The following is a 72089-nucleotide window of genomic DNA, read 5'->3' on the forward strand; positions in this document are numbered from 1 at the left end:
AGCTTATCCTATTATCCAAATATCCTTTTATCCTTTTTTTATATCCAACTTTTTTTTATTATCCTTTTGTTACCCTTTAGGACATTTTATTGACATTTTCAGGCACCTATTTTGCACTTTCTCTGTTGCTGCTCAATTTTGAGTGTAGGAGATTCTTCCGGAGAAGGAGTGACAGTGGGGGGGGGGGTGTAAAAGCCAGCTACCGAATAACACACCTAGATACGGCCCCAGACGAACTAATTGGTCAAGATTAGAGGAAAGTCTTGGGTGATGAAGCCATTTCAGAAAAATTTGTGAAACACTTTTTCCAGCATTGGGAACAGTATAATTAAATAAAATGAGCGAAGATGATGCTTGATTCTGGAGTTATATAGGGGGGGAGGGAAATCAGATGTATCATTTAATTTAATTCCAGCAAGTGCAACAGGAACAAAAAGCATCATATATGATATGTAAAGTACTGCTATATGAAAGTGTTAACACTTTTTTTTACTCATCTTAACACTTTGGATTCTACCCTCAGTTCACCTTAGAACTAGAAGATAATCATAAACTGCCTTTTCTACACGTCTTCATCCTCAATAAATATCTCAGCCTTGAATATTTGATTAATAGAAAACCTACACATAATGCTAGGTATTTGCATTTCTCTTCCAACCACCCTCCTTGCGTCAAAAAAAGGAGCAGTTATATCTTTAGTCAATCGTATAATAAGAATATGCTCAAAAGCTCATATAGTCCCAGAATTGAGTTTTCTGAAGGACGTTTTCTTTTGCAATGGATATCCCATCAAGTTACTGGAATCCATCATAGAAAAAAGACAAAAAAAAGGCAGAAAAGGATGAACTCCACAACCTCCAAAGTCTCCACACCTCCAACAGATATCATTCCTTTGGTGGGTGATAAGAAAGTCTTTACTGTTTTACCCTATTTTCCCAAATTAAGTGACAAACTACAAAAAATTCTAAAAAAAAACATAAGTTAAATGTCACCTTCAAAAATTCTATTAAAATTCATAGCTATTTTAACAGCAGCAAAGATGAACGAGCCCCATTTTAGGCAGTGGTGTTTATAGGGTTCCCTGTTCTTGCGGTTGTTTCAATGTTGGAGGAACCCACCAGCAATTAGGGGATAGGTTGTCAAAACACAGGTCCTCAATCGACAAAGCTATGGAGCTACACCAAAGGCCTGAGAGTTTTGATTCTGTCTTGGATCAACATATCCATGACAATCAACACCATTTCATTTTATTTGACAACACCTCCATCATTACCCCCGTTAAAGGTCTGATGCAAGTTTTCAGGGAGCAGTTGAGACATACAAAAAAGCACATTCACCGAAAGGTAGCTCTCAATAGAGACACCGGAGCAACCTATTTAAGCCCGATTTACACTGAACTAATTAATTCTGATCGTTTTTATATAAATCAACAAAATCATACTTTGCAAACTAACAAAATCTGTGATGGTGTCTTACCTGGGAAGCGATTAGATTTTAAAAATACTGTGTATAAATTGAAAAATTGAATTGCCATTCAGTATTATATTTTTATTCAGTTACCTTTTCACCGTTACATTGAGAGGGTCACCTTTTCATATTTTAGTTCATGTGTTTGTTTTAAGGTTTGATTTTTTATATTATCCTTGGATTTTTATTAGTAATTTTTATTTTATTATCGTGCACTGAGGACGGTAAAGCGAAGTTCTTGACCAAAATATTCGCATTATAGTCTACGTTTTTCACTGGCTCGTTTTATCCTCGTTTCTCTCTTGTTTACTGTTTTTTTTTTTTCGTTTTGTCATGATTAGTCAATGTGGTCTCAGAAATTATTTACATTCAATGTGTTTAGCAAATACTTTCCAAATAAAACCATATTTCCATGGTATCCATATTTGAGGAAAGAATAAGTCCCATGTTCCACTAGAGATGAAATCCAGGTCTAAAAAATATTTTGTCCATAGAGCTATTACACCTTGAAATAAGATAACTAATGATGTGAAATAAGATAACTAATGATGGGAAGTGAAGATCTGAATAAATTTAAGCATTACTTAAAGGATAAAATGTATGGTAAGGATGAATTTTAGTTTGGTTAAAGTTGTTAAACTCCTTATTATTTAATCTTAATTATAAATTATTGAAGGATGATTATAAAGTGATTTATGGTAATTTATTACTTCTCTGTGGAATTGGAAGGATAATCATTAATTTATGAAGGATTGATAATTAATGGATTATGTTGTAGGTAACAGGACAACTCTACTAAAAGTGAAATTGGACTGATTTAAAAATAACTGTCAAATCATGTAGGTTGTTATTTTGGATGATAGTGCTCTTGTCTTTTTAACTTGTACAGGACTACCCCTTAAGACAACCTGGAGTCAGGTTACCGGACAGCCTAGAAGAGTGGTTAAGATGGTAGACATAGGCCTATTTATTATGTATGGTGTAAATATTTTGTTTGCTTTGTTCATTTGATAAACAAAAGAAAGAAAATCCTATTTAGTTGTATTTGAGTGATTCCAAGTAAGTTTGAATGTAAAAGTTGAGCTATTCTATTTTGCAAACAATTCTGTCACAGAAGTGCAGGACAAATCAGATATACTGGATTTTTGCTTAAAGAAGAAAATCTAACATACGCAAAAACTGGATAGATACTCAAATTGCTTTGTAATCCTGAAAACTTCAAAATATACTGATTAACATACTGACATACTGATTAAATAGAAAGTCAATCGAAGAAACTTTACCTCCTTTTCCACCAACAAGCGGTACGAATGTCTCAATAAAACAAACATCATTTTCTCCAATGTCTGGTAGCCTATCATGGATATTGATAATCTTTCCTGAAACTTTAAATTTCAAAGTTTCATGTGCTGACTCGGGCACAGCCTGCAAATGAGAAACTTAAAATACATCAGTATAAAAATTATTTGAATACACATATTTTATAACTGAAGCGGAGTCTTAAAAAAAACAGGGATAGAAGACGTCAAATTCTACCAACCAATAATCATAGTAAATGGAGATCAAGACCATATTCAATCATGTTCCTACTATGAAACCCGTTGGCCTGACTATATATGAACCAATAAGCTGCACAAGAAAATACAGCTTGATCCCAATTTCTTGGGCTAGAATGAAAGGACTTTCTACCGCCACGTTTTACATAAGATAGATTGTTAAAAGTTGTGCCTTTTGTCATTCATAATATTCAAATATTTATTTTGACACAATTATCCCAACAGTTTTGATTAGCTTCATTGCCGTTTTCAAGCGTGTATACATAAATGTATACTGTGGAAGGAGAATTGGCAAAAATTTACATCAACATTGTATTAATCCTTGGTTGCGCCTCTCCTAATATTAATATTTATCTTGATTAAGTTATAGTAAATAAGTAAGTTTATTTATTACCCGCAATATAAAATAAATGCGGAGTAAAAAAGAAAAAACAAAATGATATTATCCCTATGGAAATGATAATAAAAATATAACATCAATAACATAAAAATGTTTATAAATCTTCAATCTGAAAAAAAAAAATAAGTGAGGGGGTCACTGGCATAAATACTCCTTGAAGTATTGGTCCTCAGATCCTTAGCGATGTTGTCAAGCAGTACTAGAGGGTCGATAAGTCCAGAATGAGAAATAATCTTGTGATTTCTGTACCACCTTGGTAAATATAGCAGGACTTTACAATATTTAAAATAGCCTCTCCTTAGCTGAAGACGGTCTTTTTTTGCGCATTAAAAGCTGCAAACCGGAAAGAAAAAGAATTGTGGGAGAAAAAAAACTATGGTAAAGTTTACATAAGCCTCGGCGGCTATACCTCCTTCTATTAGGCGAGATTTTACCATACGAGAAGCGAATACATTGCAGAGCACTAGCAACCAGAGACGAGCATGTAGTCAAAAGTGTATCAGAAAAAGTAATCCCAAGCCATTTCAACTTTGAGACACACTTGAGTAGCATTGTACCCACATCTAAAGGAGGAGCTAGTTTAGAAATATTAAAACACAGAAACTCGCATTTTTAAGCATTTATAGAAAGCCCAATCATACTCAAAGCATTAATCAGAACATTTAGTTGTTTTTTTTAGGCCTGACCTAGTACGACTAACTAGCAGAACATCATCAGCATAGGCAATGTAACTAACAACAGTATTTTCTAAAAACACAGTAGGGGACAGCATTCACAAACAGTCCACAAGCACAGTTTTAAAAATATATGGAGATAGCACACCACCTTGCCTGACTCCCTTCTTTACTGAGATAGGTTCAGATATATCAGACATCCATTTTAACTGAACCAACGAATTGGAACACCAATATTGTAAAACTTTTACTACGGAAGAATTAAATCCTGCTTCAACTAAGCAGTGAAGCGCTTGCGAATGTACAACGTTGTCAAAAGCGCCCGAGATATCAACCGAGCAAAAATAAAGTGGCCTTTTTTGCATTTTTGCCGAGACTAGCAACTGACCAAGCATATGATGGGCTTGAGAACAACCAAAACCAGCTCTGAACCCAACTTGATAATTAGATAAATCACATTTAGTCAAAACTTCAGGCAATACGGCATACTCGAACAGTTTGCTCACGAAGCAGAACACTGTAATTGGTCGATAACTGGAACACTGATCTGCGTCCTTTCCCTTATTCAAAACTGATCTTACAATTCCTGAAAGAAAACTATCTGGAACTAAGGATTGGGCTAAACACATCGGGAATAGGAGCTGAATGTGTGTTAACAATAATGGATACTTAATGGTGTAGCGATTGTATCACAGACCATCCATACCAGGAGCACTTGATTTCTTAACACTCTTAAAAGCCCAATAGATATCACCACTGTATAATGACAATATATGGACTTGCCGAAGAACTCAAAGAACAGTATTATGAAATAAGGAAGAAAGCATAGACTGAATAGAATGATTAAATGTAGAAAAAACACAAGTAAAATGAACGACAAAATCACTGACTTTGATTATTAAAACGGTAGCAGGCACACACTGCTGCTATTAACTACATTGGACAAACACTTCTGATTAGAGGGGCCATCTAAACCTTTCGGGCGGGCTTGACGCAAAGAAGATCTAAACTGACTTTTCAAATTTTGCTTAATTTTAAATACTTTACCAGACTTGGGGCGATCACAAGGAATCCAAAGGCGAAGTCAAAACTTCGCACGTTGATTAGCTTTTTTTACTTCATGGCACACATTCCATAATGGTTTTCTGGTGTCAAATCTAACACGTTCAATAGGAACTGAAACTGAAGCAGCTGCCTTCAAATAATTCACAACCTGGTAATAGTAAAAAGTTAAATCGGTCTTAGCTGTTGATGACCTTACAGAGGTTTGTAAAAGGTGAAAAGGCACTTTCAGGCTTGACAATAACGAGCAAAGAATATACAAATAAACTTAAGAATTTACTCGTTTCCAATTTGGCTTATCAAACCATTTATTATGGTTAGAAGAAAGGTCATAAGCCAGTAGAGCAGACGGCTCAATTTCACAAGTTAAAGGCACGTGATCTTCCTTAATTTTATCATCTAAAACAATGACAGGAGGAACCACAAGAGATCCTCTTGAAACTATAATATGATCAAGGTTTGATCTAGAACCATCACGGTTATAAATGTTGGTAAACTGCTTATCTTTATTGACTAACTGATAGCCACTAGGCAAAGCATAAAAAAACAGGTCATTTCTTTCAGACTGGGACCGAAGATTGGCATTGATATCACCAGCCACAATCAAATTTAATCCCTGATTGGTCATTCTTCGCAGAAGAGTCCTGACTCGATTACAAGAAATGTTCTTGCGATTGCATGGCATATAGACATTGATGAAGACCATATTACCGCATTTTATTACCAATAAATTATGATCAGAAGAAATAAGCTCAGGTTTTTTAGCAAGGCGAACTAAAGTTGCAAGGCCTCCAGAGGGTCAACCGCGCGTTTTTTTAGCTTCACGTACAAACGTGTGGTGGGTGGGTGACCGTTTAAGAGTATATGTATTGGCTTTAGTTAGAAAATGTTCCTGTAGGAAAAGTATATCATAATCAAGAAGCTCATCAATAAGAAGATCTTTGTCTATAGTTCCGTTAATATTAAGTGAAACAAAGCGAAATCTATTGCCACTAGCAATCATTTTTTATCCTTATTCAGAGCTTTTTTTAACACTGGGCATCTGACAATATAGGAAACATGATTTCACCCGCAGTTGGCGCAATTCGGGATAACAGTGCAAGGATTATCAAGTGTGTTACAATGTCCACCAGCGCACCGTGAACACTTTTGATTAGTCGATGGGAGTTGGCAATTTCCGACAATGTGGTTCAGCGATTGACAATGGTAACATCTAGGAGGTAACTTTTGGAAAGGTCTAATTTTAAAAAGCTCATATCCCAAATGCAAACCCTCATTTATAGCTTTATTTAAGGCAGCATTGTCTAGAAATTCAAGGCAGAAGGATTTGGAATTTCTAATTTTAGTTGCATCAACAAGACCGATCATACTAATAAGTTCTAATCATACTAATAAGCTCTGATTTTTTGCAGAAGAACAAGGATGTTACTCAAAATACCAAACACTTTTTGATTAAGGACATGAGAGGATACATTTAGCTGACTAGTTGCAGCGGCGGCGAGAGAAACGGCCGAGGCTTTATCCCAGGTATGGACTACCCACCTTTTCTTGACAGGATCAAATCTCACAATTGCGATACCATCATGACCATCCCGGGTATCAAGGGTCTCTTTGAGGTCAGTAAGAGGGTTTTTTAAAATAACTGCATAGGACGGTTTAGAAGAGACAAAACACTCTTGCATTAACGACGGAGGACATCCAATTGTTCCAGGCAGGAGAGTTCTCATACACTCAGGTAAAGAGCGCAGCTCGACAAACAGGAGTTTACACGGCAACTCAGCGCACAAAAAGCATTGGCAGGAATAAGTGGTACTTCACTAGGGTGGCGGATAACAAAGACTGGCAGACCGACATCATCAGCATCATACTTTGCGATAGTATCGATAATATCAGAGACACTATTAATAAACGCATTTGTACCCAATCTCTTAGGCTGAATTCCCCCAGGATGGCAAAACTGGAAGATTTGCATCCTCGCATCACAAACCTGGGTGAGTGTGAAAAATTCAGACATATGTTTCTTCATAATATCTGGAGAAGCCTTTTTTGATACTGTTTTGGACAAAATTCAGAACAGGACAATAAACGAGTGATCCAGTGGTCCACGCTATCAGCACTGAATGCTTAATACATACAAAGTGAAGGAACCTAGGAACAAGGGAAGTGTAAGAACCCCCTCAACTGTCCCCCGCAATTTACGGGTAACTTAATACCGGCGGGTACAATACGTCGCTTGCGAGAGGTTCCCTCCCCTCTTCTTATTGTTCCCAGTACGCTTCTTAACGATAAGAAATCAAAACTGGCGCTATAAAAACTGACACTATAGATGGCGTACCGATCTGCCAGAGAAAAAAGATGGCGCTGGTGACAATACCCAGGGAAAAGGGCTTATTCTAGTAATTAGAGAAGGTCATACAAACACTACTTGGCAAAAAAAAAAATTTATCTTTAGAGGGTAAAAAATAACAGGAAAAAAAAACTTAAAATAATTCAGAAACTTTTTCAAGTTACCAGCAAAGATGCAAAAATCAGTTTTTGAACATACTATAGATGGCATTCTCGATGGAATTATGTACACTTTCATTTCTAATTTCTCTCTTTACTGTTACCAAAAAAATATATTTTGTTTCTCTGTGAGAGAGAAAGAGAGAGAGAGAGGGTGACCAGGACAAGCTGCACAGGGCGTCATGGTTGGGGGGCTTGGAGGGGCTGCCACGCCTGGGGCTGCCACGCCTGGGGCTTCTGGTACTTTTGAGTAGGTATGTTTAAGCAGAGAGGGGGCACCGTAATTAATTTTGCTTTGCGCACCACCAATCCTAGGAACAGTCTTGACTGTAATGTTGTATGAAGATGGAAAGATCTTGAACTTTCCTTTTTTAATTTATGAATCAAACTTTTATTCAGTCAATATTATTAAAATTAACAAGCCATCTTGGTGAAGAACCTTGGGTGCCTACTGACCATTGCTAAATAGTATGCCTATCCTATAGGTAAATACAAACAGATATAGACAGGTATGATCCTAAGAGGGAAGATCAGATGATTTGTCATGGGGGTTGGATCTAAAATAGGAAAAATGGGCTTTTTCAGGTCGTCATGACGAGGCACTTTTGACCATGAGAAAATAGAAATCCATGCCAAAAACTTATCCAACATGGGTGGTACAAATCCACACCATTAAATGTTTTTTTTTTTTTTAAATCTCTTGTCCCAGCTCTATGCATATTGTAAATAATAACCATGATCAGTTTGTCTCACCAATTGGCGCTTATGACTTTCAAAAAATTGTTTTATGTACTGCTGGATCATGTAAGTGTTCAAACAAGAAGTTTAAGAATCCCTGTATGCAAGGAAGATGAAGAGGGCAAAGAAGATGATCTTCCAGCAACAACAAATAACTCCAATAAGAATACTTCTAGTTATCACTGCAACCGTGTGAGTAGAGAGAGAATCTTCTGCTAGTATCTAAAACATTGATCAATCAAACAGTTTGTGGTACCAAACTGAAAGTAAGGAGCAACTTGGCCCTATAGTAACCAAAACTCTAAAAAACGGAATTTTGACAACAATGGATACACAAAAGAATTGGCTTTTTATTATTCCAAACATATCAGATTCATTAAGCTTAACATTACCCAGCAAAAGCTACAAGCCTGAGAAAATTTACCTGATTTTTGAAAAAGGGGAGAAACATCCCTCAAAAGTCAAGAAATCTTAATGAAAATTGCACTATCACATTCAGCACATTAAATCACCCTATTGCAGGGGTTTCAAGCTCCCAACTGAAAAAGATGGGGAAATTTGAAAGTTTTACCAGAAGGAAGGTCATGGATGTGTGTTTATTTGTTTTTCTTTGTTCTTCTCAGGGCTAATCATATCAAACCAATGGTCCTAAAAGATCAAGAGAGAACTCATTCAGACAGAAATTAAATGTTCTAATGCCCTTATTTAAGTGATCAACAAAATTGGAGGACAACTAACACTCTTCTCATGTCCCTTTTTCTCCACAGTCATCCAATTATAATTTTGAGATGCACATTTTGTTAAGTATAGTTGAAAATTCCAATAATTATGCCTTTGGGGATGACATGATCCCCCACCCCCCAGTCCGTGGGAAGGGCTGCAAGTTATGAAATTTTCCCATTGTTTAAACATATTACTTGTTATTGGGAAGTATAGACATTTTTTGTGGGGGAGGGGGTGATGGATTTTCTGGGGATGGATTTTTCCATTGGGAGGGAAGTATCCAGAGTGAACTTTCCTGGGAAAACTTCACATGGGGCAATTTGCCAGAATTCATATACAAAATTCGTTTCGTTTGTCTTACTCTCTTGTTGGCAACTCCATTTAAAATGTGGAGATTTTCTGGGGGAACTGTCCAGGGAAAATTTTCAGCAAAGTTAGAATTATCTCAGGAATTTTAATATGGAGGGGGATTGCTTTCAGAAGAAATCCTTTATGTGGGAATTATCACCAGGATAAACTCTCCATCGGGAAATTTTTTGTGGGAAAAACTTTCGATTGGAGGGAGGATTTTTGGAAAAAAAATTCCATATAGAGGAGGTTCTGTCATGACCTTGAAAACAATCAGAAATTAAATAAAGACAGGTCTTTTTTTTCAAACGAAAGTATGCTAAGGAAAATTTTTGAGGTGGAATCATCTGCAAGAAATTTCCAGGGGGGGGGGGGGGTTGGAGCAAGGACAGAATTGACCAGGGGTAATTTCCCAGCGGGAAGGACTTTACACAGGATAAACTTTTCATGGAAAAATTTTATGGAGGGATTATTCCATGGGAGATTTCCTGGGATTATTTGAAAATCATTCAGAAATTAAATAAAAAAAACTGTTAATTAAAATACTGCTGGAAGTAATTAGCAGCATTAAAACTTAAAACAAACAGAAATTATTCCATATATGAGGAAGGATGCCCTGTCCTCAATATCCTGGTAAGGTTCTCTTTATGCGAAAGTTTGACCATTTGTCTCAATTCCTTATGAACAGCTCCTGAAACACATGGGCCATTTGATTAGAATCAGAAGCTACCTAAAGTACTAAAAAAATTTAGCATGAAGAAAGGGGTATTGAGGAGGGGGCATCGCCCCTAATATTTGGAATAATTTCTTTTGGTTTTAAGTTTTAATGTTGTTCCTTACTTTCAGCTGAAGAAACTTGTTTGTTTTTGTTTTTATTTTGCCAAATAAATCCATGAGCTGAAGTCTTTGATCTACTTGTAAAGATTATAAAATTGCACGCTTGAATGAAATATGCTCAAAGAACTCAACAGTTTACCAGACCTTATCAAACATATTTTCTAATTGTTGTTATAGTGGGGTGTTGACACTAGTGGTAGACATTTTCCTATGTGGAAATTTCCTCTGGATGATTCTAGATGTGCATTAGAAAGGAAATTGAAAATTCCACTGACCTGTTTAAGTAACAATAAATGATTGTGCCATAGTAGAGTTATGTTGTCCGCCATTTTGTGGTGTTTAATGACGATTTTGGCCCAAAGAGTGCTATAAACTCATCAAGTAAAAAATTCCAAGATAGACATTTGATTTAAAATAAAAAAAAAACATCAAAAACTTTTTGCTGAGCTTTTCAGTTTCAAAGACGGTAAGACTGGACAGCAGAGGACTCAATCCAAAAGATTCACATGGTCCATACAAAATAAATGGTTAAAATGGACATTTACTTGAGAGGGGGGTGGGGATGAAAGCTTATATTCAGTTTCCTACTAACACAAAGGTGGAAAAGTGGAAGGGGGTCATAAGTAACATCAGGAAAATCCTTGGGTGTGGGGATACAAGGAGCTGTGTTTTCATTCAGATTAAAATGGTAATATGTTTTTCTCATTTTCCTATTTATATACATGATTTAATGTAGGCTATCCTTGTTTCCCAGGGTGCAATGCCCCCTACAAGTTTCAATGGGGAATATCCCAATGAAACGGTGGGTTCAAAGGAATCCACTTTAAAACCCAAGGAAATAACGACCCTTATTTCAGGCCTCTTTCCAGATAAATAATTGAAGGAGTTCTCTTTTCAGGGAGGATTATCATTGTTGAAGCTCTTTTTCTTACAAAACTAAACTTGAATTCTAAAAATAAGGATTGATGGAGGGAGTAGTGACCCTCATCCACATTTAAGAGCCTTGGATCAAATAGTTCATAGAAGCAAACTATAAGTTAAGTGTGACCCTTGTCTTCGATTATGATGAGCCAAATGGCTATCTCAAAATCCCATTAGAATGTCTTTGGGGAAAAAGGGAATGAGAAAGAGGATAATTGCCCTCCATTCTTATTGGCCATTTAAAAGGGCAATTAAATTTTATTTTTTGTTGGTATGAGCCCTCTCCTAATCTTCTAGGACACTTAAGTTAATACAATCAACCCTGGAGGCAAGAAAGACATCAAACAATACACATCCATAATCTTTCTTTGGCAAAAAATACACAACTCCAAATGATTATAGATGAGAGCTTGAAACCTTGACAGCAGGGTTCTCTGATTATTTTGTAGTTAGAGAGGAGACAGATGCCTTAAAAGGTACATTTTAATGCCTAGACATTCTAACTCTCATTGAGACTTCAGATAAATACAGAATTAGTTCTAAAGACAGGGGGTATTATTGAAACTCATATATAATCACTGTTGATTTCCAGGAATATTTCTGGTCTAGATTGTTATTGTGAAAGTGTATAGTAAATTCAAACCCTGGAATGAGTAGAAATTATTCCATATTGGTGGGGGGGGGGGGGTTTCCTTCCTTATCCCTAACCTCTCCCTCATGGTCTTAGAAAACTTTGGAGGATGCTTATACAATTGGAAATTGAGACTTGTAGTCCTTTTTTAAATCAAAATTATTGGAAACCAACCAGCCTTGTCATACAACTGCTTTAGATGGCTAGTCCTTTGGTTACCACTTAGGATATCTGATTGATATTTTAGAGTAGGCCTACCCATTTTGTGCTTTCTCTCTGGTTGGTCAATTTTGCATGTGGGGGAACTTCCCATAGAGGGGAGAACTTTCGGCAGGGGGAAAGTTCAAAGGGGAGGGGATGCCAGTCCTGTCAACACTATCTAAATCCTCTTGTTGTGTTATTTCTCTTGATTATCTATCTAGTTGTCCTTAGGCTGAGTCTATATTTTTCATCTGTTAGTCTCAGGATGTAAATAAACTGTTGTTACTAATAGTTGGCTTTCTTAATATAAGTCCTTCAGCCTCAGCAAACAGACTACAAAATGACTGATCATATACGCGATTTTAGTTATATTCAAAGGAAGATATTTTAATTGCTAAGGAATTTAGCCTGCTGTATATTCATATTTCTTGAAAAGATTATTTCCATTTGTGTCTTAGATTAAATTCAACTTAATAATAGAGACCAAACACAAGACATGTCAGCATTAAATCATCAACCTACCAATATGATTCCTGCATGGGCAGTGAGCAATCCTTTGGGACCTTGTGTTTGTCAGTAGACCAGAATCATGCAATTTATTTGCTATTTACCTTTATTGGTAAGTGATTTTGTATCAATGGAAATTCATAGGCAGATGCTATAGTATTTGCAAAGATAATGAATTATAACATAAAATCAAGCCAACTTTTAAAAATCAGAGGTCCAGACAATTCCAAGGGGAAATTACTGGCACTGGTGCTTACAAAACAAAGATCAACAATGGGAATGAGCATGTAAAACACTTTTATCATGAAAAACCAATGAGTGTGTTTCATAAGATTTATCACAAAGAAAAGAATTCTTTCCAACAATGATTGAAGAAATAGCCTAAAGACAGAAACAGTACTATTCAGAAGTACAGGACACATGTGAGATGTGAAGTTTGGTTAATGCTAATGAAATAAATCAAAATAGGATGAAAATATAACAGTTTATGAACAAATTTGGGCTATATATCTTCACATTAGGGGGGGGGGGGGTAAAGCATAGGATATATTAAATACATAACCAAATCTAAGCTAACCAAACTACCTTTTAGTTCCCTTAAACCTAAAAAACTAAAGCTTAAATCTCTGTCACAGACCAAGCAATCTCTCACCATGCAGCAGAAACCTGTTTATCAATACTGGCTTTGAGATTTCAATGCAGTCTTTCGTTTGTGTGTCCTGTATTTCAGAAAAGTACCACAGAATCTTATGGAAAGCATTTGCATGATGAAATATAAACATCCCCAGCCTTCAGAAAATACAAAGAAGTTCTCTGAAAGAGGAAACTAGTATTGCTACTTAACAAGATTTGAAATCTGTATAACAACTCTGACTCTGACCAACATCATGGTAATGATAAGATGTAGGTGTTCATAAATCAACAAAAAATAGCAGATATAACAAAAGCATCTATCATACTGAGTTAACAATTTGCTGCAGTGTTTATAAAATAGTCTGATTGCTAAGTCCTCCCCCAGAAGTCACTTTCATCCTAGGTAAGTTATATTTTCAGTAAAATTTTACTTTAGCATTTTGGCTATCTTGGAAAGGGGTTAGGTTATGAAAATGAAACTTTCAGGGATGGGTCTACAGGCTAAAGTATGTCCCAGGAAGGTATTTTGAAGTACCTACCTCTACTCCTTCTCCCTCTTGAGGGTTCTGACCTTTAAAAATTTATGTGTTATTAAAGTGAAACCTTACAAAATAGATCTTCTGCTGGTAAATTTCTAGGTGACACAATAATTTAGCTAGGATGAAAGTAAAAACATCATTTGATGCCTTTTTCATGCTCTTTCATAATTCAATAATTACTTCTGGGGATAATTGCATCTTCAGCCCTTAAAGGGACCAAAAGGGTTTTTTATTTTTGTAACCACACAAAGAAGTTATAACCTAACCTGCAAAATACTTGATTTTTGATTCAAACCATTTTCCTACCATTTCAATTTTTCAAATGCCATTGACAAAAATAGCACTGAATTTTGCAATTCAAAACTTTGCTGTCAACAGTTCAGGGTATATTCTGATTCAGGGTATATATTTTGCAATTCAAAACTTTGCTGTCAACAGTTCAGGGTATATTCTGATTCAGGGTATATATTTGCGCACTAGGGGGTGGGATGGAGGGTAAAGTTCATGGTAAATTTACAGTGGGCCATATAATTTAGCTAAGATAAAAGTGAAAACATCATTTATGGTTTTTTTAATGATCTTTGATTATTTATATAAAACACTTTTGGGGCCCATTTATGGACTCAAGATGCAATTAGCCCCAGAAAAAATTATTGAATTATAAAAGACCATAAAAAAAGGCATCAAATGATGTTTTTGCTTTCATCCTAGCTAAATTGTTGCACCCCCTAGAAATTTACCCTTTTGCTTAAATTAATAATCACTTTATTATCAAATTATCATGAGAATCCATGGTTTGACACATTGGAAAAATGAGATTTGATTTTCAGAAAAACAAAATCACGACTGCAAAGCTGAAAAACTCTGCTAGTTCGGAAGGTACGCACATGAAATTTGGAAGAAACATAGATTATGGGGTGCTTATACCACCAACCAAAGCTAAGATTTTTTACTCCTTCAGGTACAAAGATATTGACCTCGTCTGGAATTACCCATTTTTTGGTGGCTAATTCTGGGCAACATGGGAAAATTTCAAATGAGGTCACCAGCCCCTTTTATAGTTCAAATTTCGGAAGTTTCTAGCTACTGTATGAAAGCTAACAGTCTGAACTTTCATACGAATCTGACTTGATGGCGAGATTTTAAGTCTGCTGGCAGGAGGAATTTTTTGAATCCATAAAAAAGGTCAAAGTGTCTGGAATTACCCTGGTTCACCCTAAAGCTACATTCCTTCCAGATGCCGCGCAAATACAACTGAAAAGGCTTAAACAACAAAAAGCTGAACAGCTTAAACAAGCCAAAGACGAAGTTCTATCATGTTGAATGTCTTTAAAAAAAAGCTGCAATACTTTACAACATACCAAAGACAACATTAATTAATCAGACAAAGAAGCAAAGAGATTTCCCCAACTTGCCTGCTGTTACTCATGGAAGCCCTCTGGGACTGCCTCCTCAAGTTGAGCAGAGTATGGCAAATTCGCTGAAAGTCATGAAAAAGTGGGGCATGGGGCTTACCAAAAAACAATTCCTAGACGAAGTGCAAAAATATATCAGCGTGAACAAAATTAGTACTCGTTTCACAAACAATCGGCCAGGTGAAGACTAGTGGCTTGGGTTCAAGAAAAGAAACAACATCTTGCTTCAGAAGCCTGAACAACATGAAAACTTGAGAGCTGTCCAACAAGCAGACCCTTTCATCATTCTAGAATTTTATGACCTGCTACAAAAAACAGCAGAAGAGTTTGACATCTTAGATAAACCAGAATGCTGGTACAACTTGGACCAAACTTTGTTTTGTCACAATCCTGATAGCCTTAAAATCGCTGGTGCAAAAGGATCCCCAGCAATGCGTTGAACTGGTGGGAATGGGCACAATAACACAACTGTTCTCGCCTGTATTAGTGCATCAGGTGAGAAACTACCACCACTGGTAGTTTTCTTGGGGAAAAACACATTGAGTTCATGGCTACCCATTAAAAACCATCCAGATGCATGTTTTGCAGCTACTAAGAAAGGATGGATGACAGCAGACCTCTTCTATAACTGGTTTAAAGATGCTTTCCTGCCTTGGTAAAAGGAAGAGCACTTCTTATTCTTGACAGCCATGGCTCCCATTTATCCTTACCTCTTGTGGAACTTGCTTCACAAAAGTATATTACTATCCTCAAGTTACCAGCCCATGCATCCCATGTTCTGCAGCCACTTGACAGAGTTATTTTTGAAGGGCTGAAATTGTCCTATGAGCAGAAGCTTGTGAACTGGCAATGAGCACATCCATGTGATGTCTTACCAAAATAAGGACTCATGAAAATTTTATGTCAGATCTGGGAGACTTACCTTACCCCTCTGCTGATTAAAAAATCATTTCAAACAACAGGAATTTATGATTCTGCTATTCTAGCATGTATCAACTGCAATGTGATTGACAAGGCAAGTTAATCCAGCCAAGGCAGTTAATCCAGGTTTGATCCAGCCAAGTTAAAATGATATGTTGAGACAAAGAAATCAGAGAGTCAGAATTTAACAAGAGTGATAACCACAGTGAATACTGCAACTGATGATTACTGTTTCAGTGTTGGTGAGTCCAAAAAAGATTCATATGTTGGAGAAATCCTTTGAAGAGCTTCTCTTGGACTCAGCACACTGCCCTCCTCTTGATGTCTCAGTACCTGGGACATCTGGCAGGCAGAGAATTGCTTGGGAAAATGAAATAATCACTTCTGTAGAGGCTTTGAGAGTTCTTGAACAAAAAGAGAAAGAGAAAAAAGAAAAGCTCAAGAACAAAACAGAGAAAGTAAAAGAGAAGACAAACAAGCCAAACCTGAAAAAGAAAACGAAAGATTATCTTTCCAGTGAAGACTCTGACATCTCTCTGGGTTTTTCAACTGATGAAATGGACATAAGTTACACTGTTGATAGTGAGAATGAAGAAGAGGAGAAAAAGAAGCTAAAAATACAGCTAAATGAGTACTACGCTGTGGCACACAACAGCAAACTTGATCAACAAGGCTTGTATATCGGAAGGGTGCTTGATTTTCTTGACGAAAATCTTGTTTGCATAAAATATCTTTGCTGCCTGAGCCTAGCCAACTATTCATACAACTGGCCAAAAAAAGATAACATTGACAAAGTTGAAGCAGAATACATCTTTGCAAGACCATTAAAGCTTTCTGGGGCTGGTCCCTTCACTCTACTATCATTCCAAATTTGCCATGTCATCACTCTGTACAAGATTCACACTAAGAAGCACAAATGATCAAAAGTTTGCTTTGTCAACTTCCTCTGATTCTGATTGAAATTGTTTTTTCAATAAAAATTACTTTTTTCAACAAAAAAAAAAAAAACTCTTATACTAATTGAAATTACAATCTTTCTCTATTATTTGAATTAAGGTGTTACCTTTTTCATATTTATAAAAAAAAAATTTAAAAATACCATTCTCAGAGATTTCTTCTATGCATGGGGTAAGACTGACATTGTCAGAATTACCCCATAGTAAGCAGAAAACCTGCATTATTCTGTGGCACATACAAACTATTAACAAAAGTTTTTGTTTTGTATGGTTTCCCTGTACATAGAGGTATCTTCTATCATGTCTTAAGGTGACATAATTTTTATCTTTGCATACATAGGATATGCCCAGGGATGTCAGATTTACCCCAGACTAGGGGTAAATCTGACCCCTCTGAGATGGGTACAGTAAGTCACAGAAACAACGAAACTTGTGAACTTTCTAGATCATGAAGAATAATACTACTATGACCAAGAACAACTTCAAATGGTTTTTATTGTGCCAGCAACTCCAGAAAAATTTTGGGACCAAATTACACTAAAAAAACCTTGATATAGGGTCAAAATTACCTAAGTTCACCCTATAATAACCATTTCTGTTGGAAATGAATTTTAGCCCAACCCCTATATAAAGCAATTCAGGGTATATATTTGCACATTAGGGGGGGGGGGGGGATGTGGGGGCAAATTTTACTTCTGATGTAAATGGGAGGTAGGTTTAAACTTTATCCCCACCCCCCTAATGTGCAAATATATACCATGAATTGGTATATATAGGGGTGGAGTAAAATTCATGTCCAACAAAAATGATTATTATATTTGGAAAGAGCATAAAAAAGGCATTGAGTGGTATGTTTGCTTTATTTGTAAGTTAATAATATGAAATGTGAAAAATTTACCCTTTAACCTCTAGACCCATACCAGACAGTTTCATTTTCATAACCTAACCCCTTTACAAGATAGCCAAAAGTAGCCTAGAATTTTACCAAGGTGGGTAGCCAGTAAATTTTTACCAAATCATATTATTGACTTACATCTAAAATGAATATACCACTCAATGCCTTTTTGGTAAAGTTCTATGAAATTATATTATTGAGTTAGGAATAAAGTGAATGCACCATTTGATGCCTTTTTTTATGCTGATTACGAATATAATAATCATTTCTATTGGAAATGAATTTCAGCCCCCCCCTATATATACCTAACCTAACCCTGAATTGGCATATATAGGGGGGGCTGAAATTCATTTCCGATAGAAATGATTATTATATTTGTAATCAGCATAAAAAAAGCATCAAATGGTGTATTCACTTTTGTCCTAACTCAATAATAGCCTATGATTTTGTAGAACTTTACCACCTTTTTTTATGCTCTTTACAAATATAATAATCTTTTTTGTTGGAAATGAATTTTACCCCCACCACTATATATACCAATTCGGGTGTATATTTGCACATTCGGGGTGGGGGGGGGTGGTTGTAAAGTTTAAACTTACCTCCCATTTACATCAGAAATAAAATATACCCCCACACCCCTAATGTGAAAATATATACCCTGAATTGGTATATAGCCTATAAGGGTGGGGATAAAATTCATTTCCGACAAAAATGATTATTATATTTGTAAAGAGCATTAAAAAAGGCATTGAGTGGTATATTCACTTTAGTCGTAAGTCAATAATATGATTTGGCAAAAATTTACTGGGTAGCCTACTTCAAAATACCTTTCTTGGACATACTTTAGCCTGTAGACCCATCCCTGAAAGTTTCATTTTCCTAACCTAACCCCTTTTCCAAGATAGCCAAAGAAGAATTTTAACATATTTTCAGTTACAAATTTTCTATGCTTTTAGTCTCATATATACCCCAGACTAAATTATTATTTAGGAACAACCTGTCCATAATACAATTGATTAGCATAGAATGTCCAAAAAATATGCAAGAATAACAGTTCAGATTACCAGTCCTGTGGCTCTGTTTATTGCGTCATATGGTGTTGAACAGTCACTTGATAAAGAAAAATACTCGTTTTCAGTAAGATTCTTCAAAAAATACATCGTATGAATTTTTTAATTTGTTGCGTATATAGCTGTCAAAATTGAAAAGGGATAGACAAAACTGCCGAAATTCTTGCAAAGTTGTGTTTTCAGGCATCGGATTTGAAGTTTGTTTTGAGCGGGTTTGTTGGCAAAAATTGTTTTCACGTTCTCCGTGTTTAATTCAGAAAACTTTAAAGTGTTATCATCTTACGAGTTCCAAGGTTTTTACACAAGGATTCTTCAAATTTGTAACGGGCCAGAATAGCATAGTTGAACATAAGTTCTGAGAAGACCCAAACCTGTGTTGAACATGGCACTTAAAACAATAATTTGCACAAACCATATTGAATTCCGTGTTGGATGTGGATGATCTGAAAACGAAGTTCAGTCTTCACTTATGCCAAATAAAAATGTAATTCTTATCTTCTATGATCATTTTTGGACCCCTCTCCCTATGTCTTGAAGATTAAAATCCTTGATTAAAAGGATATGATTCTCATGTTCTTTGTCAAATATGGATGTAAAACTTTTAATAAACATGATCAGTCTCTCACTTACTTCCAAATATGGTTCTAAAAACCTTTCAATTTAGAATTTAAAGTAAAAGGGCACAAGGATAGCAGATGCGGGGAAATATTTATGCAGGAATGGTGTATTATAACTGTTGAAACGCAAAACTACCAAAAATGTTCAAACAGCATTGAACAGTAATAAAAGCAGAGAAAAATATTAAAAGGACTAGTATGCATCAGTCAGAGCTAGCTGTTCCTAAATGACACTATAATTCCTATCTTCAATCTTCATTTCTCTAGAATTGTTCTCTTCAGATTCTATAATTGTTCTCTTCAGGATTAAAATTTTGGATAAAAAGGGCTTGTCTGTCGCGTCCTTTGTCAAATATTAATGGACAAGATCCGATTCTGAGCTATTTGTGAAAAAAAAGTAGGTTCTAAAAAGTAGTCAATTCAGAATAATGGATGCGATTTTGATTCGCTGAGTATAAATATTTCAACAGAGCTGTTGAATCGTGACGCTTAATGACGTTTAAATCTGCAGCAAAACAGCAGACTAACATAGGAAAAATTTGTTTCTCTTCCATATTTTCATTAAAAAATAAAAATTACTTGCCATGAAGTCTGGTCTATATATTTAGTTTTGAAGTAACTACCCATATCATCTCCAAAAAGCACTAGAGAAATTTTGCAGAAAAAACTGCAGCTTTTGGTGTTTGATGAAACAGTAAGAATATGCAAACACAATAAAAATTACAAAAGTGCATATAATCCGTCAAATTTGATCTGTCTTTTGATTCAAGTTAATACTGCATAATAGTTCAGCGGCTCTGTCAAAATATTTTAAATGAGCTGTTAAAAAAACCATCCGTTATTTTGAAGTGGAACCTTTTTCAGCCATGCAATTAAATAATTGACAAACTGATCTTATTTGTCAGGAGTCGTTTATTGATCATTATTTTAGCGAAAGATACAGATTATAATTGTATTATTATCTAGGTATAGCCAGTTTCGGCAAGTACTGGCAAGCCTTTTGAGAAATATTTCCTACTGGAAAAAAAAATTCAAATATTTGGGTGGGAAATCTATGTGTTCTTTGGGGTTCTGAGGAAATTGAGACCCCCCAGCCTGTTAAAACCGTGAGTTTTGACAAATATTAAGCAATTATTGCCCTCCATATACACTAAAAATTTCAGCTTAATGTTTAATCTTTCCTGAAATACTTTTTTGAAAATCTTAGATGTGCATAGTACATTTTGATTTAGCTAAATAACCCCTTCAACATGCTTTGACAAATTTTTTAAATATTTTAACTTTTAACACCCATACAGCATATTGCCGGTATACCGCATAAACATATTTGGATGAACATAGTGTCTTTTGTTAGTGAAACATCCCAAAAAACATACTTTGAAGGTCCAACATAATATCGTGAGCTATTCTTCAGGCATTGTCAAGACACCGTTTTGACAATTTGGCTGTCACACCTTATTTTCAAACAGTTCGTGGTAACGAACTGTAAGTAAGGAGCGACCCGGCTCAATGGTAACCGAAACTCTAAAAACCTGAATTTTGATACCAATAGATACATCAAAAGAATCAAATTTTAATTTTGATTTCAAATATATAAGTTTCATCAAGTTTAATCTTACCCATCAAAAGTTACGCGCCTGAGAAAATTTGGCTGATTTTTGAAAAAAGGGGGAAAGACCCCCTAAAAATTATAGAACATTAATGAAATTCACACCATCATATTCAGCGTATCAGAGAACCCTACTGTAGAGGTTTCAAGCTCCTATCTACAAAAATGTGGATTTTTCCATTTTTTGCCAGAATAAAGATCACGGATGCGTGTTTTTTTATTTTATTTTTTTTTTATTTTCCCCAGGGGCAATCGCATTGACCCAGTGGTCCTATAATATTGTAAGAGGGCTCATTGGAACGGAAATTAAAAGTTCTAGTGCCCTTTTTAAGTGACCAAAAAAAATGGAGGGCAACTAGGCCCTCTCCCACGCTCATGTTTTTCTCAAAGTCACCCAATTAAAATTTTGAGATAGCCATTTTGTTTAGCATAGTCGAAAATCTAATAAATATGTCTTTTACGATGACTTAATCCCCCACAGTTCCCAGGGGAAGGGCTGCAACTTTGCCCATTGCTTGCATATTGCACTGGTTATTGGGAAGTATATAGACATTTTCAGGAAGAATTTTTTTTGGTGGGGGGGGGGAGGGGGCTTGAGGAGGGGGTTAATCGGAATAATGTTTCCGTGGAGGATGTTTCTTTGGGGCAAGGGACATTTCTATGAAGGGGGCGCCGGATTCCCAAACATTATTTAAAAAACGATCAGAAATTAAATTTAAAAAAAACAAGTTTTTTCAACTGAAAGTAAGAAGCAACATTAGAACTTAAAATGAACAGAAATTATTACGTATATGAGGGGTTTCTCCCCCAAGTCAATACCTCGCTCTTTACGCTACAGTTTTTTTTTAGTGCTTTCAAAAAAGCTATCTATTCTAATTAAACGGCCTTTGTGATTCAGGGGTGTGTGAATTAAAAATTTTTTTTAACTTTTAACGTAAAGAGCGTGGTATTGAATAAGGGGAGAACCCCATATTATACGTAATAAAATATACGTAATAAAAAAAAACAATCAAAAAAAAAAACAAGCGATAAGGCTCAATAGTAATTGGAACTTTTAAAAACGGAACTTTGATGTCAATAAATGTATCAAAAGAATGGGTTTATAATACTGATTCTAAATATACAAATTTTGTTAAGTTTAGTATTACTCATCAAAGGCTACGAGCCTGAGAAAACTTACCTGATTTTTTAAAGAGGGGGAAACATTTCCTAAAAGTGAAAAAATTTTAATGAAAATCACTGTCAGATTCAGCGTATCAGAAAATCTGCAACTTTGTATTTTTTTTCCAGAAGAAAAATATACGACTATAGAAGTTCGTTACGTAAGTTAATTTGTAAATTACGTCAGAACCAAATTTAGAGACAGCCATTTAGCAAAAGAAAAGTAAAATTTTTATGCAAATTTTGTCTACTTATTCAATGACGGCGAGCCAAAATAAAAGCTGCATTAACTAAAAAACGATCAGAAATTAAATAAAAAAAACAAGTTTTTTAAACTGAAAGTAAGGAGCGACATTAAAACTTAAAACGAACAGAAATTATTCCGTATATGAAAGGGGCTGTCCCCTCCTCAACGCCTCGCTCTTTACGCTAAAGTTTGACTCTGTCTTACAACTTTATTTTTTAAAACAATAAAAAACTTTAGCGTAAATAGCGAGGCGTTGAGGAGGGGACAGCCCCTTTCATATACCGAATAATTTCTGTTCGTTTTAAGTTTTAATGTCGCTCCTTACTTTCAGTTTAAAAAACTTGTTTTTTTTATTTAATCACAGTTAAAGGGCAGATACTACCTTTAATCATGACGGTAACAAAGATCATATTAATTAAACAGCTTTTGGTAGTCGTTTTGAAAGTGAGAAAATGTCAGATACGACCTTTAGCTGTGAAGGTAACGAAAGTTCACATTATTTAAACAGTTAAATGTCAAATATGACTTTTAGCCGTGACGGTTACAAAAGATCATACATCCCCTAACTTTCTGGGAAGGTTTGAAATCAATGCACTGATCTATTCCAAAGATTCTGTATCTGTTCTATTTTGACAACCGGGATACATTGACTTAGTTCAGTAGTAGTTAGAGGCAGTGCGTAGACAAGAGATGTAGGTAACCAGCGCGCATGTGCAGAACGCCCACCGTAGTGCTGCGGCGGCGTATATAGTTAGAGCCATTGCTACAAGTTTTCGCAATCACAAGTAGTTACAAACATAAGCAGTTACAGATGTAAATAGTCCAGTAGTAGTTTTATTGGTAGTAGCATAAGTTGTAGCTGTAGCAGTAGTAGAAGTAACAGCAATAGAAGTAGTTGTAGCAGTTACAGTAACTTGTTCAAATTAATACCCTCATTTATTTCAGCGATATTTTGATATTTCTGATACACCTTTTGGACAACATTCATGCACATAGTGCTTTTGATTTTTTTTTTAACATGCACCCCAACATCACCTAAAAAATTTTACGTTAATACCTTTAGCCATTATAGATATGTCACACATACACCCTTTTAATATTCATATTTAGTTAAATATCCCCCTCAATATGCCCTGAAAGCGACAATTAATACTATTATCTATTTCTAAGATATCATAAACAGAGTTATATAAGAAACTTGAATGCAAATAGGGTATATGGTTTAGTTTAACAATTCTAATAGCATGCTCTGGAAGTTCCTACGTAACACACCTAGGGGTCACTGGAATATTGTATATGCGCCTTTTTGTCAATCAGGTACATATTGTACCTTTTGATTTGGTTTTTCACTACCTCAATTATCTCTGAAAAATAGAATTGTATAAACTATTCTGTTCCCAGGACATCCTATCTATGCTATTTTGACAGCCTAGCTACATTTAAACCCTATTCATTTAGTTCAATAGTAGCATCAGAAACAATAATTGTAGTAGCCGTGAAAGTTTCAAATTAATTTCCTCATCCGTTCTTGAGATGTTGCTTAGACTTTGTATTGACAACCAATATACACACAGTGCCATTGATCTAGTTTTAAAGCCACATAGACTTTCCCTAAAATTTTCTACTTATACTCTATTCAAATCCAAAGGTATCCCGCCTATACCGTTTTGATAACCTGGATGTACCTAAAATATTATGATTTATTTCAATAGTAGCAGTAAAAGCAGGAGTAGTCGCAGTAGTATTAGCAGTAGCATAAGGAGTAGTAGAAGTAGCATTCATATAGTATTGTTCGTTTGGTTGACAACCCCCTTAACATACATTGAAAGTTTCAACTTAATACTCTAGCCTGTTTTTGAAATATGGCTGTTCAGCCCTTTTTCATAACTTGAAAGCATGTCGCTCTAATTTAAAATTCCTGTTAACATTTCTACATTCTTTAAACTTAATTAACTTTGTTTCAGTAGTACCGGTAGAAGCAATAGCAGTTGTATTAGCAGCTATAACAGTTTTAGAAGCAGTTGTAGAGGTAGAAATAGTACCAGTTTTTAGCAGTAAGTATAAACACAGTGCCTTTTAGTTAGTTCAAGACCCCCCCCCCAAATGCCCTAAAAGTTTCAGGTGAATACCCAAGTCAATTCCTAATTGATTGCTGATATGGTCTTTTGACAACCAGCAGGAACATAGTGTGCTTTGATTTACTTCAACATTCTCCTAAACATTCTGTGAGATTTTCACCTTAATGGCCTTAGCCTGAGTAGTAGTAGTAGTAGTGGTAGTAGTTGTAGTAGTAGCATTAGTAGTATTTGGAATAGAATACACATATAAAAAAAACCTTCATATAAAAAATATAAAACAAACCAAACCTTTTGGCTTGTTTTAAATTCCCCTTAATGTTCCTGAAAGTTTCACCTTAATACCCCCTGCCATTCCTTGAACATTGTCTATGCAACTTTTGAATAGTCTGCATGCACAAACTGTGTTTTAATTTAGTTTAACAACCTCTGTAACATTCCTAGAAAGTTTCGGCTTGATCTCCATAGCCTCAGTAGTACTAGTATTAGTTGTAGTAGCAGTGGTGTCCAAAGTGATCGGAGGGCAACTAGCCCTTCCCCCACGCCCTATTTTCCCCAAATGTATTCGATCAAAATTTTGAGAGGATATTGAACTTCTTGTTCGTCCTTTAAAGTCGAGCGTAATTGGAGGGCAAATATCCTTCCCCCCGCCTTCTTTTCCTGAAATACATCCTATCAAAACTTTGAGATAGCCATTTTGCTTGAAATAGTTAAAGTATTATATAACAAAGCCTCTGGGCTGAAACAGCCCCTTAGAGCCAGGGGACAAGGGTTATAAGTTATGCCCTGGGGGTATCATTCGGGGGAAAATTGAAAGGTCTAGTTCGTGTTTAAAGATTCAAAAGAGATCGGAGGGCAAGTAGACCTTCCCACGCCCTCTTCTCCCAAATGCATCCGATCAAAATTCTTAGAAAGAAATTTTGTTCAAAATAGTCGAAAGAAAAAAAAAATACCTCCAGGCTTGAAATAACCCTCCAGAGTCAAGAGGCTTGGGTTGTAAACTGTGCCCCGCAGAATATATGGTTTTTATGGAAGCAGTGGGATTGTATAAGATTTGGAGGAGGCTCATTTGATTGGAAATTGAAACTTCTCGTTCCTTTTTAAGAGTTAAAAGTGATCATAGGGCAACCAGACCCCTTACAACTTTTTCACTCGAATGGACCTAATTAAAATTTTGAGATAGCTATTCAAAATATATGTTCAAAATAGTCCAGAGGAAAAACAACTATGCCTCCAGAGTGACGTCCCCCAGCCCCTAGGGCACTGGCATTTTTATGGAGGAGGTGCTTGTATAAACTTTGGAGGAGGCTTTATTGGCTGGAAATTAAAAGTTAAAGTTCAATTTTAATAGTCTAAAGTGATCGGAGGGTAACCAGCCCCCCTCTCACATCCTTCTATTCCCAAATGTATCTAACCTAAATTTGTTCAAAATAGTCCAAAAGTCAAACAACTATAATTCAGGGGTTGACAAGCCCCTAATAGGCCCCGGGCCAGGTCTGTCACTTATGCAAGTTTCCCATTGATAAAATATGAGGGTTTTCTTTATCAAGAAAAGAGGACATGTTTGATTTGTGATATCCTGAATGCAGTACTTTTTGTGCATTTTGAAAATAGGGCCACTGCGAGAAGGTTGTACAGAGCCAGCCCCGTCCATCCACTACCATCCAACGCAACCCTCTACAATCCTACCACTTGGAGCATTTGTGTATATGCGTATGTGGGTCCTGTAGCTCCATATACTGCTTGTACATGATTTCACTGTCACTTGTTCTTTCAGGTCATATAATGAAGGCTGCCTTCAAATAGTGAAGATAGCTAGTCTACAATGTTACTATTGAAACTAATCCTGATTCGTTTGAATATGAAGTAGAAAGAGGATTCATTTTAATCAAAATGTAGCCTGCGATCAAACTTTATCCTATATTTTACTATTACTAAGTTTTAGATAATAGAAAACTAAAGGCTATAAGGCTTCAATGTCTTATTATTTATTTATTATGTATCATCAGTAAATATAGTTTTCGGTTAAAGAAAAGCTTATTAAAGTCTTGAATTTTAACATGTTTATCATGTAAAATCGTGGCGAAAAGATATCTGAATATTGGCCCTGCTACTTCTTGCTTTAGATAAGTTTAGATAAGCTAAGTTTTAGATAATAGAAAACTAAAGGCTATAAGGCTTCAATGTCTTATTATTTATATATTATGTATCGTCAGTAAATATACTTTTCAGTTAATGAAAAACCTATTAAAGTCTTGAAATTTAACATATTGATTTAACACATGATTTTACATTATCAGGTAAAATCATGGGGTAAAGATATCTGCATATTGGCCCTGCTACATCTTGCGATGGGCAAGTGACATAGAATCTGTTAAATATCAATTCTTATGCGTCTAGAAGAATGTGTCTTTATGCAAAAATGTCCTTCAACTTAGTTTTTTTTTTATACTGAGGTAACAATTAGATTGTCATACCAAGTCAGCCCTAACTTACCCCCGCTTCTGTGTATTTTTGAATTCAGTTTTATACTAGAAAATCGTTTCAACAATAGTTCCTTAGCATATAATTTTTTGAAATAAATATTTTTCCCTGTGTGGTTTCCCCTTTTAGTTTCTTGGGGAAAATTTGATGCTGCTGTTGATTATTACATTATTTTGCAGTACCTTATGTATTTTATGTAATTCATGCATTATTATTCGTAGTTATTTTAGTTTATTCCAAAATAAAAAGCGATTATTGGAGCAAACATTTGGTGCTTAAATACCTCACATCAGAGTTTTTTAGATTCATTATTTATTTTTATTCTTTTCTACTGTTTATACCCGTGATTCCCAACATGGGGTGAACGCCCCACCCATAGTATGTGAGGTATACCCATAGTACGGTGGGTCATGGGGAGGATGTTCAACCTTCGGCTGACTATAAATTAGAGCCACAATTGAAAAAGAAATCACCTGAATGACGTCACATTCAAATGTGTTGAGAGAGTAAAAAAATCCATGATAGTATGGCAGTAACGTTACACAATGTTTAAAAGGTGTTGCATTTCGACAACATTTTTTATGACTATAAAATATGCCTGGAGGACAACCCAAAACAGATTCTAAGTTAATGACCTATTAAGCTTCCTTCGGGTCAATACATGTAAAGTTTGAATAACAAGATTTAAATATCACGAGGGGGCCGTCAGGATTTTAGATAGGCCGAGGTTGGACATGGCTCAAAATTGGTTGGAAACCACTGGTTTATGCCTAAATAATAAAGCAATGCATTTTCAGACTATAATAGGATATGTTTGAATTAACACAATAAATGATCATTTCATTACTGATTGATTTTCTCAAGGAAGTTTATCATGGGAAAAACTATTTAATTTATAAGTTTATTCAAACTGACTAAATTAAAATGGAAAACCAACCAGGTAATTAAAACGAATATGGCTCTTGTTAGTTTCGTGGACTCAGCCGATTTATCTCTAAAGTAAAATCTAGAAATGTAGTTTTTAAGTTATTCAGAACAAATTTTAAAATACATGGTCAGTCAATTTGTAAATAGTTCTTTTTGCAGTGAGTGTTGATTTCAGAATGTCCTACTCGATTGAGATGAAAAAGTAAAAAATGCTTTATTAAACACGGATCTGTTAACGGCCTATAGTATTTTGTCTTTTTTATAGCCGTGCTTCCAGAATAAGACCCAAACTGACAGCAAATGTGGTTGAAAAATGACAAAAAGCATTTCTAAACTATAATATGATATGTTCAAACGAACACAATAAATCATCATTTCATTACTGATTAATTTTCTTAAATAAGTTTATCACGGGAAAAGCTGTTTTTTTTTATAAGTTTAAACAAACTGATAAGATTAAAATGGAAAACCTGGCTGTTAAAATGAATCTGGTAGTTTTTGTTAGTTTTTGTTGACTCATCCAATTTGTCTCTAAAGCAAAATCTAAAGCAAAGGGATTTTTTTTTGTTTTTTATTATACAGGTCAAATTTTAAAACACATGGTCAGAAAGCTTTTAAATAGTTGTTTTGTCGTTACTGTCGATTTCAGAATATCTTACTTGACTAAGATGAAAAAATGGGAAATATTTTATTTAACACGTATAGTTTTCTTAAAATATAATTTAAATACTATAAAACGCGATAGTTTGAAATAGTTTGCATCTGTTGTCGGCTTATTGTCTATTTCTTTTAGAATTGCATTTTAATAAACGCAACACATTTTCTTTTTGTATTGTTGTATTCCGTAGAAGAATGGGTTTACCTCCTCTGAAGTTCGGGTTCTCTTCGACTTGCAGATATAAGACAAGTTTACCAGTCAGAGAAATACTTCTTTTTCAAATAAATGTTTTACAACTTACATTTTCACATCCAATGTCGACAAAACGAGTCGAAGAGACACATCAAGGGGTTTCGAAACTGACAACCCTGGACCAAAAAATTAAGCAATGCAACAAGAGAATGACAAAAACAATTAAAAGTAGACGGTCAACGTAAGATGAAAAATCAATTTGCGTAGTTTAGTTCTAGATAGTAAATTAGTTCTAGATAGTAAACTCGTGTTATTTAATTGACTGTTGTATACCTTTCAGATTTTTTTGGCAAGACACTTTTTCCCCTTTATTTTGGGTCAACTTTTTCATTGTTATACTCCAATCAGTCTTTTTACATTTTGGCTGAAGCTTATCATTGTTCACATAGCGTTAGTTCTTTCCTAATCAGAGGCAGCGCAATAGCGTTGCCTAAGTAAAGAACGCTGTTGGCACAATGTATTATTTTTGGTTTTATCTTTTAGACCGCGGCACTTCTGACCACGGAAACTTCAAAAAGGGCTCATTCAATTGGAAATTGGAAGGGCTTGTGCCCTTTTTAATAGTCCAAAGTGATTCGATAACCCTCCTCCCACATCCACCATTTCCACAAACATATCCAATTAAAATTTTGAGATAGCCGTTTTGTTCAAAGTAGTTAAAAGGTCCGGAAATTATGTTTTTAAGGATGACAACGCCCTCACAGCCCTCAGGGCAAGGTTTGTAAGTTTTGCCCTGGGGGCATGTAAGGTGTTTATACAAGGCTTTGTCGTAGAAACTTCATAAAGGGCTTATTAGATCGGAAATTGAAAGGGCTAGTGCCCTTTTTAATAGTCGAAAGTGATTGGAGGGCAACTAACATCCCTCTCATGCCCACCATTTCCCCAAACTCATCCAATCAAAATTTTGAGACACCTATGTGGCTCACCATAGTTGAATGTCTTGGAAATCAGGTTTCTGAGGATGATAAACCCCCCAAGCCGCCAGGGCAAGGGTAAGTTATGCCCTGGGGCATATAAAGTTTTTTATAGAAAGCACTGTCATAGAAACTTCGAAAATGGCTCATTCGATTATAAATTGAAAGGGATGGTGCCCTTTTTGATAGTTAAAAGTGATTGGAGGGCAACTGACCCCCCTGTGATGCCCACCATTCCCCCGAACACATCCAAGGCCCAGGCCTATCATTTCCCCAAACACTTCTGATCAACATTTTGATATAGCCATTTTGTTAAACGTACTTGAAGGGTCTGGAAATTATGTTTTTTAGTATGACAACCCCCACAGCCCTGAGGGCTAAGGTTTTAAGAAATGCCCTAGGGGCATACAAGTTTTTTTTAGAAAGTGTTGTCGTAAAAACTTCAAAAAGGGTTTATTCGATTGGAAATTGAGAGGACTATTGCCCTTTTTGTAGTCGAAAATAATCGGAGGGAGAATCCCCACCCACGCCCTTCATTTCCCCAAACACTTCCGATCAACATTTTGATGTAGCCATTTTGTTCATTGTAGTTGAAAGATCTGGAAATTATGTCTTTGAGGATGAAACCCAAAACGAACAGAAATTAAAATAAATAATATTCAAACTCAAAACAAGTAGAAATCAATATGAGTAGGGTTCAAAACCCCTATGCTTTCTAAAGCCAGAATATAATTTGTACTTTACTGAAAAAAATTCTTTTAAATGCTTTCACTCTAATAACTTTAAGAAATGAAAAATTAATTAAGACTTTAAGGAATAAATATCAGTGTATGTATATTAAACTGAGAATGCACATTCATTTGAATTTTTGTCAGTAAAGTACAAATTATATTCTGGCTTTTAGAAAGCATAGGGGTTTTGAACTTTACTCGCATTAATTTCTGCTCGTTTTAAGTTTGACTGTGTTATTTATTTTAATTTCTGTTCATTTTGGGTTTCATTTATTTATTGATGCTGATTTGTGGTAGTTGTATGCTTGATAGATTATTTGATTATTTTTTTGTTCATTTTTGGTTTAATGGAGTTCTTTACTTTTTTTTTGAAAAACTTATTTTGTGGAAGAGGTTTTTTTAATTAATTCAAAACAAATTCAAGGATAAGCTATCTTTTTAGTGTATATTATTTCGATACGTTACCCTACATTAAATGTCTGAATATAATATGTCAAGTGGAGTTGGAAATAAGAATAGAAGTCACAGAAAAATTTTTGCATAAAAACAATCTTAAAAGTATCTAAGGATTTTAATAGGAGCTTCAATAAATTAAAATATTAAATTAACAATTAATATAAAAAACTGTGTCGTCAAACTTCAGCTATTGTTTGGCTTCGATTTTTTCCATTGCTTCTTCTTGCAATTGTATAAACTACACATTCCATTTTGGGCATTTTTCAACAAAGTTTGAAGAGAGTCAATTCCAAGATAATCTGAAACCGCCTCAGGGAACCTGAAACAAGTAAAGATTTATATTTTATCTGCACTAGAATTGTTAATGCTTGGTTTCTCTTTTTTTAAATATTACAGTAAAAGTATGTGCAAAAACTCTAAGATACACAATATCTGAACATAAATGATGTTGATAAACCAAAATTTTGACATTTTTTGTAAAAACATATGGATTTTACATATTTTCTTATAAAGAATATAAGTAAAATGTCTAAGCGTCAAAGCAAATGCAAAGAGCCTAATTTTAAAGAAACAACACAATAGAAACAGTTAATTTTAAATAAATCTTAAAATCAAGTTTTAAGGGCCAGCAAAGTTTGACAGCCGTGTTTGTAGAACATAGGATTTAGACTATAACAATTTTGAAGTTAGAATTGGTTTGATCTTTCTGTTTTTGCACTCTAAGTGCTTTTAATATTTTAATTCAGTGTAAAGATTAATAAAAAAAAAGCTATTCAGAGAAGATGGTAAAACATAAAACTGTCAATGATAACTAAGAGGAATCTTAATGCGGATAATTAATATTTGGATAGTCAAATTTTGAGTCCCCTCCCCCCCAAATATATATAAAACTACTTACAAATTGGCAAAATACCACAGTGACTTGTACAGGTCATTCGCTTCTGGTTTTGAAGAAGTACTAAAAACATCACAAAAGTACTTCTTCTGGCATTCTGGGTCTACAATACTTTCAAGTCCACTTTCGTAAATCAAATTAAGTAGGGGGCTCTCCGCAGCATCACTGGTATCGGCATTTCTTCTCTTACGACCTCTTTAAAGAAGGATATATTAAAAATTAAATATATATTAAAATTTGATATTAGAATTTTGAAATATATAAAATTTGAAATATATATAAAAAATTTGATATTGGATCTATTAAAATTTGGCTTTTGAAATTCTTAAATTGAAGATTACGGACCAAAAAAGTAAATAGACCAATCTAGAGCAGAAATTTGGTAAATTATATATACTGCCTACCAAACAATAACTTTTGTCTGTTTTAGATGTTTTTTAAGCTTTAGGATACCTTATAATCCCTGTGTTTTCCCTAGTTTTAGCAGATTTGGGTATCATCTTAACCCTTTTAGTATAATTACGCTCTTATTTATAAAAAAGACTAAACTTCTAATTTCAGTTAAATTAACTTTGTTGATGACGATTAATCATCAGGAAAAACATGCAATAAAGTACTAACAAGAGGCCAACATTATTTTAAGTGTCTTTGTGAGATGAGGCTCGAAAATCCGGAATAAATCCCACAAATTTCTTATTTTTTATTATGTAGTTTTGTCATACTTTTTGTCCGTTTTAGTTTCTGCTGATCTATTTAATTACATCAATTTGTATTGAAAAACCACTAGTCTATCGGTTTTTGTTAATGTTGATAATCATATGTACATACTGTTATTAAATAACAGCAGTAGTATCACATAGCGTACACACAATAATAGAAAATGGTAGCATTGCCCAATCCAAACGTGCAAGGCATAACTTAGTTTTTTTTTATTAATTTTTCACCCTAAAAAGCCTGACACGTTAATCTACCTAACGTTGGTGTCCGGAAGGGTTCATGCTTGGGGTAAATGTTTGCTAATAAAGCACAGTATTTCTTGCAGTTGAGCATGGTTGCGAACTGTCAGGCTTTTGTCATTTTTACCTTATTTCACTCTTTTACTCGAGTGACGGGGTAAATCACTTTTTTGCCAAATTTTTGCTAAAATTACTTTCTTTTCACTTATCAACGGAATGACGATACAAAACGTTCAAGCGAAATAAAGAAAAAAACTTTAAATCAAATTGTTTGAATGAAGAGGATACAATTGATAACCGATATAATCCCTGTAATTTATGCCTTGCCCCAGCCCCCAGCTGTTTTTCAGCATTTCCAACCGTTTGAAAAGAAGTAGGTTAAGTAAGTAAAAGTCAAATTAACAAGTAAAAAGTTGAAAATACATTTAATAAAAGAAACCAAAAGTTGTTTCATGTAACCGTTATTCTTGGAAATGGAAAAGTGTGGATGCAGAAAGGCGATGGAAAAGTAAAACAAACCTTTTCAGTGTCTACTCTCAAACTGATAAAATTCTGTAATATATATGTACCATTTTAAAGTGAAAATTTGGCCCACCTGGGCGTTTGATAGCCGTTTTACAGAAATAAAAATCCTACCTTACCAGCCAGGGGCCCTAAAGGCTGTTTTGGATAGGGCTTTTACTATCAAAATGACAGAAAAGGGTAAATTATGAAAATTTAAGGTTGAATTCTAGTTTAGGGGCTTAACATTATGCTTACGAGAAATTAATGTATTGCATTTCTTATATATTTTATAGCTCATTTAATTGGTAGTTTTAATTATGAATTTATGCATATGAATTAAATCTAAAGGGAATTTTATGTGCTCTTTTGACATAAGCAAATGATTAATCTCATTTTCAATGATTTTCTAAAAATATTTGTACAAAAAGAAAATACTCGTAATATAATTCGTTTGACAATAGTATATGTCTTGGACAGTATATGGAAAGAACGAGTAAAATTAAACTGAATATTTGACACATAATAAAATCAATTACTGACAATTCAGAAGTTCAAGATTTTATTCTACTGAAATTTTTATTTTTCTTTTCAAGGTTGTGCAAAGAAGATATTTGCGATATATTTCGTTTTCAGTAAAGCGCAAATGACGCAGTAGGCTTGAGAGTTTTACAGTTAGGGAAGGAGGCATTACCAAACTCTTTTTTGTAGTAATTTTTATTCGCTTCAAGCATGATTTGCAAATTCAATTTAACTCTTACTCGCTTTAAGATTTATTTATTCATTTATATTAGTACCTGTTGTATGTTTGTTTGCTATGATTGTTTATTTAATTTCTGTTCGTTTTGGGTTTCATTTATTCTTTAATAGTAATTTCTGGCTGTTTTGTCTTTGAATTATGAAATAAATTTATTTCTTCTCATATTAAGTTTAATATGACGTTTGAAAACTTCTGACTTTGAAAAACTTCTCTTTTCGGAAAGTTTTTCTTTAATCAATTTTCGTTCGTTTTTGATTGCCAGGTATTTTGTTGACTATAGCCTACATTTTACTGTGTAGAGTTTAACACTATTTATCTCATTACTAGAGAAGTACCTCTGGGAAAGAAAGTAATTTTTTCTTTTCTTTGAAAAACTTCTCTTTCGGAATTTTCTTTTTTAAATTAATTTCTGTTTTTTTTTTATACCCAAAGTTTGGTTTATGTTAATACAATGAATATTTCTCACGTTTTTTGTGTTTCTAGCCTAAGAATCTGTGATCTGCTGATCTTCGGATGCATTTGGAGAATAGGGGCGTAAGGGAGGGCTAGTTTTCCCTCCGATCACTTTTGACTCTAAAAAAAGCACTCGAACTTTCAATTTTCATTGAAGTTAGCATCCTCCAAATTTTATGCGATCAACCCTTCCATAAAAACCTTATATGCCCCTGGTGTATAATTCATAACCCTCGCCTCCAGGCTCTGGGGTTTTGTGTCAACCCCGGAGACATTCTTGTATGATATTTGGACCATTTTTAAGAAAATAGCTATCTCAAAATATCGATCGGATGTACTTGAAAAAAGAGGACGTGGGTGGGCTAATTGCCCTCCGATAACGTTTGGCTCTTCGTTAAATTGGTTGTCACTTTTGACGACCTCTGCCTCCTCCAAAGTTTATATGACCACCCCTTCTATTTAAAACCTTATATGCCCCCGTGGCATAATCTACAACCCTAGCCTCCAGGTTTGGGGGGAGGGGTTGTTTCAACCCTGAAAGCATTGTTACATGATCTTTTTTCTTTTTTACCTATTTTCAACAAGATAGCTATTTTAAAATTTTGATCGGATGTATTTTGGTTAAAGAGGTCGTGGGTGGGGGGGGGGGCTAGTTGCCCTCTAATTCCTTTCAATCTGAAAAAAGGGCCATAAGGATCATGATTTCTAATCGAATGAGCCCCTTGCAAAGTTGATACAGCCACTTGTTCCACCTGGGTATGTATGTGAGTGCGAGTTAGAGTGAGTGTTAGTGAGTAAGTGTGACTGTGTGCAAGCCCCTCTGTGAGGTGAAAATTTATATGACCACCCCTTCCATAAGAATCTTAATCTTCCGGTGAAAAACTTAAAACACTTTCCTCCAGGCTTGGGAGGGGGTTGTGTTGAGCTTGCAGTAATTGTTACCTGATCTTTGTTCTATTTTGAACAAAATTATTATCTCAAAATTATTATCGGATGCACTGGAGAAAAAGAAGGTTCAGGGGGTTTTAGTTGCCCTCTGATCACTTATAAAGCTTAAACTGTCACTAAAACTCTCAATTTCCTATCAAAACAGCATTCTTCAAAGTTTATATGACCGTCCCTTCTATTAAAACCTTATATACCCCCGATTATAACTTAAAATCTATACCTTCAGCCTCTGGGGGTTGTGTTAACTTTGAAGGTATTGTTATATGATCTATGGTCTATTTTGAAAATAAAAGACTGTTTCAAAATTTTGATTGGATGCCTTTTGAGAAAAGAGGGTGTGGGGGGAGGGGGCTAGTTGCTCTCCGATCACTTATGAATCTTAAAAAGGGCACTAGACCATCTGACTTATAATCGAATTAGCCTTCTCCGAAGTTTATACGAAAACCACTTCCATATGAAGTGCCTCTGGGGGAAAAAATAATAAGCATTGAAGCCTTATGGATTTTACTACAGGTAGCGCCATGGAGTTGTTTCTGATTCATATAATTTAAAGTATTCTTTTCTTCAAATTCTTGTCTTATTCGTATTCATTCATGTTCACTAATATACTTAAAATTAAAGTACTGAGAACAGTACGTTTGCCGAAAAAGCAGCTATCCACTTTCTTGGAATATGCCCAGAAAGCCGCTCATTTCATTTTAAAATAGAAAAGATATTTCCAAGAAAAGGACAGAAGAGGAAAATCCTGTAGAGGAAGAGGAAGACAAAGATTATGTTCAAAATGAATGTTGACCCACTTTTTTGTTGTTACTACCGATGGTAGTTAACTTGACTACACCGGAGTCAACTACAGTTCATGACTAGTTACTTACACTGCTAATATTTATTGGTGAAACATTCGGACAAATTGAAGACAAAACTTTATCCAAATATTTTATGAAGTAAACATCAGCTCAGTTAAAGGTATAAGTGTTCAAAATTAACTCGTACAAAGTTCTAGTAAAGTAGTACCCTTTAGAAAAAAAGTTTGAGATTTATTATTTAGCTGACTATATAGAGTATCATTTAAGTAAGGAACCCTCCGAACTTTTCATTCTAAGAACATTGGAAAAATTTAAGGGCAATAAGTTTAATGACTGCAGTATGTTGTAATTCTTTCTAAGAGAAATAAGAGTGATCAGAACAGTAAGAGGTGCCGCGCGCGTTCAAATGTCTTGACTTCACTGTTTTCTTCCGAAAATTTTTTCGGGCCTTGATTTTCACTCGCTGAAGACTTCAGCAGTAAAAATTAGCAACTCTTCAGTTGAGCCCGAAAGCCTGTTTTTTAGGATGATATAAATTATGATAGATTTTAAATATGTCAAAACAGCAAATGCAAGAAAATTTGGGACAGAATTTTGGAAACCATCGACAAAATAACCAAAGATAACCGATTTCAAGGAATTGTCGGTTTATATCCCCCTCTAGAATTGTCGGTTTATATCCCCCCCTCTTCTAACAAGACTTTAGCAATAAGAATATAAGCCTTGATACATTAAATATATAGTTTATCAACTATGTAGGAATTTCTTTATAATTATAAGCATAAAGCAATAAATTAGGATGAGTTCGGTCAGGTTTGAGTTTTAACATTGTTCTTAGTTCTTTAAAAAAAATAGCTTGATTTAAAAAAAAAAATTAGTGTTGTGACAGATTCATGTTCATTTAAAACTATAATTGATGAACCGACAAATATTAAAAAAGTTGTTTTATAATTATAAAAAAACTAAAAATTATAACATATGTGGGCAAGGCACTCAACTCCCCCTCATCCTTTCCATTTTTAAGTTTATGCTTACTGTCCAATTTCATCTGACGAACTTCATAAAAGAGTTATGCAAACGTGGTGTAATGTTTGTAAATGTTATCGAAGTTTCATTTAATAGAATTTTAATGGCAATTCAGAAGGATTGGTCTTTACTTATAGTTCAGTTGCCATGCACGGTTCGAAACTAAATACTTTGTTCCTTTTCAATTCGGAAAATAAATCATAACCATCTTAATTCGTTTTTTTTAGATTTTAAAGCAAGGCGTTTAGTAGTGGACCATTTTTTTTTTTTTTTAAACATAGTCTGTAAATGCTTAAGTAACGAGGACACAAAAGTGATAACATTTATTTTCCCACTCGTTCCATCATGAGTCTTTACATGCCTGCAAACATTGATACGCAAGAAAATGTATTTTGTTTTTTTCAACATTTTAAAGTTTGTAGGGCAGTACAACATTTTTAACAATTTGCCACGTTGAACAGTAAACATAAACAGCAAAATAAATACTTTGACACAATTTAACAAAAGTTTTTTGTATGTTTATTTCCAAAACAACTACACGTTCACGGAAAAGCTGTTTATTCTAGAGCTATTTGGTACCGGGTATTTTTAGCTAAATTTTTGTTAATTCCTCTTCTTCCATTTTGTTTAAGTTTTCCGTCCGCTATACCAAAATCTATATAACAATTTCTATTGTTATATAGTTGTTACCTAGCAACTAATAACAGCTAACAACTAAGTTATTACCTAATAAAGTTGTTACCTAACAACTTTTATTTTCGACGTAATACATTAAATTAGGTATAATTTTTTTCCAAGACCGCATTGCCGTTCTATGACAAACAAATAAACGTTCAAATGGGAGTAAGTCCGTTTATTAGACGGTGAAAACTGAAATAAAAGTCTGGATATTTCGACCACATATAAGGCTAACGTAATGCTGATGAGTGTTTCTGCTGATGACGACCGCTGTATATGTGGTCGAAATATCCAGACTTTTGTATCTGTTTTCACTGTCTAATAAATATACTTATCCCTATTTGAAGATTTATTTGTTCATAACTGTTTGGGAAGTCGGACTTATTAAAAGTTGAATTCCTTGTTTATTCTAAGTTTCAAGGGTCAAGTATCTGCTTAGCCAATTCAAACAATTAGATTAATTTCAACTGCCCTTGGTTGTTATAGTTGAAAGTTAATGACATACTAAGATTAAAGATAGAAAATGGTAGTAACTTAAAATTAAACATACTTTGCAGTTTAATCACTCTATATCTGTTTTGCAATGTCAACAGCTTAGTCGCAAAGGACAAAAAAAAAACACACGTCTAATGAAGCTAGCCCCTAGTAGCCCCATAGACACAATATTTTGAGATAAATTTGCTTGATTCCTTGTATTATACCATAAAACTAAATAAGGAATATCTTTAAAATGCTTGAAAAACTTAAAAGAAGGAAAAGACATAAATCTTTTGAGCAATTAATAACTAAAATATACAGAAATTATAAGCAAGTAAGTGAAAGTAGTGTAATTTAGCTAATAGGCTTACCTTTACAAGTCTGGCTTTAAAAAAAGGATTTGTGTAATTTGTTCAGTTCAGCCTGGGTGAAATAAAAAAGAAATTTTTATCGTAAACCAGCGATTTGAAAATGGAAAAACTCGCGAAGGGAAAAACCCTTGAAACGAAAATAGGACTTGAATTAGCGCAAAGGTTTGTTGCAATACAACTGCTTGTTAGGTACATAAAACACAAAGTGCACTTACGTTGCAGACACAGTGATAATGTTAGGTATAAAAGCAGCTAGTAAAAAACCAACAGGTAAAAATGCAGCTAGTGCGCTCAAAAAATGACCCACCTTGCCATCCCTGCAATAAAACATAAACAAATATTATATTGAAAGCATCAAATTAAAGACAATTACAGGCGCTGGTATGTTCACTTCAAAGAACTTCCAGTTGTAGAGCTACAACCCAAAGGACTTGGGATCTCTACCACCCTCCCCTCCCCAAGACAAAATAATGAGAAAAATAATCAGGTGAATGCAGGTAAGAAATTGTGACTCAATTAGTATTTGTGACTCTTTTGCTAGGAATTCATAGAGTCACACATTCATTTTTCCAGCAGTCACATTCATTGTTCCAGCTTAATAGCTAGTATATCATCTTGAAAATTACGACTGGTCTGCTCCCTTTTGTCCAGTACAATCTACAAAGAGAATTGTCTTAAATATTTTTAACCCTCAGGCTTCATGAAATACTACATATACGGGGTCATCCTTAGGGTTCATATATCCACAGCCAAGTGCTTCAAAAATGGTCAATAAATCCATAAAATTAAGTATATTCTGATTGTTAAGACTCAGAGGTATTACACTAAAAAAAACTAAAAATCTCCCTTGACCTATTTACGAAAAGACAACGTTTTAATTTAAGTATAAACAGGTGGCTTATTACTTAATTGCTTGATCAAGTATCGTAAAAAAGAATTTCTCTTTTGATTTACAATCTGAAGAGTTTTCTTGAAAATTTGAACAATTAACATAAGTTAGATCCGCTTGTCTCTATGAGATTAATTCATATACCACAGATGGAAGTTTTCATCTGTAAAACATTTTTTAACCTCTAAAACACCTAACAGCCCAGATGACTGACTAGTGAGAAATTGATAGGCCTATCAGTTAATAATAAGTTTTCACACAAACAATGTTTTATTCCCCTTCATTCCGAATCGATAACCTTGGTAATTTGAGAAAAATACAGTATAATGATCAAATTAGTAAAATTCTGGTGTTAGTAAAAAAAACAAACAATACTGAAACAACTCTTGGCCACGGAAATTTTTTGTTCAATATAGTTGAAGGGTCTAATAACTATGTTTCTAGTGACGACAAAGAACCCTCAACAGAGGCGTAATTTGCTAAGGGTTAGGGGGAGGCAACTGTCCGCTCCAGACCCAAGTTTGCCCCCCCCCCCAGACCTTATTTGCCTCCACAGCTGAAATTTAGTTTCTGCAAAAAATCTTGTCAAAAAGATATGTCTTTGCCTTAATGCTAATATATGGCTTGTTTTTTGGTTTTCACTGTCATTTTCACTTGATTTGGGAAAATTGGCTACAGCATTGCCCCAGCTGCCCAGGATTTTGACAAAACTACGCCACTGCCCCTCAAATCCCCTGAGGAAAGGGCAAATGAAATTTGCCCATTGTAAATACAGTATGAATTCTAGGAAATATAAAGGCATTTTTCATGGAGTTTTCCATAGGAGGATATTTTCCACGAAAAAATTTTCGATTGGTAGGGAAGTTTCCAGAATGTTTTCTTGGAAAAATTTGGCACATGAAAAGTTCATACACGGATTCATAGACAGACACAGACTTCATGCACGGAATTTCGTTATTTACCTTACCTTCTCATTGGTGACTCAATTTTACAAATTGATATGTTCCATGGGAAGTATTTGGTGGAAATTTTCTGTGGGGTTGAAATAGACTCGAGTGACTTTTCTGAAGGGGAGGGGGGGAGGGTAATATTCCATAAGTAAAAATCTTTCATTAAGAAGGAGGGTTCCGGAAAAAATTATATGGAAGGGGGGATTTCAGGAATGACTTGAAAAATGACCATTAACGAAGGTTTATTCCCAAATGAAAGTAAGGAGAATCTTCCAGGGGGATGCCGTACGTAGAAGGACTTCCAGTGAGAATTTTCAGTGAGGATGTATTTCTTAAATGGGTTTTTCAGGGATGAAAATTTTAGGAGGGTGGAATTTAGGTTTATGAGTTTAGGAGTTCGAGTCCTGGTGTCGCTGATTCTTTGGTTTGGGATGTGGGTCAATGGCATGACCCTGTAAGATAGGCCCGAGTCAACCCAGCTCTAAATGAGTACCTGGAGAAATCTGGGGGGAGGGAACATGGAAAGCATCGGATGATTTGCCCCCAACCATGCTTTGCACTAATGGCCGAAGGCATTGAATCAGGATATCGGTACCTGTTTAATGCAGACCATTGGTGAATATGCGAAAAAGTTTTGTGGAGGAGTTGTAAGGGGGTGATTACTGAAAGTTTGTTAATACCACTAGCCTCAATAATACTAGTAGGCTACTAATAAATGTAGCAATAATAGTACTACTGCTGCTATTAGCAGTGGCATAACGCACATAGTGCATTTTTACTAGTTCAACATCCTCCTCAACATGCTCTAAACGTTTCAAGTTAATGTTCCCACCCTTCCTAAGATATTGCTTACATGTTCTTTTGACAACCTGCATGTACATAGTGTCTTTTCAATATCCTCCTTAACATTTCCCGAAATTTTTCCTTTAGTACCCTCAGCCTTAGTAGTAGTACTTGTTATAGCAGCAGAAGTAGTGGCATTTACATACATTTAGTGGCCTTTGGTTAGTTCAACAACCCCAACAACATACCTCAAAACAGTTAATTTAGTGTTATGAGCTGTTGCTGATACAACATTTTGATAGCCAACATACACAGGATGTGTTTTAAAATAATTCAACAACGACCTTGGATATTCCTTGAAAGTTAACTCGATTTTCTCTCGGGTTCTGGCATTCGGCATGGGGCAGACATGTATATATTGATTTAAATCAGCAAGAAATGGCAAATCAGTAATTTGAGTCGAATTAAAAAGCTGGCGTGAACTTCATTTCTCCCTTCGGTTTATTTTTCACAAAATCACATATTTTATAGGATGTGTATTCTCATGGGATTTAAAGTAATTCCTACTATTGATTTTCTTCTAACATAAGTTTTTTTTTACGATTCGGTATGATCCTTGCTGTAATTTGTCTTTTAGCAGAAGATTACATTGTCTGTTATTTTAACCAAAGATTTTGGGGTCTATCATTTCCTTTTTTGATTCGTTGAGATACTTGTTGTCGCATATCGCCTTAACACAGATGTTGTTGTATTTTTTTTTCTTCATCGTCACTTCATACATTTTTACTTGCCTTTTGCCTTAGCTGTTCGGATTCATTCATTTTCTAGTATAATTTTTGTATGAAATCATGGATACCAAAACACTTCTTTTTTAGCTTTTCCCCAGTTATATAATCCAGTACAGCCATGTATGCTCGATTGCATATACCCACTAAAATATCTAAATCTAAATTACACATTGATCGTGTTTTCTTTAATTTCAAGCCACAGAGAAGCAAATCAGCAAGTTCCGCTGAATTATGAAAGTCCTTACTGCAAATTTTGTTTTTCATCGTTTGTGATTGTGATGCTTGTTGTCGTATTTCTCCTAACCACACGGTTTGTTAAACTTTATTCTGTTTCATCATTATATCATACATTTCTTCATGCCGTTTACTTTAACAATTCAGATTCCGTCGCCCTTTTGTGAAGTTTTGCACGACATCATAGATACAAAAAAGCTTCTTTTCCAACTTTTCCCGAATAATTCTGTTTTTGCTTTAGTTGAGTTGTTATATGATTCAGTTGCAGCCAGGTTGCATAAGCCCTCTGAAACGTCTAATCCTATGCTACGCAGAGTACCATTATCGTGTTAATCTTTAGTTTTAAGTTAGAGGGTGACAAATCAGAAATCTCTATTGGATTGAGAAATTTCCGGGGTGAATGCAGTGCCACAGGTACTATGATGACATGCACTATCAGGTCATTCTAATTTTGACTTGCCTTTTAACAGCAAATTTCACTCTTCAACATATTCGTTTGCAATTAATTGTGATTCTCCCTGTCACTTGACCCATACCTTTTGCTTTAGATTTTCGTAAACATTGTTTTTACGTTAATTATGTTGCTATATAATTCAGTGGCAACCAGGAATGTTACAATGTGTAAACTCTTTGGAATACCCAAATTTAAAAGTGCACAGAACATAATTATCGTGTTTCTCTTTAGTTTTAAGTCAAAAGGTGGCAAATTTCAAATGAATTGCGAAATTTTGGCATGAATTCAATTCCGCAGGCACTATAGTGACATCTTCTTAAATTCCATCGTAATTTTGACTTGCCTTCTGACCGCAGATTTCACTTTTCAACATATTTGTTTGTAATTTAATGTGCTTTTCGGTATCACTTATTTAATGCCTTTTTCTTTTGGTGTTGGGAAATGTTGTTTTGTTTTGTTAATTATTTTGTCATATAATTTACTACCAACAAGACATGTTTCATTGAATAAACCCTCCAATATATCTAAATCATCTAAATATCATCTAAATATGTGCGTCATAGATACAAAAATCGAATCTATCCCTGAGAAACAAAAACTATGTAATTTTCTTTTAAATTGTAATGCAAAGATAGATGAACGTGGCATAATTTACATGAATTTGTTGTTTTTTTTCAAAATTGAAGCTCTAAACAAATTTTCTGCACAATGATACTTGAGCATGATCTTTATGGCCCGGTAGTTGAAATATGGCCCTAAAATCGAGGAAAGGGATAATCGGTTGTTGCATAGTGCATGTACAGAAAAGCGTGCAAGAAATACAATGGTAAAATCAGAAGTGCAAAGAAATTCTCAGCCTATAAACTTCAAATGGAGCACCCGGAATCAAAACTTAAGTTAAGTTAAATACGAAGAGGTTTTGTCAGCAAGATTATAAATAAGATTATAATTTAAATAAGTTTTAAAGTTTTTTCAAAACAAAAAGAAAATCTTGAAAGTTTTTCAATGTTAGAAGTGATGAAAGGTTTTAATTCCTTGAAACTTTTGTTTCCTTTAGAGTATATATGTTTTAATATGCATTAACAAAAATGTTAGTTTCTGTGCTGTATAGACATACAAATAATGTCTTCTTACGCATAGTAGGGATGCTTCTTATGTCCAAATTTATGATGCTTCCAGCTTTCAAACTCTGGGAACAAGTATCCCCATGCATCTTTCCATGGTTTAGTAGAAACCTTCCAAAGAAGTTTAAAAGGCGTCATAAAATATTCAATAGCATCAGTATATGCGAAGTCGTCATCATAATATCCATAATCTGGATAACTATTATAACCATATCCATGGGAAGGATACCCATAGCTCCCACCGCCACGTGAATATCTGGAATAAGGTCTATAGCTACTATAAGGCCTATTTGATCCATAGCCACCGTAGCTAGAGGGATACCCAGAATAGTATCCATTTGTACTACCCAAAGAGCCATAGCTTGAGCCGTAGTTAGAACCATAAGTGCCATATGTATCAATTGGAGCATAGTCTAGTCGATTAGACTTATGGGATTGACTGTCAAATGAATTTAAGGCATGCAAAATGTCTTTCCCATTGCCAAGTGTTTCTCTAGTAGTAAAATTTCGATTTGGAACCACTGAAAATGAAACGGGTGGACCCATTTTGTCGGTTTTTGGAGGTTGGAAATAAAAACTTGGAGGCTCTTGAGGATTGTATGGGGATTCTACAACAACAGGAGAAGGATGAGAATTTTCTTTTATGTCATTTAATTTTGGGGACCTGGCGTCAAAATGAAATAACTTCGAACCCGATAAAAGCATAGGGGAAGGACGAAAAGGCTTTTCGCGAGCAGGTTTCATAGCATAAGACGAAGAAGGGGGAGATAAATCATCTTTAACAATTTTTCTATTGTTTTTAATTTTTAAATACGAGTTGTCGTACCCATGACCAGCTGTATCATAATTGCCGTAGCCACTCTCATCTGCATATTCATTTGTTCGTTCATAATCAGGCTGATAGGCATGAACGTTATCCTTGCTTATCCCTGCTCGATTTGAGAGTTGAGAGTTTGTGACCTCCTGATCGCTGTAATCGTAGATATCATTGCTCTCTGTCTGAGGTTGAGTGATCTTTGATAGTAGATTCCAAATTGAAAGCTGTCTTCCCTGTGCAGCAGTTACATATCCAACATAAAAGAATAGGATATATGATGCAGACGTCCTCCACATTGTAGACTGAAAAAAAAGTTCCTGTGTTAAAAATGAGTACGAATCTCTTTGTTAAGTAAAGCTAATTATTCTTAACCTGCTGAAAAATTTAATCTGTATCTTAGCTGAAATGGGGAAATCAAGCATGGATTTTTATATCACTGTCAAAGGGTGAAAGCCGACACGGTGTTTATTCAGGAATTGTTTTTGTTTTTTTTTGGGGGGGGGGGGGGGGAGAGGAAATCGAGGGATGGCACAAATTCGAAAAGACACAACAAACGCACTAATTATAACTAGAATATAAGAAATTATGAGAATAATGACTAAATTCTAATTCTGTTTGGGGAGAGGGGGTGAAACAATGGCCCAAATACCCTACAATGCTTGCACTAGTTGGAGAAAGTAAAATATAATGATATATTTTAATTAAGATTTTTAAGAAGAATGGTTGAATGAACTTGTCACAAGCAGCCTGCTTGTCAAAGGGCATTCGAATAGAATGCTTGTACGACAGCAAAACCAAGAAAGCATCATGGTCCATCCGAAGATCATGAACGGACAAGTCGTAATGACCATCAGTAAAACTAATATTCAAAACAGTTAAATTTTTATAGCAATTAACACACCAATAGAGTCTTCTTGTTACACCAATTTCAAGTATGCCAAGTTGTTTGTTTATTATAAATGTATTAGCATAGAAAAATTCCCCAAACGAGTAGTAAGATCTTTGAAATCTAGTCAGGCAATTTGGTATGAATGAGAGTCCCGAGAAGAATATTTCAACTTCCTCTTTGCAAAAATTTAAGTTTTGCATTTTACTTTTCGGAGAAATATCGTCAAAGATGGGCTTTTATTTGTTGTTCTTTTTTCCCCGGGAGTGATCGAATCGAAACTTTTGTCTTAAGATAACAGGAAATAATTAAGCAAGAAATGAGATCAAGCTATGGCGAATTTCCAATTTCTGTAATTTGTACTGAATGGCACAATTCTAGCAATAGAGTCAAAAGGTTACTAAGGGAAAATTATTTAGAAAATGTGGATTGCATTGATTCTTGATCAAAAGTGAGACAAACGTTGTTTTTCTTTTATCGAAATGAAACATTCGATAAGATTAAGAGGAGCGATAAGATTAAGAGGAGGTTGATAGAACAGATTAAGAGGAGCTTACAGAGACAATAAATTTTGGAATAGAAATACGGTGGAGTAGATTTATAGTGCGAAGCATTTGATTTTTTTTCTTTGACGCTGATTTGCTTTAGAATTTCTGGTCACGTTGATACCTCGATCAAAATTTCAGGACCGAGGGAACCTCTATTGACAAAAAAAGCAAAAAAAAAATGGTTTGATAAATTCTTGACGTCTTATTTATTTTTCTTCAACTGCAAAACATTTTTTTTTTATAAATAACCTCAAAAATACATTTATTTAAGTAAAAAAACCGTCAAAGTAAAATATAAAACAATAAAATGGTAGATCAATATATTTTATGGAATGGGTGGTCGGTTAAACATCAGATGGGGCTTATTTGATTTGAAACTGGAAGTTATAGTGCTCTTTTTAAAAGTCAAAGTGATTTGAGAGCAACCCTCCCCCTCCACGCTCATCATTTGCCTTAACACTTCCAATTAAAACTTGGAGATACTTTACTGAAAACATTGTGGTCATATAAAATTCGGAGGGACATCATTCAATTGGCAATCAGACACTCTAGTGCTCTGTTTAAGAGTTAAAGTGATTGGAGGGCAGATACCCCCCCCCCAACACACACGTCGTATTATTCCGAAATGTATCTAATAGGAATTTTGAGATAGCCATTCTATTCAAAATAGTCTAAATATCGTATAACAAGGCTTTTGGGGTTGAATTCAACCCCAAAGATTAGGGACAAGGGTTGTAAGTTAAGGTCAGGGGGTATCTAAGGTCTTATGGAAGGAATGACTGTTTAACTTTGGAAGATGCTCATTTGGGTGAAAATTGGAAGTTCTACTTCTTTTTTAAGCGTCAAAAGTGACGGAGGGCATTTAGTCCCCCCTCCCCTACAACTTCTCCTTTCACCAAACGCATCTGATTAAAATTATGAAATAGCAATTTTATTAAAAATAGTCCAAAGAACATATAATGATGTCTCTAGGGGTGACTAAACCCCCCTGGGCCCTGGGGATTGGGTTGTAAGTTGTTTTATCAGGGTATATAAGGTTTTTATTGAATGGGTGGTCGGTTAAACATCAGATGGGGCTTATTTGATTTGAAATTGGAGGCTATAGTGCTCTTTTTAAAAGTCAAAGTGATTTGAGAGCAAACAGCCCCCCACCCCTCTCCACGTTCATCATTTGCCTTAACAGCTCCAATCAAAACTTGGAGATACTTTACTGAAAAAATTGTTCTAAATGATTTGACTTTTATGACTTTAAGAAACCAAAAATTAATTAAGATTTTAAAGAATAAATATCAGCATATGTATATTAAACTGACAATGCACATTTTTTTTTAGTAAATTCATTTGAATTTTTTTCAGTAAAGTACAATTTATGTTCTGGCTCTTAGAAAAACCAGGGGTTTTGAACGCTAGTCATATTAATTTCTGCTCATTTTGAGTTTGACTATTATATTTATTTTAATTTCCATATAACCAAAGACGAGCGAAAGTAAAATAAAATAATAATTTAAATGCTGATTTAATAAAATAATGATTTAAAATTAAAACGGACAAAAACTACTATCAGTGGACCCATAAGACCCAAAAACAGGCGGAAATTAATATGAGCAACCAAATCAAACTTAGAACAAAAGAAATTGCCGCAAACAGGAATAGTGATAACGCCTCAGAACCTTCTAAGTACCGGAGTATCATTTGTGCCTTATTAAAAGTAAATATATTTTAAAAATTTTCATTTTTATAAAATAAATTTATAATTAATTGCTTAGACTTCTAGGAGTAAACATTATTGTATATTAAACAATTAGTCTGAGTATAAATATTAGTCCTTTCCAGTACCTTAAAACTATATAAAAAACAAAGACAAGCGAAATTCAAATGATTTAATCATTTGAAATTAAATAAAACAAAACCATTATCAATGACTAAATGAAACCCAAAACAAACAAAATTTAAAATGAATAACCGAGCCAAAGTTAAAACTAACATAAATTGCCGCTGACATGAAGGTCTCCTGCTCTCTAAGTTTTCTATATACCAGAGCGTTATTTGTGCTTTAATGAAAACAAAATATCATTCTGAACATTTCCTCTTTATGACGTTAAAAAAGCCAAAATTACCGAGACTTCCAGGAATGAATGCCGTTATCAAACAGTTCATGGTAACGAACTGTAAGTAAGGAGCGACCCGGCTCAATGGTAACTGAAACTCTAGAAAACGGTATTTTGATAGAAATAGATACATCAAAAGAATCAGATTTTAATGCTGATTTCAAATATATAAGTTTCACCAATTTAACCCATCAAAAGATACGCGCCTGAGAAAATTTGGCTGATTTTCAAAAAAAGGGGGAAAGACCCTCTAAAAATTATAAAACCTTAATGAAAATCACACCATCATATTCCGCGTATCAGAGAACCCTACTGTAGAGGTTTCAAGCTCCTATCTACAAAAATGTGGAATTTTGCATTTATTCCCAGAAGAAAGATCACGGATGCGTGTTCATTTGTTTTTTATGTTTGTTTTTTTCCCAGGGGTGATCGTATCGACCCAGTGGTCCTAGAATATTGTGTGAGGGCTCATTGGAATGGAAATTAAAAGTTCTAGTGCCCTTTTTAAGTGACAAAAAAATGGAGGGCAACTAGGCCCCTTCCCACGCTCATTTTTTTCCCAAAGTCACCTGATCAAAATTTTGAGATAGCCATTTTGTTCAGCATGTTTGAAAATATTATAAGTATGTATTTTAGGATGACTTAATCCCCCAGAGTTCCCGGGAGGAGGGCTGAAAGCTATGAACTTTACCCAATGTTAACATATAGTATTGGTTATTGGGAAGTATACAGTACAGACGTTTTCAGGGGATATTTTTCCTGATAGTGGGGGGGGGGTGGTGGGTCAGGGGTTCTGTGGGAGGATCTTTCCTTGAAGGAAGTTTTCATGGGGGAAGGGACATTGCTAGGAAGGGGGCGCCAGACTTCCCAGTATTATTTAAAAAAAGATCAGAAATTAAATATAAAAAAAACAAGTTTTTCAACTGCAACAGCAGCAACATCAAAACTTTAAACGAACAGAAAATAATACATATATGACTGGGTTCTTCCCCTAGTCAATACTCACTCTTTAAGCCAAAGATTTTGTAGTACCTTCATAAGAGCTATTTATTCTAATTAACGGCCTTTGTGTTTAAGCGGTCATTTTTAAAGAATTGGAACAAAATTCGAACTTTCGCTTAAAGAGCAAGGTATTGACTAGGGGGCGAAGCCCCTAATATACGTATGAAAAATATATGAATATAGAAGTTCGTTACGTAAGTTAATTCGTAAGTTACGTATATTTATTACTAATAAAAACGTTCGTAAATAAAATGAAACAAGTTTCGAGAAAGCCATTTAACCAAATAAAAGTAAATTAATATGAAAATTTTGTTTTAATTATTCATATACGGTGACCCAAGATCAAAACCTGCATTTATTCAAAAACGTTCAAAATTTAATAAAAAAAACAAGCTTTTTTAACTGAAAGTAAGGAGCGACATTAAAACTTAAAACGAACAGAAATTATTCCGTATATGAAAGGGGCTGTCCCCTTCTCAGCGCCTCGTTCATTGCGCTAAAGTTTGACTTTCTCACAACTCTATTTTTTTAAACAATAAAAAACTTTAGCGTAAAGAGCGAAGCGCTGAGGAGGGGACAGCCCCTTTCATATACGGAATAATTTCTGTTCGTTTTAAGTTCTAATGTCGCTCCTTACTTTCAGTTAAAAAAACTTGTTTTTTTTATTTAATATATTAAGCATCCTGTCTATGCATTTTCATTTGTTCTTTACCACTGTATATAAATATATTACAGCATGATCAGTCCTTCTCTCGTCCATTATACAAAGCCGGACCGAGATGCAAGTGCTCCGGAGAAATTTTAAACATTTATAAACATAAGCGACATTTGATTTTTTTTTCGGGTAGACAAGTCAGATTTCTCTTTAACGCAAAACTTGGGTTCACCCTTCTAACAACAGATTTTAAAAAATATTATTTTAAATTAATTTATTCTAATACATATATAAAAATCGATAATTAGCAGTGCAATGCTATTATTAGATGTTTTAAGGAATTACAAGTAGGTTTCGAAGTTTCGAGTTGATTTGAAAGGCATTTTGAGAAAGTTTCTGCCAAAATAATCATTCCAGGGTAATATACACTGGACCGTTGATGACATATTAAATGGGAGGAGCTGTTTGTACCCGCTGAGGATGTAGTAGCCAAAAATCAATAAGTCATGATCTTATTGTTATATTAATACAGTGGTTTTTTACATTGGGCTTGGTCATTTTGGCGATTTTATTTCTTTTGTTGAATGGTTTTCAACAAGTAAAAAGCATACTGTTCAAAATAAATATTGCTTTCAATGAAATACAAATTACTTTCGATCCTCTTAGAGGTTTTGAGAGGGAGGGAAGAGGACAGACAGCATCACTCTTACTTATAAGCCTTGATTAGCCCTGAGATTTAATTATGTTGTTGTGTTGTTGCTGATACTATGACTAGTAAAAAAAAATCACTGTTTTGACATACAAATAATTTTCAGTAAAGCGCAAAGGACATCCCAGTCCTTAGAAGGTTTAGGGCGTTAGTTGGCAATTTGTTTGTGCCAATTTCTGCTGGTTTTAGGCTTGAATTATATGACTTCTTATTTACGAAATTTCTTTTATTGGAACTGTTGTTTTCTTTTCTTTTTTTTAGTTAATACCCATAAGAAAAGATAATCTAGAGCGTTGTATCTGATAGCTGCAAACATAGCCAGCTGGTGATTGCAAAAGTCTTATTTCCGATTCATTTACCAAAACATTTTAGCTGCAAATTTTTTAAGGCGAATACGAATAATTATCCTCTTTTATTTTCAAAATATTGTGATAAGAAGTTTTAACTTTTTTTGATTTTTTTTAATGCTTGAATTTAATGTTGGTTCATTTTCAGTTCCTTTTGAATAAAATGCTCCGAGAAAAGGGGCTCACTGAGAGATAATGTGGCCAAGGTAAGTCAAGCTTCCTTAGCGTATATTAAAGTTTCTTCAGTGAAATGCTGATAAGTTGGATATGATTTCATGCACAATGTAATTAAATAAGCGAGTAGCATCCTATTTTTACCTAAAAGTGTCCTTAGGATACCAACCTGTAGGTCAAACAAAGAATTAACGATGAAGATTTTTAACAATTTTAACGGAAACAATCAAACAGTTCGTGGTAACGAACTGTAAGTAAGGAGCGACCCGGCTCAATGGTAACCGAAACTCTAGAAAACGGGTTTTTGATACAAATAGATATATCAAAAGAATCAGATTTCAATGCTGATTTCAAATATATAAGTTTCATTAAGTTTAGTGCTACCCATCAAAAGTTACGCGCCTGAGAAAATTTGGCTGATTTTAAAAAAAAGGGAGAAATACCCCCTAAAAGTTATAGAACATTAATGAAAATCACACCATCATATTCAGCGTATAAGAGAACCCTACTATAGAGGTTTCAAGCTCCTATATACAAAAAAGGGGAATTTTACATTTTTTGCCAGAAGAAAGATCACGGATGCGTGTTTATTTGTTTGTTTGTTTGTTTTTTTTTTCCCAGGGGTGACCGTATTGACTCAGTGGTCCTAGAATATCGTGGGAGGGCTCATTGGGACGAAAATTAAAAGTTCTAGTGCCCTTTTTAAGTGACCAAAAAAATGGAGGGCAACGAGGCCCCCTCCCACGCTTATTTTTTTCCCAAAGTCACCCGATCAAAAGTTTGAGATAGCCATTTTATTCATCATGGTCAAAAATATGAAAAGTATGTCTTTTAGGATGACTTAATCCCCCGAAGTTCCCAGAGGGAGGGCTAAAAGTTATGAACTTTACCCAATGTTAACATATAGTATTGGTTATTGGGAAGTATACAGAAGTTTTCAGGAGGTTCTTTTTCTGGTTGTGGGAGGGATGGGTGGGTCGGTGGTTATGTTGGAGGATCTGTTCATAAAGGAAGTTTTCATGGGGGAAGGGAAATTGCCATGAAGGGGGCGCCGAACTTGCCAGCATTATTTATTGGTTATTGGGAAGTATACAACCATTTTCAGGAAGGATTTTTTCTGGAGGGAAGGGGGGGGGGCTAGAGGAGGGGGTTACTCTGGAGAATATTTCCGTGGAGGATGTTTCTTTGGGGTAAGGGACATTTCTATGAAGGGGGCGCCGGATTTCTAAGCATCATTTAAAAAACGATCAGACATTAAATAAAAAAAAACAAGTTTTTTCAACTGAAATGTAAGAAGGAATATTAGAACTTAAAACGAACAGAAATTATAACGTATGTGAGGGGGTTCTCCCCCAAGTCAATACCTCGCTCTTTACGCTAAATTTTTTTTATGTGATTTAAACATATATATATATTATATTTAAACGGCCTTTTTTTTTATGGTTTTTTTTAATAAAATTTTTTTTTAAATTTTAACTTATAGTGCGTGTTTTTGACTAAGGGGAGAGCCCCTTCGTATACGTAATAACATATACGTAATAAAAAAAACATTAAAAAAACAAGCGATACGGCTCAATAGTAATCGAAACTTTTAAAAACGGAATTTTGATGTCAATAAATGTATCAAAAGAATGTTTTTATAATGCTGACCCTAAATATATCAATTTTATTAAGTTTAGTATTACTAATCAAAGGCTACGAGCATGAGAAAATTTAACCGATTTTTTAAAGAGGGGGGAAACATCCCCTGCGAGTGAAAGAATTTTAATGAAAATCACACCGTCAGATTCGGTTTATCAGAAAACCCTATTACATAGGTTTCAAGCTCATATCTGCAAAAATTTGCAACTCTGTATTTTTTACCAGAAGAAAAATATACGAATATAGAAGTTAGTTACATAAGTTAATTTGTAAAGACATCAATTTAGCAAAATAAAAGTAAAATTTTTATGCAAATAAAAGCTGCATTAACTAAAAAACCATAAGAAATTAAATAAAAAAAACAACTTTTTTAAACTGAAAGTAAGGAGCGACATTAAAACTTAAAACGAACAGAAATTATTCCGTATATGAAAGGGGCTGTCCCCTCCTCAACGCCTCGCTCTTTACGCTAAAGTTTGACTCTGTCTCACAACTTTATTTTTTAAAACAATAAAAAACTTTAGCGTAAAGAGCGAGGCGTTGAGGAGGGGACAGCCCCTTTCATATACGGAATAATTTCTGTTCGTTTTAAGTTTTAATGTCGCTCCTTACTTTCAGTTTAAAAAACTTGTTTTTTTTATTTAATTTCAATAGGATCAAGTTTGTATTTCGTTATCTCTTGGGCAGGTAAAATTACTAAAAACAGCTTTATGCGATGAGTAGTGTACGTTACGTTATTTCCCTTCTATATACTTTCAGTATGTGATATTATTGATGTTCATTGGATTATGGGGCTCAAACACAAAAAGTCAGTATTAATGGCTAAATTAGGCAACTAAACTCCATGTTTCTTTTTGTTTAATCAATTTCTTGAAATTACAAGGTGGCACTGTTGCTGTTTTTCAAAAGGCCTTTGCTGCAAAGTGTTTTTGGTAAACCTTGATTGTGTTGGAGGGATGAGTCCTTGGGTGTTCTCTCCTTTTCAGAAAATTATTTGGAAGCCCTTGAATAGTACATTATAGCAAATTCCAAATTTTTCTTTTTAGCTTACTGGTTGCCCCTAAACATATTTTTGTGATTTTTCTTTTTCTAAGTATGAACATGGAGACAAATCGGTCACTATATATTATCGTATTTAATGTTGTCTCTTACCACAGTTTGTACCTTCGAAGCCAATTAAGGTAAAGTAGACGGTAGTTAATCTTCTAGCCCCTATCTACAAATAAGAAATTATCATTTCCCTCAAAATAAAAGTGTATAGACTACTCGAGATGGATAAAACAAATCTCTTACCTTTTTAAATAGACTTCTGTAATGGCGTAATCACAATGAGATAAACTAACAAAAATACACTAATACAAATTCACACTGTTGTTCCACTGTCCTTAATGTTGTGGTCAGTCATTAATTGACTATAGACTAATGTTAACTGATACAATTTCAAGCTCGATCAAGAAGCAATTGATTGTAGCCTACTGAGAATTTTTATTTTCATCCTCATTTTTTCAGAATATTTAGGACAAGAACGGGGAAAATGGAAAGGAAACAGTTAAAGAATGTACCTACATTGACCAGGAAATAGTTGTCCACTTTGCTTTTTAATTAGATTCTTTCGTAAATGTTGCGTAGCAAAGAAAACAAATTTATGTCTCCAAAAGTAATTAGGTGACTTTAGTGACCTATACTACGAAGCGCTATAATAAAACACGTCATCACGAATATTAAAAAAAAAAAATATTGTTCTTGTCTAAGCTTGAAAAGTGAGTCTTAACAACAGTGGCGTCCATTCAAGAATATACAGTGGGTGGGGGGAGAGCTTTTTCATTTAAAAAAAGGAGATACAAAAATACATATTCCAGTATAAGGGTTGAGGTGTTTTTTTAGTTTGTTTTAATGAAAATACAAACATAAGCATTTATCGAAATATGTAGGCATAGAGGTGTATTTTCCCTTTGTCCCCCCATTGATGCCTTTGCTAATATTTTTTATTGATGATAATTTTTAAAATATAGTTTAATTTTTCTAACAAGATCCTGAAGTTTTTTTTTGTGATTTTAAATTATTCCTAAAATAGGTTTAGATTATATTGCAAATCCTTTTGGCCCCTGAATTTCCTTGATTAAGCCTCTTGTGAATGCGGTTGAGTGATTTGTCCCTTCTCCTGAAAGTCATTTAAAAATAAGAATATATCTTTTTGTAGGTGTGTTCTTCATTACAACTGAGATTTTATAAACATTCTTTTATAAACATTCTATTGGACACTAGGATCCTCTATATTTTTCTATTGGACAAAATCCTATATTTTTCTCTATATTTTTCTCTATATCCTCTATATTTTTCTATTGGAAAAAATCCTATATTTTTCGGATCCTCTATATTTTTTGGAAATAATAACTATTTTTGAGATTTCATGAAGCATATGTTCCGATGCTGAAATAAACTCAAGATAGAACACTTAGTACACTCTGTGTCTTTGATTCTTTTAACTTCTAACTTCAAATCCGTGATTAAGCTGAAAACATTTTTTTTTTTAATTAGGGGTAGTTTTAAATAGGGGTAGGTTTAATTAGGCTGAAAACATTAGGGGTAGAAATTCATAGCTTTTGAATGTAGTAGCCACAGTTTATATAATTATCCAGTAAGCTTATCGCAGATCATTTCTGGTCTTCGTTCTCGGTGCGAACAAAAAGCTCCTCCCACTTCTTCGTGTAGTTATGGATCAGTGTGTTTGCGTCTATCAATGAGAAATGGTTACTTAGTGCATTATTCGTAATAGCGGGTTTCCACTTGTTTCCGATTGTTTCGCGTCTGACTTGTCTACCCGTGAAAAGATCTGATGCCGCCTATGTTTCTACGTTCTCTGGAGCACTCGCACCCCGGTTCGGTTTTTTTTATAATGGGTGAGATAGGGAATGATCATACTGGATAATTATATAAACTGTGGTAGTAGCGAAGCACCAAAACAACCCTCCCATCCGGGTAGTATAAGGAAAAATACCAGCATCACAACATGATCTAACCCACTGTTGATAAATCAGATAAATTTATATTTATCTACAGTAACCTAACCTTAGGATAGTAATTAAATAAAAAAAAAGTTTTTAGCTGAAAGTAAGGAGTGCATTAAAACTTAAAACGAACAGAAATTATTCCGTATATGAAAGGGGTTGTCCCCTTCTCAGCGCTTCGCTCTTTACGCTAAAGTTTGACTCTGTCTTACAACTTAATTTTCTAAAACAATAAAAAACTTTAGCGTAAAGAGCGAGGTGTTGAGGAGGAGAAAACCCCTTTCATATACGGAATAATTTCTGTTCGTTTTAAGTTTTAATGTCGCTCCTTAGATTCAGTTAAACAAACTTTTTTTTTTATTTAATTTCTGAGCATTTTTGAATTAATGCAGTATTGAAGTTAGCTCACCGTGCATGAATAATTAAAACGAAATTTGCACATTAATTTTACTTTTTTTGGCTAAATGGCTTTCTCGAAATTTTGTTCTGACGTAACCTACGAATTAACTAACATAACGAACTTCTGTATTCGTAAATTTTTATTACGTATACTAGGGGGTTGCCCGCTAGTCAATACCTCGATCTTAACGCTAAAGTTCAAATTTTGTTCCAGTTCTTTAAGAATGACCCCTTAATGACAAAGGCTGTTAATTAGAATAAACAGCGCTGATGAAAGTACAAAAAAAACTTTAGTTTAAAGAGCGAGGTAATGACTAGGGGGAGAACCCAATCATATACGTAATAATTTTTTTTCGTTTTAAATTTTGATGTTGCTCCTTACTTTCAGTTGAAAAAGTAGATTTTTTATTATTTCATTTCTGATCTTTTTCTTAAATAATTTTGGGAAATCCGGCGTCCCCTTTATAGTAATGTCCCTTCCCCCAGGAATACTTCCTCCGTGGCAAGATCCTCCCACGTAAAATCTTGTTTTTTTAATTTCTGAAAGCTTTTGAATTAATGCAGCTTTGATTTTGGCTCACCGTACATGACTAATTAAAACGAAACTTACATATTAATTTTACTTTTTTTGGCTAAATGGCTTTCTCGAAATTTTTTTTCTGACGTAACATACGAATTAACTTACGTAACGAAATTTTGTTCCAATTCTTTAAGAATGACTCCTTAATCACAAAGGCCGTTAATAAGAATAAATAGCTCTGACGAAAGTAAAAAAAAAAAAAAAATTGGCGCAAAGAGCGATGTAATGAACAGGGAGCGAACCCAATCATATACATAATAATTTCTGTTCGTTTTAAATTTTGATTTTGTTTCCTACTTTCAGTTGAAGAAATTGTTTTTTTATTAATTAATTTCTGATCGTTTTTTAAATAATGCTGGAAAATCCGGCACCCCCTTCATAGCAATGTCCCTTCCCCATCAAAAATTCCTCCTTGGAAAGATCCTTCCACGTAACCCCCGACCCCCCCCCCCAGCTACCAAAAAAATCCTCCCTGAAAACTTCTGTATACTTCCCAATAAATAACACTATATGTAAACATTGGGAAAAATTCATAACATGCAGACCTTCCCCCGGGGACTGCGGGGATTACGTCTTCCTAAAAGACATAGTTATTGCATTTTTGACCATGCTGAACAAAATAGCTATCTTAAAATTTTGATCAGGTGACTTTGGGAAAAATGAGCGCGGGAGGGGGCCTAGTTGCCCTCCGTTTTTTGGTCACTTAAAAATGGTACTAGAACTTTCAATTTCCGTTTGAATGAGCCCTCCTGCGATATTCTAGGACCACTGGTTCGCTACGATTACCCCTCGGGAAAAAAATAGAAAAAATAAACACTCATCCGTGATCTTTCTTCTGGCAAAAAATACAAAATTCCATATTTTTGCAGATAGGAGCTTGAAACTTCTATAGCATCGTTCTCTGATACGCTGAATCTGATGGTGTGATTTTCGCTACAGCTCTGTGACTTTTAGGGGGTGTTTCCCCCTTATTTCAAAAATAAGGCAAATTTTCTCAGGGGAGTAACTTTTGATGGGTAAGACTAAACTTAATGAAGCTTAATATTTAAAACCAGCTTAAAAATCGGATTCTTTTGATATGTCTATTGGTATCAAAATTCCGTTTTAAAGAGTTTCGGTTACTATTGAGTCGGGTCGCTCCTAACTTACACTTACTTAGTTAGTACCTTACTTAGTACAGTTACAGAACTGTCTGTTAAAAACTAGTGTGTGTTCTAGAAATTAAATAAAACAGTCAAGTTTTTTTACGGAAGCAATAATTGACATCAAAACTCTAAAAAAAAAAACGGAAAGCATCTTGTATAGGAGGAAGGCTGCTACCAAGGCCGTGTAAAGGATTTTCGTTCAGGGGTAGGGTTATTTTTCCGTAGGAGATTTTTCGCACAAAAACGCATAAAAATTTTGTTATTTTTTTACAAAAAAAAAATTTTTAGAAAAGGGGTTTAACCCAGACCCCCTTCCCCCTCTCGATAAATCCGTCACTGCTGTCCCCACAGCCCCTCACACTTTACTGTAAAGATTAACTAAAAATTACCTGAAAGCATTTTAGAGTGAAAAAAAAACATGGTCAATTGCTAACTGTAGGTATTTTATTTGCCGATTGACTTTCAAAACATTTATTTAAACAGCAGTTTTTATTGTTTATAACAAATACGAATAAATCATAACCGCATAACTTAAGCTTTTTAACATAGCTTTGTCTTTAACTTAAACTTCATAAGCTTTTTATCCTTTTACTCTATTATTAGAGTATATGTTCTTGCATTGGCGGAAAAAATTCAGATTCTTTTGATTTCTTTATCGTTATTAAAATTTGGTTTTTGAAGTGTCCATTGCTATAAGCACATGTCACTCTTTACTTAAAGTTTGTTACTACTTATTATTCGATGATCGAAACAAGCCTACGCAAGAAATGTGTCTCTCAAAAGCAAAATTCTTCAGTCACTGCTTCTACGTAAGCTACACCATACAAAAGCCAGTAACTCATCATGCAAAAAATAAAGGTTTCCTTAAACGGTGGCAAATAGTTTAAAATGCGGATTAGTAATAAATTACTATGATTATTTTCTCGTTAGCTTCTTAACCTGTGAGCTTCTCAACCCGTGCGTTGAGGAAATCACTATTTCAGAATATTTGGGTCAAATCTCGAGCTTCTTAAAACTAATAGCAATTTGGCACCTGCATCAGCAAATAATTTAGTGCAAAATTATTTGAACATATAGTGCATATCTTTAACAAAACAAAGTCAACTATTTTCTTCAAGGTGTTGTAAAGTGAAAAATACTTTCTGATTGTGCTACATATTTTCTATGTAGACTGTGTGATACAATTTCTAATGATTTCAACATTGGAAAATAGTAAGTTTCTGTTCTTTTTATTAAGATAAATTCCTATGCTTTTTGTTTTGCGTGAATAGGGGTTTGCCACATTTTTGGGGGGAGGGGGAGGGCGGGGAGACTTACCAAAAGAATTTTTGATTCGAAGGTTTAAAGTTTTTTTTTTTCACCTTCATTTTAAGAGCAATTTACGAATCGGAGAATTATTTTTCAGGAGAAATGGTATTTTTACCTGTATTGCTACAACATTTTACGAGTCGGAGATATATTTAAGGGATATAAGGCGTTAAATCCCGGTAACAACCCCTTCTGGATGCGGCCTAGCTTACCTGGTCCAGAAAACAACGAAAATACTTTGCTTAAAGGAGAAAAAAATAATACGAAAACAGTGAAACTTTACTTAAAAATTATATGTTGCAAAGACTAAATCGAGAGTATCCTCAAGTGAAGTTCGGTAGTTTTCTGGTCTCGTATCGCCATTAGGACGGGATTTCGACTAAAATTAGGTCAAATCTCTGAAGCATGCTTTTTATTAGGGGGTGGGGCTTCTAAAAATTGTATAGAACAGACAGATTTTTTATAGTAATTAAGGACGTCCTAAAAAATACAGGCTTTAGACATACTTCAGTTTAGTACTCAGTGTCCTTAGCTCTAGCAATTTAAGCATTTCTGTTCTATGAGCCTCCATGAGAGGTAAATCGAAAGGTAACTCCGAAGACGCTATGTTTTTTCCATTTGTCATAATAGTGCATCAAGAATATCGTAGGAACGACTCCTGGGATCCATCTGAAATTTTCATATATTATTTTGGAGGGCCCAGTGAACCTGAAATTTTGACTAGGGGAAAGGACAGTAGGATTAGGGTTAATTTTTTGTCTCCAATCTTCCCAAAAGCTTTGCCATTATACACTACTGTCTATGAGACTAAAAACTAATCAAGGTGAATTAACAATGTAAATAAAATACCATATGTATACAGTGTTGCCAGGTTGGGCTATTTCCCGCCAATTGGGCTATTAAATTTTCAACTTCGCGGAACAAGTCACTAAAAACCCACGGGACGGGTTTTTGGGCTATAATGTTTCTAATCTTGCCACTTTTGGGCTAGAAATAAAGTTCTCTTGACCCCCCCCCTCCTAAAAAAAATCCTGTTTGTTATATATTTGGTCATTTACCTCTTTGGAGTCTTAGACTACAATACGCTCTGCCACATATATTATATGTGACCCCTTTCTGGAAACTCTGTGCAAACCGTGAAAAGTCTAAAATCAGCTCTTTGTTTTTCCGTTTTGCCAAGTAGCCTACCTACTAAAATTGCCACCATGGACAAAAAATAGTTTTGTGATTCGACGCTATAACCTAGCCGACCCAAATCTAGCTGCTGAGAAACTTATCAGCCGGCAAAAAATAAAAATAGTAATTTTAAAGCACGAGTGGGCAAGTTTGATTGTTTAATTATTCCACTTGTTTCCCATTTTTTGTCTCTCGTTTCCTTTTTTTCCTTCCAGAAGTTGTTGTTTTTTGCTGTTATTTTTGAAGAAGCTGTAGTTTTTGTTGTTATTTTTGAGTATGTTTTCTTTTTGTTTCCTCGTCGTATTATTCTATATAGGCTACTCTCTCATTGTACATTTATTGTATACGATGGGTTTTCAAAATATTATTATTAATATAATTAGATAAAGAAAGAAAAACGAGCAAAAATGGGGTTTTTATAGGCCAAATGAAGATACTGAAAAAACAAAGCGACTATTTCGAGAGGACAAACTCCTCTCGAAAGCTAATTGTTCATATGTGTTAGAATCATTTAAAATTCACTTCACTTAAACACACGTAACGAACGGCAATTTACAGAACGTATAGGGTTTGGTATTTTAAATCCTGTTATTAGCGACTGCAAAAGCAAGCGCTACCGGTTAAATCAGGATATTTTCAGGCTAGAGCGAGAAATATTATGTACGCTTTCTTATGCTGATTTTCTTCAAATTGAGGCTATTGCTGAAAATTCTTTTCAGCAAGATCTTAGGTTTTGTCGACAAAGAATATCTGAGAAATTACACCGTTTGAAGTTGGAAAACTCTCTAATAAACCACCTTTTGTCCCAAATGCGTATCCTGGTTCTGCTGTGATAAATTTCAGCTCAACGCCCCTTACAACAGAGCAAAATCAGGTTCTGTCGAAAGGATTGAAATTTTCGATAACCCCTTCGAAAATACCTTATAGTGAAATTATCGCAAACACATAGGGGGCTTTTCATGACTCTCGTGCGGATATTGGAGAGATTGCTGAGGTTAGAGCACAATTTGTTGAAACTTTGTTGGATTCGCCTTCTGTTAATAATCGAAATTTAAAAAATTTTAGTAAAAATGAACACTTGGTCTTACACGCACTACATAAAGATCATTCCAGGATTATTACGAAAGCCGATAAAGGCAATACTGTTGTTGTATTAGATTCAGATGATTACGACAAAAAAGTCAGAAAAATTTTAATTGACCCTAACATATACGAACAATTACCTACCAATCCCACAGTAAATTATGTACGGGATGTCCGAAAAGAGCTTTCTTATCCAAAAAAAAAAGGTAAAAATACATATCAGCTGTTCGAAAGGTTTTACCCCTGCGGATGCACGTCCCTTCGCTTTTATGGTCTTTCTAAAATTCAGCCGTGTAATGCACTTCTACCCATTATTTCTTCTTTTAATTCTCCTACAACAATAATAAGGAAATTCTTATCAGTGATATTTCGCCCACTAATTCAGGCTCAGAAATCCTATATTAAAAATTCTGCTGATTTTGTTTCCAAGGTAAAGCAAGTTTCGGTTAAACCAAATACAAGAATTGGCAGTTTTGATGCAGATTCAATGTATACCAATTGTGATCCTCAAAAGGCCGAACTGTTTTTGGAACAGAAACTTAATTCTAACCCATGTATATCAGAAAATTCTACTCTTTCGAATCAGACGCTTCTTTCGCTTACAGCCCTTTGTAACAGAACTTCTTTTTACTTCCATTATAGAGGCATTTTTTATAGACAGAAATATGGGCTCTCCATGGGTTCCCCCCTTTCTCCAATACAGGCTGATATTTTCATGGAAGACCTTGAAGAAAGGGCTATTTTGCAAAGTTCTTGTAAACCTGAATTTTGGGTTCGTTTTAAAGATGACATTTTTTATTTATGGGAGCATGGTGACGAGTCTCTGGGTTCTTTTCTTCACTTGCTCAACTCCTTGGATCTAAAGCTGAAATTTACTCAGGAATCAGAGATAGAGAGGCGTCTTCCTTTCTTAGATGTTCTTGTGCACCGAAATTACTCATGTTTCGAGTTTAGTGTCTATAGAAAACCCACACATAATGACCGTTACTTAATTTATTCCTCCAATCATTCTCCTGCTGTTAAAAGAGCAGTTGTCACTTCTCTAGTTGATAGAGCATTGAAAGTTTGTTCAACACGTTTCTTGGATATAGAGCTCAACCACCTTAGAGATATTTTATTTGGGAATGGTTATCCAATTAGTTGAATAAATTCTGTACAAAACGCATTAAAATATTATCAGATAGTTAAACATTAAACACAAATTAAAGCGAAAATTCAGATTATCTTGGTCTCCAATACGTTAAAGGCGTTTCAGACCACATTTCAAAAAATCTAAGGAAAAATAACATTTACACTTATTATAGACCCAGAAAAACTATCAGGTCCCAAATTTATCAAGGTAAAGACCTTATCCCGATAGGTGAAAACTCCGGTGTCTACAGAATTCCTTGTTCGTGTGGTCTTTGGTATATCGGAAGAACTGATCAGCGACTAAAAGATAGATTAACTCAGCACTCTAGTTCAATTAATAATACACTTAAAAAGCGGAAAAAAACAGAAAATTTTGACTCTGCCCTTGCAGAGCACATTTTTGAAAAACCAGACCATACTATTTTGTTTAATCAAGCTATTCTTATTTCTCATGATAAACGTATTGTCCAGCACTACAAAGAAGCTGTTGAAATTTATAAATACCAACATTTAGGTCTAGCTTTAAACAGAGATTCAGGTGATTTAAGAATAAACGAGTCGTATTTCGGTTTTCTAAAAAGAGAAGCCGATACTTTAGTAATCCCTGAAAAAAACCTTGAACCACCTTCCCAGTCATCTAATCAAACACGTGAACAACCCCTTAGGTCTCAAAGGGTGTCTCCAAGAAATGCCTTAATTAAAATCCCAAATCAAATGATATAGTTTTCCAACTTATTGAATTGCTGGTTCGTTTTGTTTTTCGAGTGAATGAATTGTTTCCTTTCCTTTGTCAGTTGTTCGCTAGTATCCGTCGATGGCAGTTCATATTTTTTTTGGATTTTGTGCAAATCGCGGATATTGGCGAAAAACTCGCTTTTATGGTTGTTAGGTCTTTGGTTTTAATTCTTTTAATTTTTGGCTTTTATTGATATATCGTTTCGTTTCGCCCTGAAGAAGAGAGGCGTTTGTCCTCTCAAAATATTCGCTTTTTTTTCAGTATCTTCATTTGGCCTATAAAAACCCCATTTTTGCTCGTTTTTCTTTCTTTATGTGATGTCAGGCCAATGTGGTTTAAGAAATTATATAATTAGAATGTGTCTTGGACTGCCGTCACCCCCCTTTGGTTTCTTATCCGGCTTCTAAAAGCCAGACATGCATCCTTATTACCAACTCAGATTAACAAAGTTAACCAAAAATATATTGAAACTTCACATTCTGAATATTATCGAGTCACAATAAAAGTAGCGAAGCAGACAGGGTGATTTTTTTTTAGTTTTAATAATTCAATCAAACAGTTCGTGGTAACAGATTGTAAGTAAGGAGTGACACGGCTCAATAAGTAGTAAGCTATATAAAGTTTTCAGGGGTACATGAAAGGATACAAGAAACGGGATAAGACAATAGTGTATGCAATATGAACGGTACATGAATTGCGCGAGGAAAACCCAGGCCTTTGACACTACACTTACACGTGAACATTCTAAAAAGCTGGTAAAGATTGCATTATTGTTGTCAATTACACATTGGAATTACACTTCAGCTTCATGTGCACATTTTTTTTTTTAAAGCTGGCATGATAACAACCATACGCGTAGACATTTTAAAAAGCTGGCATGGGTTTTTGAATTGTTTGATTGACATTTGCGAAAAAGGGGTAATTAGTGATTGGATAATTTTTTAGCATGAAATCTCTAAATAAAATATTTTTGGAGGGATGGGATGATGAGAGCGAGAGTAGTAACCTATCTAGTACTTTCAATTACACATGAAAATATACAATAGAATTGCTGTTGTTTTCAATTACGCATGGAAATATACATTGGAATTACACTAGAAGAACGCATGCATTTGACAGTGTATTTACACGTGAACATTCTAAAAGTTGGCAAGGTTTTTGTTTTTTTTAAGAATTGCATAGTGAATGTAACGTTTGAGGTAGGCATTTTTTATGAGCCAATCAGAGGTTGTTCAATATACGATAACTTGATTGATGATTGGGATTTGAATAAAAGGAATAGTTTTCTTCACAGTTCATATTCGAAACAAACTTTAATTCACCGAGACTAATTTTTTTGAAAAGATACTAATAGAGAAAAATTAGCAGTGCCTTTGCTTTGTTGTAGATAAATCATTTAGCTGATAACAGTACAAATGATATAACAGTACACACTCTGGCTGTGAAAAAAACCACTGGCTGTAGACTATGTCTTGAATGGGACACTATGTATGCTAGATATGTGATATCATTAAGCAAATTTAAGCAGGAGGAGCAGCTATGTTTTGCTGGAAAAGTGAATATTCTCCATATAAATAAACTTCTGTCAGCATTAGATGTCCTAACGAAATATATTGATGAGAACAAAATGCATCAGTGAATATTATTTTTGTAATCATGTTCAATACAACTGTTTCTAAATCAAAACTATTTTTCTTTCTATAGTAGACTAGCGTATATTTTTTAGAGTAGAAAAAATTCTGGTTAGTCTGAAGTTAGTTGTGAGAGAGTTAGGACTCTAAAAAAATGGATAGATTCAAGAAAGAGTGAATCATGAGGAATCTAGTTCTTATGGAAAAACTTTGATTCTAGATGTCAATTTTCTAGAGCTATCTATTCAAAGGAAGATATTTTTTCGGGGTATGCTTGTCGATATAATGAAAACTAATTCTCCATCATTAGACTATTGTATGAAGCTTCTACGTCGTGGTCCAAATGCATTTATAAAATTTATTTATATATTGATCACGACACGGCAAAATGGTATTATGGATATGTTCTTAAATATTAGTTTTAAAATTTAGGACTTTTTTTCTCATGAAAAAGGTAATGATCAAGGACGATGTACTCCTCTCTCTCTATATCTGACATTTTTTTATGTTACTAGCTCAGTTTCATTGTGGTAGTGAGAGTGTCAACACATGACGAAATGTTCCATACATGTCCGTTATGTATGTACACACAGGGCAGCTGTTCATTATGTGAGAATTGCACAATGATTGATGAGTATGATGAAAAGTGTAGATTATGCAATCCGTATAAATTGCATAGAGGATATGCTGTACAAATTAAAGGTTGTAATTCCTGTCTTGAAGAGGTGTGTGACTCTCATCCTAGAGGCCACCTATGCTCCAAATGTCATTATGATAAATGTAATCAGTGGGAGAATACATATCCCCGTATGATTGGAAAGAATCCTAACCGTGATTTTAGTTTATTGCTAAGAGATTGGTATCGTCGTGGTTTTAGATTGTTCTGGGAGGAGGAACCGGGTCAACAATTCAAATTCTTGAACATCAAAATAATATGGTTTCTAAGTAATCGTTGTGAATAAAATTTTTGTTATGATTATTAGTCCACTGATATTTATTTGCCTGTGACGGAATGTGAATCGACACTTGATGACACTGTTTGTGAAATTGGTTCAAATAAGCAAATTGAAACATGTGAATTCTATTGAATGAATGAGAATAGTATCATTGACTATACAAAGAGATATGACAAGAGTGAAGTCACACTCTACTGTAGAAAATGTGACCCTGACATTGCAGTACATCAGGATCAGTACACTGTGAATTCAGATAATCTATCTGCACTAGTCGTTGTCGACAAATACCTAGTAGTGGATGAAATCTAAAGAGTAGAAAAGTAATTTTATCATGTATATAAATTTTTGTTTATTAATAAACAATTTCACATACATCTTTAGAACATTTTATTCTTAGGGCACTAAAATCAATATTAAATACGCTTGTAAGTATATTTTCTACTAGAAAATCGTTCAATCGTGGTAAGTCAAGGTAGATGTTGAGAAACTGCTTATAGGTATAGCCAAGAGATCTGAATATGAAAAAGGGTAGTGCATGAAAGCCACGTGTCTGAGTCGTTAAATCCGGTACTCTTCGTTGATTTTGAATAATGGTTTCCCCCCTGATTTCAATAAAGTTGCTGATGTATGGAGCGTAGAATTCATATGATAGGCCAAGAGGATCAAAAAATTCAATATTCTTTGCTTTTTGAAAGTTGCATAGCCAATGCCCGGTCTTCAGAGTCGATGAACTGCTATTAACAATGATTTGGGTATTATTAACACTTGAAATTTTTTCAATGAAGTCTGATGGTATGCAATATGACTTGTACTTGGACATGTATGAATCCATACTAAATACGTTGATGATTCGTTTTGTGTTCATGGTGCTAGGTCTAGTAGAATACTGCCGTCGGGTGTGATTTCCCAATAGGTTTCAAATTGACTCAGTGATATTAGCGTGATAATCTCAGTCCAAAGCATTGGCAAATGTACACTCTAAACGTACATTCCCTGTTCGTACTATGCTCATATCCTGAGTCCCTGACAAGTCCAAAACAATAACCCCATGATTTTTTGAACACATTTAGTCAGTTATTCCATTTTCAAAAAGTTGAGAGTCATGATCTAGGGATTGCATGGTCAACTCGTACAGAGTTCTATAGGATTTTTTGTCAAATGATAGAGTGTACAGTGGAATACAATTCACTTTGCACACAAGGCTAGATAGAACGAGAGAATTAAAATAATGGGGCAATTCAGTGTAGAATCTCACGGCATTACTACTCTTTATAGAAGCCAAGGCCAATTTTGATGGGATTTCTCTATTGATAAATTATGAATCGATATAGTTACGTGAGACTGTGGCTATGTTAAACTGATTATTGATCATATGGGGAACGAGAAGTTGAATGTTGTTGCCATGGACTCTTGGGTTTTCCAATGCCAATACAAACGGGCTCACAACCTGTTGTCTTCGTACGTGGAGAATTGTCGAATTGATACTGAGATTTGCATCAGCTGCTGCAGGAAGTATTTTTCTCAAAATAAAATTCAATAGGGCCAGCGTTAGCTTTATGTCAATCTTGACATTGGGGGGTAGCCATTGGGATATATTGAATATCTCATGATTTAATATTCCAACTAGATGATACTCCTGGGTCACTGCAGTAGTCAACTCACCGTCAGTATCAACACCTGATCGATATTCATAGCCCAATGATTGTCCTCTCAACTCCTTGTATGCCTTTGGCGTCATCATCATAAATTGTATGTAACTTGCATAGTTTGATAAATTATTGCTAGTGCTCACCAATGTTCCATTAATAAATACATTCAGTTGTTTGAATAGGTTGTGTAGAATACAGTTTTCATAGGAGAGACCCTCGCCGGCATTTGGAGTTGTATTATCTGACCTTTTCTTCACCACAACATTTAAATCAATAAATGTTGACGACAAATCAATGACATAGTCTTCATTGGAAAATATTTGAAAGTGTATATTTTCCAAGAGGGGTTGTTGGAGATGAAATTGTTCATAGTAGCCATACTTGTCACTGAAATCAACATTTTCAGCATTGAATAGATTCAATGAGGAACTGATTGATGGATATGATTCCTTGTGGGGGAGATAAGTCATCTTAAGAGAAGAAATCCTTCTTTGATCTAACAATCTTTTTCTTTTTCTTCTTCTGCTAATTGGCCCTCGATGTCTTATTTACTAGAGTCATTGTCGATGTCTATCGATTCCTACATTTGTGAGGAGTAATGTGTCAGCATTGCGATTACGTTCTCTTCAGCCACTCCCCATCATGCTAAGATTTTCGAATAACTCCAATGATCTTTGCAGAAAGGCTAACATTTTCCTTTACAAACTCCTGAAAACTCTTGCCTGAACCCCAGTTCCGTCATTCGGAGATAGCGAAATTCTATGCAGTAGTTATAAGATACTTTCTGGCAAGGGGTATTGCAGAACAGAATAGCCTAGCAAACCAGCTACCAAGACCATAACCAGAAATTGTAGAACGCCACTTGTAGTAGTCCGATTCATTGCCTATTTGACGTGGACAAAAAGCACAAACAAAACAATCAATATCAGGGCAAACAAATGTAATTCTTCTATTTTTGATTTTATGTGATTGTACTGTCGTTGACAATGGGTCAAAAATGACATGTAATCACTGCTAAGCCTTTTGTTATTGCTAGAGTATCACCCTAATTCACTTCTTAGTGTTAACTGGCAGAGCTCCAAATACAAAGTGTTTACAGGAACATACTGAAAATGCCTTATATTGTAATGATTAACAAGCTCATGAGATGTTTTTCGATGAACAATAAGTAGAAGGGGGATATTTGAATTACCTACCCTCAGTCTTTCAGGAAAGGATGCATAAAGAAATATGCAAGACTTCGAGGCAAAGCCTGATGGATAATCAGCAAACATCAACTTGATCCATCCCGTAAACGGTACCCGCAATTTTCCCATTTATCATATTCTGTTTAAAACCAAGAACGTCTCTTAGATTATTATTAAGAATATGTATTTCAGTATCAACAGGGGAGATAATGTAAATCCTATCATGTTTCAAGTAATAATTAAAATGGAATGTACCACTCCTACGATATGAGATTTTTCTATTGATTGTATAACACAAATCTCCCATATTATCATATTCAATATATTTCAATTTGGCATGTGGATAGTCACTAGCTTTAAGTGTTTCAACCCATTCATAGTCGACACAGCCCAACGCATTCATAGTCCAATCGAATGGTATAACTTTTATATCATACACACGATCCCTTCTCAGAATGTCATAGGTATTTTTGAGAATACAGTCGACAAGACCTACTTCATACGCGCCGTCAAATATGACGGCGGCAGAGAGTTTTGTCAAAAAATCACTTGTTGTAGTCAAGATATTGTTGCGAGGATCAAAATCGTTGGACATAAAAGTTAAATAGTAATCATTGAGCATTGTCAATATCTTCAACACCTATCCATGAATCAAAATCATAGTTGCATCCTAGCCACCGAACTAGTAACTGTTTCTTACCCCTGCGAGTACGTGTCTTTAATATGTTTTCAATTTGATAGATTTCACTATTATTTTTAACTTTTTGTAGTTCATAGTCATAAAAGCCACCGAGAATCTCTTCATCTTTGGTATCGCGCAAACGATAAGTTATGGATTTCGTGTATAGAGTTTTTGCCACCTTAAAAATTTTTGTAGGCCTCAAGCAATTCCACTTTTCAAAAATATTAGTTGTTCTATTAATTCGAAAAGTATCACCAACAATAAATTTATTTCTCTTCTTGTTGACAATCGATTAATGGGAATATTGCTTAAGAAAGGTGTCAATTGTATCCTGATCAGAATGATGAACTTCCGTTGATGTAGAATTGGACAATGATCGATAAGATCGTTGATTATAAATCAACATGATTTTATCTAAATCATGAATAAAAGACGATGTATTTTTCAATATGCAATATCTTGAAATTAAAATTCGAATAGTTCTTATCAATCGTTCGGCCAATGCAGCCTTTATAGGACTATGACTATGATAGAGTAGTGTACTATATTTCTCTAGTACTTTTGCAACATGAGGATTAACAAATTCACTACCACGATCCGTTTGAGTTTTTTTATATTAATCCTGTTCAAGAATGCTTTCAGTGACCTTAGCAGATTCAACACTTCTCTTTGATCGTAATTGACTCTTATATGCATAACGACTATAAAAACTGATTACAAGTCGAATGTAACTTTGTGGTGTATTTTGACGTCGTTGAATCTCATTTAGAGTCAAGAGAACTGCTTACACTCGATGTACTGGGTAAAAGGTTTTTAATTTTTGATATTAATTGGCAAACAGTATCGGATTTCAATGCAGAGTATAACTTCTTTAATTTTGTAGATAGTCTTGTACAATTTTGGTGTGAACACCAGTGACTTTGAAAAGAGTGATGGGGGAACTTAAACTCCCCGCCTCACCAATATTTTCATAAACACCTTTCAGAACTTCAACCATTTTGAACGTAAACACGTTGTGTAACGTCCGCTACCCTTTTGTATACTGGCTGTTGGTGGTGGTGGTGGTGGTAATGGTGACGTTGACTTGATACGTCTTCGCTTTTGTCTAGCTATCAGTGGTGTGTTAGTGTTTTCCAAAATTTATTTAAAATCTTCTTCTTCTTCAATTTCATATTTTAATGGTGTCAATGTTGTTGTTGGTGATGATGATGATGATGATGCATGTTCATTTAATTTTTTTAGAATTTTTCTATTGCCAATAAGACTTTTCGGGAAGTTTAATGTATTTAGAAAGTTGTATAGATGAGTGTCAAATGATAATAGTCCTTTACGATTTGTAACCATGTCATAGATTGAATCAAGTAGATTATATCTTTTGCCCTGAATTATAACCCCTTCCCCATTGCTCTCAATTTGAATATGATCTTGACCACTTTCCAAGAGATAGGTTATGAGTCGTTTACTTTGTTCACGATATGAGTGGGGCATTAGATTTCCAATTTTCAAAACAAGTGAATCCAATTACTTCTTCTTTAATTGTTCCCCAGCAGCAGCAGCAGAATCCTGAGAAGATGATTCTTTTTTGTGGTCAATACCAGCAGCAGTGGCTTTCAACCGATATGAACTAGGTGTGTTCACTCGGTAAAGTGTATGTTTAAGTAAAAGCAGTTTTTTATCATACCTAATAGTCTCGTTGTCCATAAATTTACCTAGGCTGTCCTTAAAGTTTTCGACGGATGAGAGAGATAGTTCAATTGGAGTCAATTTATATGTTTTTGCCATTCTCACTGCAGAAAACTGTTTAAAAATCCTGAGATTATCGGTAGTAAAAGTGTGAAAAAGCTACCGCCAGCCTGAAGAAGTCGTTTCTTTTTAAAATTCTTTCCTTTTTTTTTAAAGGCAATTGTACGTACGATGGAACGATGTTGCTTTGCCGGTAGCCTAACTACTTCTGGCATTTGAACATTGCCCTCAGTTAAACTTAAACAAAGTTAAGATATTGGGTTAATGAAAACATTGTCAATACCAAGTTTGAGTATTGCTTTCCTAAGGGGAGAGTTTGAAGTTCTTAGAACTTAAAACAGATGCCTATTTTAAAGTAGTTTCATCAGGTTCATGATAGCTACAGATAGGTCTTTCTAGCGTTCACGAGGAGATATTCTGTAATTTCATTTTCAAAAATATCTGTGACTAAACGCAGATCCTCGGGTGTATTTTGATTAAGATCCAATAGGATATAACCGTAGGGTTTATTAGTTGCCGGATTGTATTCTGAGAGCAGAAATTTAGGGGCACCTGGATAAATTCGTTT

At 34.6% G+C, this 72089-nt stretch overlaps 3 protein-coding genes across 6 annotated transcripts in view; 1 reads left to right on the top strand and 2 right to left on the bottom strand.

Moving 5' to 3' along the window:
- LOC148950159 (splicing regulator SDE2) overlaps positions 1-19146 on the bottom strand; it is a 47849-nt gene extending 28703 nt beyond the window's left edge. For both annotated transcript variants that reach the window (XM_089091479.1, XM_089091478.1), the window contains exons 1-2: positions 18994-19146; positions 2751-2892 (exon numbers count right to left, since the gene is read on the bottom strand). In XM_089091479.1, coding sequence (XP_088947605.1) covers positions 2751-2892; positions 18994-19089 — 238 coding nt within the window. In that variant the 5' untranslated portion in view covers positions 19090-19146. The remainder of the gene's footprint in view (positions 1-2750; positions 2893-18993) is intronic.
- Positions 19147-31232: 12086 nt separating this feature from the next.
- LOC148950160 (uncharacterized) lies at positions 31233-54557 on the bottom strand. Of its 2 annotated transcripts, XM_089092185.1 has the most exons (5): positions 54401-54557; positions 45047-45339; positions 39214-39315; positions 32029-32220; positions 31233-31449 (listed from the first exon to the last, which is right to left on the bottom strand). In XM_089092185.1, exons 2-5 carry the CDS (start codon positions 45331-45333, stop codon positions 31314-31316), a joined length of 717 nt encoding a protein of 238 aa, XP_088948311.1. In that variant the 5' UTR covers positions 45334-45339; positions 54401-54557; the 3' UTR covers positions 31233-31313. The 2 variants fall into 2 exon arrangements, with proteins under 2 accessions (XP_088948311.1, XP_088948310.1); XM_089092184.1 differs by lacking the exon at positions 39214-39315 and having other exon boundaries at positions 44231-45339.
- Positions 54558-59295: 4738 nt separating this feature from the next.
- LOC148950161 (uncharacterized) overlaps positions 59296-72089 on the top strand; it is a 93503-nt gene continuing 80709 nt past the window's right edge. Inside the window, exon 1 of one of the 2 annotated variants that reach the window (XM_089091482.1) lies at positions 59296-59451. The gene's annotated coding sequence lies outside the window, so the exon portion shown is untranslated. The remainder of the gene's footprint in view (positions 59452-72089) is intronic. The other variant, XM_089091481.1, reaches the window with a different exon arrangement.

Source organism: Artemia sp. Qi Xiang Cuo, chromosome 7, assembly GCF_049724085.1.
Source record: "Artemia sp. Qi Xiang Cuo chromosome 7, ASM4972408v1, whole genome shotgun sequence".
Classification (NCBI taxonomy): Eukaryota; Metazoa; Arthropoda; class Branchiopoda; order Anostraca; family Artemiidae; genus Artemia; species Artemia sp. Qi Xiang Cuo.

Excerpts from the sequence above, each read along its gene's own strand:
- LOC148950160 (XM_089092184.1), bottom strand. The coding sequence starts at position 45,333 with ATGTGGAGGACGTCTGCATCATATATCCTATTCTTTTATGTTGGATAT. Across the intron at positions 32,221-44,230 it reads AAGAAGCATCCCTACTATGC|AGGTCGTAAGAGAAGAAATG; the intron begins GTAAGAAGACAT and ends CCTTCTTTAAAG. Across the intron at positions 31,450-32,028 it reads CTGTGGTATTTTGCCAATTT|GTTCCCTGAGGCGGTTTCAG; the intron begins GTAAGTAGTTTT and ends TACTTGTTTCAG.